General features: G+C 43.2%; 3 protein-coding genes and 1 long non-coding RNA gene across 4 annotated transcripts; 1 reads left to right on the forward strand and 3 right to left on the reverse strand.

The window, feature by feature from the left end:
* Positions 1–6,364: 6,364 nt before the first annotated feature.
* LOC117465814 (homeobox protein engrailed-2b-like) lies at positions 6,365–12,265 on the reverse strand. Its single transcript, XM_071206947.1, is given in 4 exon segments — positions 6,365–9,364; positions 11,773–12,007; positions 12,009–12,151; positions 12,154–12,265. Coding segments are annotated over 4 exon segments (879 nt in total). The 3' UTR covers positions 6,365–8,975.
* Positions 12,266–17,003: 4,738 nt separating this feature from the next.
* LOC117465815 (homeobox protein engrailed-2a-like) lies at positions 17,004–22,375 on the reverse strand. The gene is made up of 2 exons (XM_034108852.2): positions 21,558–22,375; positions 17,004–19,148 (listed from the first exon to the last, which is right to left on the reverse strand). The coding sequence occupies exons 1-2, from the start codon at positions 22,045–22,047 to the stop codon at positions 18,763–18,765; spliced, it is 876 nt and encodes a 291-aa protein (XP_033964743.1). The 5' UTR covers positions 22,048–22,375; the 3' UTR covers positions 17,004–18,762.
* A 9,559-nt stretch (positions 22,376–31,934) lies between these two features.
* On the forward strand, positions 31,935–55,932 carry LOC139435903 (uncharacterized). Its single transcript, XR_011645115.1, has 4 exons — positions 31,935–31,949; positions 55,138–55,245; positions 55,635–55,695; positions 55,815–55,932. It is a non-coding gene; the product is annotated as an uncharacterized lncRNA (long non-coding RNA).
* Positions 34,835–43,893, reverse strand: insig1 (insulin induced gene 1). Its single transcript, XM_034108617.1, has 6 exons — positions 43,740–43,893; positions 43,287–43,634; positions 41,778–41,902; positions 40,893–41,059; positions 39,386–39,485; positions 34,835–36,705 (listed from the first exon to the last, which is right to left on the reverse strand). Exons 2-6 carry the CDS (start codon positions 43,618–43,620, stop codon positions 36,676–36,678), a joined length of 756 nt encoding a protein of 251 aa, XP_033964508.1. The 5' UTR covers positions 43,621–43,634; positions 43,740–43,893; the 3' UTR covers positions 34,835–36,675.
* Positions 55,933–69,604: the final 13,672 nt, after the last annotated feature.

Here is a 69,604-nt window from a genome sequence, read left to right on the forward strand (position 1 = left end):
ACCAGGGGACACTAAAAAGTGACGCACACAGCTGGGAGACCAGGGGACACTAAAGAGTGACGCACACAGCTGGGAGACCAGGGGACACTAAAAAGTGACGCACACAGCTGGGAGACCAGGGGACACTAAAGAGTGACGCACACAGCTGGGTGACCAGGGGACACTAAAGAGTGACGCACACAGCTGGGAGACCAGGGGACACTAAAAAGTGACGCACACAGCTGGGAGACCAGGGGACACTAAAGAGTGACGCACACAGCTGGGAGACCAGGGGACACTAAAAAGTGACGCACACAGCTGGGAGACCAGGGGACACTAAAGAGTGACGCACACAGCTGGGTGACGTTCAGGATCATAAAGCTGAACAACTGTCTCTCAGAGTCAGTCGTCTCATAACGGTAAGTGTTTGTCAGTTTATCTGAAATGACTAGGTTAGCTCCGTTAGCTAGCTTACGGCAGAAAAAAAAAAAAAGCTTTATGATCCTGAACGTCACCAAGCGTCCCAGCTGTGTGCGTCACTCTTTAGTGTCCCCTGGACTCCCAGCTGTGTGCGTCACTCTTTAGTGTCCCCTGGACTCCCAGCTGTGTGCGTCACTCTTTAGTGTCCCCTGGACTCCCAGCTGTGTGCGTCACTCTTTAGTGTCCCCTGGTCTCCCAGCTGTGTGCGTCACTTTTTAGTGTCCCCTGGACTCCCAGCTGTGTGCGTCACTCTTTAGTGTCCCCTGGTCTCCCAGCTGTGTGCGTCACTCTTTAGTGTCCCCTGGTCTCCCAGCTGTGTGCGTCACTCTTTAGTGTCCCCTGGTCTCCCAGCTGTGTACTCTTTAGTGTCCCCTGGTCTCCCAGCTGTGTGCGTCACTCTTTAGTGTCCCCTGGTCTCCCAGCTGTGTACTCTTTAGTGTCCCCTGGACTCCCAGCTGTGTGCGTCACTCTTTAGTGTCCCCTGGTCTCCCAGCTGTGTGCGTCACTCTTTAGTGTCCCCTGGTCTCCCAGCTGTGTGCGTCACTCTTTAGTGTCCCCTGGTCTCCCAGCTGTGTGCGTCACTCTTTAGTGTCCCCTGGTCTCCCAGCTGTGTGCGACACTCTTTAGTGTCCCCTGGTCTCCCAGCTGTGTGCGTCACTCTTTAGTGTCCCCTGGTCTCCCAGCTGTGTACTCTTTAGTGTCCCCTGGTCTCCAGCTGTGTGCGTCACTCTTTAGTGTCCCCTGGTCTCCCAGCTGTGTGCGTCACTCTTTAGTGTCCCCTGGTCTCCCAGCTGTGTGCGTCACTCTTTAGTGTCCCCTGGTCTCCCAGCTGTGTGCGTCACTCTTTTGTGTCCCCTGGTCTCCCAGCTGTGTGCGTCACTCTTTAGTATCCCCTGGTCTCCCAGCTGTGTGCGTCACTCTTTAGTGTCCCCTGGTCTTCCAGCTGTGTGCGTCACTCTTTTGTGTCCCCTGGTCTCCCAGCTGTGTGCGTCACTCTTTAGTATCCTCTGGTCTCCCAGCTGTGTGCGTCACTCTTTAGTGTCCCCTGGTCTCCCAGCTGTGTGCGACACTCTTTAGTGTCCCCTGGTCTCCCAGCTGTGTGCGTCAGTCTTTAGTGTCCCCGGTCTCCAGCTGTGTGCGTCACTCTTTAGTGTCCCCTGGTCTCCCAGCTGTGTGCGTCACTCTTTTGTGTCCCCTGGTCTCCCAGCTGTGTGCGTCACTCTTTTGTGTCCCCTGGTCTCCCAGCTGTGTGCGTCACTCTTTAGTGTCCCCTGGTCTCCCAGCTGTGTGCGTCACTCTTTTGTGTCCCCTGGTCTCCCAGCTGTGTGCGTCACTCTTTAGTATCCCCTGGTCTCCCAGCTGTGTGCGTCACTCTTTAGTGTCCCCTGGTCTCCCAGCTGTGTGCGACACTCTTTAGTGTCCCCTGGTCTCCCAGCTGTGTGCGTCAGTCTTTAGTGTCCCCGGTCTCCAGCTGTGTGCGTCACTCTTTAGTGTCCCCTGGTCTCCCAGCTGTGTGCGTCACTCTTTAGTGTCCCCTGGTCTCCCAGCTGTGTGCATCACTTTGTAGTGTCCCCCGGTCTCCCAGCTGGGTGCGTCACTCTTTAGTGTCCCCCGGTCTCCAGCTGTGTGCGTCACTCTTTAGTGTCCCCCGGTCTCCAGCTGTGTGCGTCACTCTTTAGTGTCCCCTGGTCTCCCAGCTGTGTGTGTCACTCGGTCTCCAGCTGTGTGCGTCACTCTTTAGTGTCCCCTGGTCTCCGTTGTGTTTCTGCAGCTTTTAGCAGACGCTGCATGTCTCCTCAAGTTGCTGGAGACGTTTCTTCACGTGGAACCTTTGTGTTTTTATATCTGTACGTTTCTCCTGATGTAAATGTTTAGTAGCGCGTTAGCACCTGTCGGCCACCGTAGGACATGTAGCATACAGAAAGATATCTGTTGAGCAGATCTGGTTCTCAACCCCCTCTCTTATGAATTATTGAACTGTAATGCAGCAGCTCGCATTACAGCCGCCTTTGGTTCCTTTGCACGCATTTGTTTCTTCCAGAATGTTTTTAGAACAGGAAGTCGGTGCTTATTTTGAGAGATATTCAGCGGTGTTTACCTCGGTGTGTTACTCAAACACGCTGGTTTCATTCTGCAGGTGTTTTGTTGCATGATTAACTCGAACGGGGAACTTTTGGGTGTAAAACTTTCCGTGCAAAGTCGACTTGGGAATGCGGGAAACACGAACCGAGTCGCTGATGTGAAACCGTGTTATAATTGCCTGGTGATTTAATACTAAAGATTGTGAGATTAGGTATTGCATCATCCTAATTGCACGGCTTATGATAAAGACATTTGTTAAGACATCTGATCTCGTGCTTACAATGCAATGCATACTAATTTATAATAAGTCATTTGGAAACACACAGGTTTAAGTGTGTTTTTATCTTTTAACTGGTATTATCGTGATATTGTTCATGAAAAAGCAATTAAAAGTAATGTTTCATATGTATTATTGAATATTTAGCAATTCATTGATGAGTTTATTTGATCATTGATGAGAGGCAACAACATGTACATAAAATATCTTTCTGACTCTTTTAGCAATTTGAATATGTTCTGGAAGGTCCTGATGAATTAGGCAACAGACTGATTGCAAATGACAATACAATAAAAAATAAACTGTGTGGATGTTTCATGGGGTAAAATAAATGTTTGGTTTATCTGCTTCCATTTGCCCAAAAGATAACATGTCAAAATAATGACAGTTAGTTACCGAAACACGTCATTTTATTGACGCTAAATCCATAGTGGAGAGAAAGTGAAACAATTCAGTCGTTGTGTGAAATTTAATATTTTATAAAACAGATTTAAAGTGTTTTCTCATAATGTCTTTCTCTTTGTGCTTCATCATTCTAACCAACTTAAATGTGAGATTTGATATCTCCTGGTTTTAATCCACTCCTCTGAAGCCGGGGGAAACCGAAATGGCGGCTGTGGGAAAAAGGGAACGGGGAGAGATTTGTTTTTCCCTGAGTTTCCGCCCTAGTGAACAAAAAGGACCTTTATTGAAAAGCATCTCTTTACAAGGGGTCGCTCAAACCCGGTGTGTGAAATGAGAGTTGCCTGGGTGTGACTTCTGCAGAAAGCATCCGCTCTCCATTGTCTGCGCAGTCATCCATGAGAGATCAAGGGTTACCAAGGTGCTCTGGAGGAGGGAGGGCTCTGCGAGACACCGAAAGTCCACAAATACTCATTTCCTTGAGGGGGCTTCAGGCGCGCCTTAATGAAAAGTGTTGCCTGCCTCGCCTCCTGTACACTATATGTAAAGGAAAGTTAGTCCAGACTGTTTACCCCGTGCCGAATGTGTAGAAAAGGTAAAAAGTAATTCTCTCTTTCTTGCCAAGAAGAGTTCAGTCACTGAGCCACGGCATTAACTTGTATTCTAACAAGATTAGAATATATTCGTCCTGGGGATTAGCATAGTTAGGTGTCCCTTTAGCTCTCTCTTTTGCAGCGGTGGTGCGGTGACAGTGGGCTTTGATCTGCGTACCGAGGCAAGAGTCCTGGCTTGGACCGAGCCACTCGAGAGCCAAGTGTGAAATTGGCCTGATGTCATCCCCATTCTTCACCTTTTACATCTTTCACCACTTTAATTATGTTTCCGCCACAAAGCACCTCGGAGCAGCAGATTCCACTCTGGCCGGAGGAAGCATTTTTAGAGAAGTGGGTAAATGACACAGTGGGTGGGGGGGGGGATGGGAGGATGGGGGGAGAGGTCATAGTAGGATGGGGGGGGGGGGGGGCCTTTTGTGTTTTAGAGGTAGACATTGATACTCTCCTCCTGGTGTATCCTGCGCTCGCTTCCATCTGGGCAGCTCGAGAACTTGCAGAAAATCTCTTTTATTTCATGCATTTTGCTCGACTTCTGCTTCTACTTCTGCACGTCCTTGCACACGAGGTGTTCCCCCCCAGCGCGTGGGCGATTTGCTCCACGTGATGTTGTGTTGGACGCCATTTGACCTCCTGGATTTCACTTTCTTTGCTAATTACTTTCCCATAAAAGCAAAGAGAGCGTGCTCGTGCAGCTTCGGCTATGGATTCTGCAGAGAAGGCCGTCCGTGGTCGCTGGTCCTCTCTGCTGAAGCTTCTTCTTCTTTGGTTTGTGAGCTGTTGGCCGTGTGGTGTGGGGAGGACACACACACACACACACACACACACTGGTTTGTCAGCATCAAAACATGGTCATGATTACAAGGCACACAATAAGCATGGCCACTATGGCTTAATACTCGATCCACGTCTAAGCAGTGTCGTATTCCTGCTTGACATTTTGAATAGAGCATGCTCATGTGTCGTAACGTAACTTCAGAAATAAGTCAACCAAACCAATATGTCAAAACAAGTGTAGTGTGTAGTGTGTAGTGTGTAGTGTGTGCACGTGCATCTAGAACCGGCGCTTAAAGTACATTTTCACACACAACGTAGATATTTCAAAGTATTGAACTATATTTGAAATGGAGAAATAAGTGAACCGATGTCCGTCTGTCCCGGTGTGGGTCGTGTGCACATGCATCTGAAACGGGCGCTTAAAGTACATTTAAGGAGAACTTTGATTTTTAAAACCTAAAATAGAGAAACGAGTAAACCAGCGTCTGTCTTCACGAGTGGCTCACGGGTCGATGAATAAACGGGAAGGTAAGAATGTAGACTGTTGACATGTGCAACCCCAAGCATCTGAAGCTCACTCTGTCTTGCAAGGAGACGAGTTCTCTCCCGCTCCTGCAGCTGCAGCCCCGTGTCCCCGCTGGAAACTTCGGGAGTTTCTCTGCGAGTGAATATCGTTTCTTCTTTCTTGTTGTGTGTGGGTGTTGTGTGTGTGTGTGTGTGTGTGTGTGTGTGTGGTGTGTGTGTGTGTGTGTGTGTGGTGTGTGTGTGTGTGTAGTGTGGGTGTGGTGTGTTGTGTGTTGTGTGTGGTGTGTTGTGTGTAGTCTGTGGTGTGTAGTGTGTGTGTGTTGTGTGTGTGGATATGTGGTGTGTGTGTGAGGTGTGTGTGTGAGGTGTGTGTGTGTATGTGTGGACCACTACCTAGAAACCCGAGTTGATACGTCAGATGTGAACGCGAGAGTAGTGTGTGTACTGTGGAGGGGGGGACACCCAGCGCCCCTGCAGCCATAGCCAGGCTTTTGACCTTCATTGCTCCCCCCGCTCTCTCTCTCTTTCCCCTCACTCGCCTTCCCCCTCTCTCTATCCCCTCTCTTCACTCTCCACTCTCCCCTCTCGCTCTCTTCCCTCCTCACCGCTCTCTCTCTCTCCTTCCCTCCTCACTCTCCCCCTCTCTCACTCTCCCCCCTCTCTCTTCCCCCCTCACTCTCCCCCTCTCTCTTCCCTCCTCACTCTCTCTCTCTCTTCCCTCCTCACTCTCCCCCTCTCTCACTCTCCCCCCTCTCTCTCTCCCCCCTCTCTCTCTCCTCACTCTCCCTACTCTCTTCCCCCCTCACTCTCCCTCTCTCTCTCTCTCTCCTCCCCCCCTCACTCTCCCCCTCTCTCTCTCTCTCTTCCCCCCCCTCTCTCTCCTCTCCCCCCCTCTCTCTCTCTTCTCCCCCTCTCTCTCACTCTCCCCCTCACTCTCCCCCCTCTCTCTCTCTCTTCCCCCTCTCTCTCCCCCTCTCTCTCTCACTTCCCCCTCTCTTTCTCCCCTCTCAGTTCTGTGACAGGAGCTTTCAGAGGAGGAGGACTGACCGTCGTGGAAACATCGCTCTCTGCACTCCGTTAGACGTGGCGTTCAAAGACTAGCGGTGCAAGTATGGAAATGCAGATAAGGCATTGTTGTGGAAAACATGCCTGGGAATTGTTCAAGCCCCCCCCGCCCCCTTCACCACCAACAACCCCCCCCCCCCCCCTTCACCACCAACAACCTCCCCCCTTCTGCATAATGTTTGCATGCTTTTCTGCAAATGTTTTAATCTCAGAAGCCATGAATTGTATCCTGTGTGAATGCGATGCAGAACCGCCCATGAGTGAACGAGTGGGAGAGGATTGTCATGCCGTGCAAATGAATAATATGTGATTATATTTGGGAGTATTTGACATCCAGGCAACTATGTGTGTATATATCTGCCTAATTTAAGCTAATAATGCATGTTGTTTTCCAAGATTTGAATGCGTTGATTTGAGGTCACACCAGAAACATGTTTGTGTATAATCTTCAAGGTTTTATTAACTCTTCTTTTGCAGTGTTCAGGAGGCAGTTAATTACACAATTAATACATGATACAAATTATGTACACTTATACCAAAGAATACTTCAACATAAAATAAAAAATAGCATTGTCTTCTACAACTCTGTGTTGTACTTTCATTGAAACATGTTCATATATAGATAGATATACGCTGATGGGTAAATTCATAATGTCGTACCAGCAGTGTTTTCGTAAAGGCATTGAATAGTCTGCATTTGAAGTAATACTGCTTCTCTGATTCGGCACAGTTTCTGTTTCAGGAAAAAAGTTCACACTTGAACTTTAAGGCAAAGTGTGTCTCTGTTTGGTGGATTTTAATTCACACACACTTTTTGCAGATACACAACAAAAACACTTTGAAAAAGGCAGAAAAGTCCACAATTTGGTATGGATACAGTCTAAAACTTCATACTCCCGTCGATAAAGTTTATAAACACAGTTATTTTTGCCCCCCCCAAGTACAACAAATTGCAGCTTTCATGCAAAAAGGCCCCATAAACTATTTTCATTCACAAAACAAAAAGAAACAAAAGGAAGTTATTGCAAGATAAACAAGCAGTGTGAACACCTCAGATATCTACTCTAAAGCAACACTGGTCATTGGATAGATTTTTTTTCTCAATATAATCTATATAAATACACATAAGAAGTCCTTTCAACAACGATTTGTAATACAGTCAGTGATGGATTTGCCTTTTTCGTGATAAATGTAATAAAACTGTATATAGAGAAGGATTTGTAGAGGCTATTCTAGAACAGAAGGGGGGGGGGGGGGAGTCATTGTCTTTATGCTACAGAGTGAGCCTTCGAGCTACAAAATGATTCATATTGCTGGTTAAACTACAACAGCTGCACTGATGCATTGGAGGGGGGTAGCCTAGCTTAGCCTAGCTTAGCATTTTAGTGGCGTTAGACAAAAAAAATCACTTTTGTATCTTTTTTTAAAAAACGTATCAAAATTCATTGTCTGCCCAATTACATTTAAAAAACACCCTCCTCTCTCTGCCCTGCTTTCACATTGAAACACAAACCAACAAGCACTATGGGAATAATAATAAAAAGTGGTGTTAGCATTTATTTAAATTCACAGTAGCCTGGGTGCAGCACAAATGTTCTTTGGACTTCGGTTTGTTCACTTCACTGACACATCGCAGCTTTAGCTCCATGGAGAAATGACAATCATGAGAGGCCTATAGAAAAAATGAAGGGTGTGAGCACCTCATATTGGGGGGGAGGGAGGGGGACAAACAATGACTTTTATACAACATCTTTTATCGACGTGATATTGCAGAAATATCTCTATTTATTTTTTTAAAACAATTGATGCTGGTATTCTCTACACTGGCCCTTTATTCGATGAGATTATTGCATTGTAGGCTTGACAGACCCCTCCCATATAACGAAACCCCACTATAATATTCCTGCAGGAGGCTATAGAGACTGACATTCTGTAGGGACGGTTTTATCTGTAGTGGGTGAGCAGTATACTGGTTTCTTTAAATATTTCCTGTAGTTTTGCTGTGATATCTCTATAAAAATCTATCGTAGGATTACTATAGCGTCTGTTCGTCAGGAGGCTGCTCTGTGGTCCTGGTGCCAGTTTAGGGAACCCGACATGTTGAGACCCCAACGTGTAATGAGAGAAATGTATAGTAAGGGTCCCAAGAACACAGAAACTGCCGGATGCTAACCTGCATATGTTGAGCAATTTGCACAGTTAGTTTACGTTGCGTTAATTAAAATGAATGGCATTGTTGCGTATAAACAATAGTTTGAAAATGGCTTCGCCGATTTGGACACTTTGAGTGGTTTTGGGGGTTATTGAGGATATTGAATGCATTTCTGACATTTTCAGGATCCAAAATTGCAGTTTTAATCAGAAAGTGGCCATATGTGTACTCTCTGTGGACTGAATTTGATATATTTAGAAATAAATAGGAAATCTGTCCAATCCAAATGATCAAATCTTCCAAATCGATCCAAAATTAATCAAAAATCAGCCCACGGAGTAAATATATTGCCATTTATGTCAGAAATTGACTCAATTACCCCCAAAAATCGCTCCATAACTGTCCAAGCCTTTTTTTTAATACTATTGTCCACATAGGCTATAACCGTAATTAATGCTAATTAACACAACGTATGCTAATTGTGCAAATTGCCCAACATATGCAGGTTAGCTTCCGGCAGTTGTGCTGGGGACCCCTTCTATAAATGTTTAACCTAAAAACGTTGAGGTTCTCAACATTTCCGGGTTCACCAGAGGACTTTATGGGCTGGCGAACAGACCTCTGATCAGTCGCTGTCGGATTTCTCGTCCTTGGACGTGACGGTGGCGTGATTGTAAAGTCCCTGTGCCATCAGGTGCAAGGCCAGAGAGTTTTTAGCCCCGCTGGCCTTCTTGATTTTGGCCCTCTTGTTCTGGAACCAGATCTTGATTTGGGACTCGTTGAGGCCCAGCTCCTGCGCCAGGTGCTGCCGCCGCTGCTCCGTCAGATATCGGTTCGTCTGGAACTCGGTTTTTAGTCTTTGCAGCTGTTCTGCAGTGAAGGCCGTCCGTGGTCGTTTGTCCTCTTTGCTGCTGCTGCTGCTGCTGCTGCTGCTGCTGCTGCTGGTTGGGGGGGTGGTGGGTGTGGTGGTGGTGGTGGTGGTCGATTTCTTCTTTGGTTTTCGAGATCTTGGCCCTGTAAGGTGGGGAGGTGGCACAGACATAGTGGTTAGTCAGCATCAAAACATATAGGCAGTAAAGTAATCATGCAAACGGTTCAAAAACAACTTTAGAAATTAATTTTAAATATATTTTTGCTCCATAAAATACTCAATCAACGTCTAACTATATCGTGTTGAAACAGGGACTGCATATTGATGTGGCACTGTAAGGTGGGGAGGGGTCCCGCAGATCTTGGTTTGTCAGCATCAAAACATGGCAAGGATTACAAGGCAACAACGTGACCAAGCATACGGTTTAATATCAATTTTAGAAATGTATTTTAAATATAGTTTGCTCCTTAAAATACTCTATTTAAACAGAGACATCTTAAACTGGTGTTGTTGGCACTGTAATGTGGGGAGGGGTCCCGCAGATCTTGGTTTGTCAGCATCAAACATGGTCATGGTTACAAGGCCAAGCGTAATGAGGCATACGGCTCAATAACAGCTTTAGAAATGAATTAAAATTAGTTTTCTGCAGTAAACTACTCAGTCTACGTCTAAGTGGTATCGTATTACTACTTTTCATGCAAATGCCTCCAAAACTCGTGCGTAAAATGTATTTTAGAAGTAAACTGCATTTTAAAACTATCCAAATTGAGAAATAAGTAAACCAATCCATACATCCAGGGATGAATCCAGAATACGTGCGTAAAGTCCTATAGAAGATACATTAAAACGTATTTACCATATAATAAACAATTGTGCATGAATCATTATTACGGTGATGTGCGTACTAATCTTAAACTGGTGCGTAATGTATATTTAGAAGAAAATGTGACTTTCCAAAATAGATAAATATGTAAAACATTGTCAAACCACAAGGGTAATGTGTATGTATCCAAAACAGGTGCTTTAAGTTTGTTTTAGAGGACAGCATAGCTTTTAAAAATGTATTTAACGATCCAAAATAGAGAAAATAACTGTAAACCAATGTTCATGCATCCTCAAGTCATTCGGGCTTACGTGATTTGGTTTTAAACAATTCACAGAATAAGTTTAATTGATTCCCAAAAGCCTTTTTGGCACACTTTAATACGATTGTAAAATTGTTGACACCACCAACACCCAGGAACCACAAACCGCCCCCTCCCTCCCTGTTCCTATCCTTCTTCCCTCGCTTACACACACATATAGGCTACGTACACACACACACACACCACACACACACACACACACACACACACACACACACCACACACACCACACACACACACACTGGCTGTAGTAAATAAGGAATTATGAACCAATAGGACGACAGTAGGAGAACCATCACTTTTACGCAGCAACAGCGCACAGGATACAGTTCGCTGCAGCTGCTTTGCATTTTTGTTTTGGTGGGGCCACTTGAAAAGCTCCTCAATGGAGGAAACGTGAAGAGAATTAGAGCAGCAATACATTACGATCATTTCATTCTGCTTAGAGGCCTTCGTGTTTGGTTCCCTCCTCCAATCAGCGAGAAAACATACATGAAGCTATACAACACGCCGAACCTGATGCATCAGCTTCCGTGTGTGTGTTTTCCACGCAGCCCAGAGACAAGCTGAGCAGCTCTACAACTCGTAGTAGTCCTCTCCGCCACTCCATACAGCGTTACATAATGCATGAGAACAAGTTGTACTCCACTTTTCATATGGACGCTCCAGAAAACGCTCCTGATATTAACTTTGGCTGCAGGCTGACATGTTTTCTTGTAGCCTAAACAAACACTTGGGAATAATACCAGGAGACACTTCTGCACGGTACACACACAACAAGCTCCGTCCATTGTGGAACATGCATTTGTTAATTCACCCCAAGACTCAACTTTCAGCAAAGAGCCAAAGGGCTAAAACAAGAATATAATTGTTTCAAAATTGCAGTTCCTCTGGGGAGACTTTCAGCATGCATCGAGCTATTTCTTAGTATTATACGACCCCGGTTTCATCATATTCAAACCCGAGGAATAAACAACAACTTGTAACATTTAAAGAAAATAAATCTGTGCGTAAATGCCAAACAGCTATTTTCAAAATGTATTCAAAATTACTTTTGTGAGTAGTTTAAATACAAGTTACTTTTAAAATACATAATATTCCTTTCTAGTTTCAAACAGGCCTCATCTCACGGGAAATCCCGATTTATATTTATTTATATTTATAAAATCACATTTTACAACCGCATACTCTTCGTGGACCAAATGTATTTGCGTTTTACATTAAATAATATTTCTACAAAAATCCTACGTGCTTTTATGCTCAGTATATTCTCAGTTTTGCTCCGCTCTCTCTGCACGCGTCGCTGCTCCACTCGGGAGAACTCGGTCAAGGCATCCGGGGTCAGTGTTACGGGGTATTTCAGGTTACCGGGAATACGGTACGGAGTGAAAAACGATGTGAAGCACCAACTGAAGAAGGCCTGTCCGAGTACCGGGTGCAGTAAACCCAGGCCGGCCACAGCATGGGTTTACTGGACTGGGGAGGGTTCGAGCTGGCGTGGGAACTGTCTGAGTCTGAGCTTAGGCACTGGTCTCCTTTCTCTCTGCAGGCTTTCAGGGGCTCCTCCTCGCTATAGGGGGGCTTCTTGGTCCCGGTGACAGTGTGAGGAGTGGAGGTGCCCTCCGCCGGCAACCGTGTTCCCCCCCACCGGCTCGGTCTGAGCAGGGCTGTGGAGGTTCAGGCTGCTCTCTGATCCTCGGGTCTCGCCACCGTCCTTTTTGCGTCCGAAGTCCGGGCGCAGGATGTTATCGATGAAGAAATTGGTGACCCGGTGCGGGATCTGCGGTTCCCGGGCTGATGGAGCATGGTGAGCATGGCTCTGTTGGACACATCTCTGTTGGATTCATCCGCCGACTCTTCCACCACCACGTCTCTGTTGCCCTGATCATTTTCTTCCATACTGATTCACTTTCCTTTACGCGCTTTAAACCCCTTTGTCGCCTCTGCAATTTAAAATGTGCAAAAAGAACTTAAGAAATTAAATTGCAGGATTTTTTGCACGCTAAAAAAAAATAAAACTCAATGCTAGTGAGCGCCTCGGACACCATGCAAAATCTTGCAATAGTGTCCTCTGAGAAAAGCATACTTTTTTGACATATATTCCCTCAACCTCGGGTTACAGCTGAGCTAAATGTGCCATTTGCGCACCGTCCAATTGATCCGATTTCCGTGCGCTCCGCTACACCTAAACTAAACTAAGGGTAAATAAAAGAGGCTCCTAAACTGATGCTCTAATACTCTCACTCTGGAGTTTTGTTCTTATTTTCAATACGAGCCCCTCGAGTGACGTTTTCCCACCGTCCTCCCAGACACGTGCCTTGGACCAATAGGATGGCAGAAACTAGGCCACGTGACGCAGACTCCGGAGCAGTCCACAAACGCCCATCCTCGCCCTAGTAAAGGGGAAGAAGCCTCATTTAAATCCAGTGCATGCTCACACACACTCCCAATAATTACTACTGTGCGTAAGAAGCTGCATTCTGTGTTTTCTTTATTTTACTTTGCAATGCAAAACATGAATCACATTGTTTGATGTTCTAAAACAATGGAAGCACCGTCTGTCTGTCTGCCTTTGCTTGCAGGGCAGGGAGGAATCCCCAATAAAACCAACAATAGTACATTTTTACTACATGAAAACATATCGCAGGTGTACATACATGTCATTGTAAGCACTTTGAGATCACCAGACTTCAATTTTAAATCAATCTAAACCCACAAATCTGATTTTAAATCAAACATGAAAAATCCCAGAGCTCAATGTGGACGAATTTGGAGATTTAAGATATTAAAAGCTTTTCCATTTACAATATCTGAAAATATATTGAAAAAATCATATTTACAACATGCCTTTGTCTGCTTTACAGGTCATTATAACACCTCTGAGGTCAATAGGACGTGTGGGCCAAGGTTAAAGCCGGAAAACAGTGCACGAGGCTCACATTGTGGACCCTTTAAAACATGCATCGATTTGAAATCCATTGCAATTACACAACAATAGTAATTATAACCACTTTATTTGAAGGACGCGTCTCACAATTGGCTCCAAAATGCCTGAAAACAGAAACTGTGCCAAGCTAAATGTCCATGTGTGTTTTTGATGTTCTCATGTCGGCCTCTCGTGACGCTGCGCGCGGACAGGGTCCTTATCCCTTTAACAGAAATCAGTGATGCAAACAAAGTGTTTCGGGACACTGAGTCGCGCCAAAGACAAAACTTTGGGTAACTTTGCTGACCGATGTGAAGTTAGCTCTCCTCCTCCCGGGACGCCCCCCCCCCCCCCCCCCCCGGCCTTTAGAGGATCCTGAAGCCGGGTCTTCGCGACTGATCCCGGGCGTAAAGAGCCAAGAGCTACCGAGGAGGACCAGAGACTGAGTGAGGAACAAATCTGTTAGAAAGTCACGCAGCTGTTTCAAGTGTTGTCTTTTAGGAAGTGGGGGGGAAAGCTTTTTTGTGTTTTTAAAAAATAATTTAGCAGTTTTTTTCACCTTTTGCAATAACACATAAACTGCTTTCATGTGCTGTCGCCCAAAACTGTTTTAATGTAAGTACATTTTAAGTTAGACAGGCTTTCTTTCTTGTTATCATCTAAAGACTGAGAACCTGCATTGTAGGTTTGTGTTGTGTTGAGACTGAGTGAGACACAAATCAGTTGGAAAGTCAAGCAACTGCTTTCTTTTTACAAGTTGTTGTTGTTGTTTTTGAGAGCAGCTTTATTTTTGATTGATTTTGCAGTTTTATTCACATTTGCAATAAACTCGTTTTCATATACTGCTCACAGCTGTTTTCATGTCAGTCAGAAAGTCATGCCTTTGCTTCTATATTACTGCACTGTTGTTGTTTTTGGGAGCAGCCTTAATTTCTGAAAACGTTGAAGCATTCGTGTTGTTTTTATATGATTTAGCTCTTTTTTCAATAACATATGAACTCGTTGTCATGTGCTGCTCAGAGCTGTTTCCCTTTCAGTGAGACATGGAAGCTTTCTCAGTGAATAGTTGCGGAGCAGAAGGACTGAGAGGAACAATCCAGTTCGAAAGGCATCTGCTTTCTCTTTACTATCACACGCGTGCGTTGTTGTTGTTGTTTTGCTGGAGTAACTTACATTTCCAAGATTAGTAAAAATGTATTTATTATCTTACATTTCTTAAATGGAAACAACAGTATTTGTTTAACATTTTCCAGTGTTTTTCTAGCTTGTGCCAGAACTTACAAGGTACTTTTCGTGTGCTGCTAAAACTGTTTTCATTTCAGTTAGAAAGACATACTTTCTTTTTATTAGGACAAGTCTACAAGTGTGTGTTGTTGTTTTTTGGGAGTGGGAGTAACTCCAACTGCTTAAAATGTTATTTTGTGGTGAGCCTTTTTTTAATATGATTTCGCAGGTTTTTTTAGCTTTGCCATACCCGCAATATGCACTTTCCGCGCGCTCCTTTTCAGAACGGGTTTAATGTGTTGGTTTCTAAATTGAAACTCGAGAATAAGCCTGCGTGTGTCTCGCGTAACGCACCCTATAAGTGACTGTTCACTTCTTAAACACGGGCTTTGTGCAAAAAGCGAAGCAAATTAGATGATTGTATATGACCTAAAATACTTTAGCCCATATTCTCAAAACGCACGTCCCAGGCTGATATGTGTTTCTTTCTTTCTTCATTTTTTAAAATCCTTATCCCTAAAACCTACCTGTTTGTGTCTCTCGTGTGGCACAAAGGGCCCATCACATGTCGGCTGCACAGAGTTAAAAGTGAGAGATGTAATTAGACAGCCTCTCTCATGCTGCGATTGTTTCTCCCTATGTGAGGGGAAGCGCAGATTAATGTTGAGGCTAAATAAACACAAAGGACCCGCAGACAGGCCGCTGCTGGCCTCTAACCTCACAGAGCAGGAGGAAATCAGTCTGAGGAAATGCCACCAGCCTCTGAATTATAATAAGAGCATGTGTGCACTGCTAAACATGCACATATTACAACTCATACAATCCTATCAGTCTTTAAAAAGCGATATGAATGCTAGTTATTTCACCTGTTTCTATTTTAAAGCGCGGTTCTGATTTCTACGCACAGCCACTTTTACCCCCAAAAGTGCGCAGAAGTAATATCTTTCTATTTATCAAAGTACACGAGAATATACGTGTGTTTTCTGCAGTAAATACCACACAATTACACGTATTGTATTCCCTATTGTTTGCTCACTTCGCATCGGTTTCTTTTGGACACAATGCTTCCTGTTTTAGGAGAGCCAGTCATTGCTAACTGAGGATTTTTTGTTTGACTGAGGCCTCCGTCTTTACTCGTCGTACTGTCGACGAAGGGTTAAAATATAGCTACTGCATCCAGTTGATTTGCATATTAGTGTTATGTTTTACAAGTAAAGACAGGCAAGCTAGTAAGTGTGATTTTAAACCTGCTTTATTATTGGCTGTTTGTGGTTATTGTCTCGCGCTTCATCGGCTACTGAACCCCCTTCATGTTATTCAGTTGTTTCTTCAAATATTGCTGATTCAGTTGGAAATATCCATCCAGAATGAAGCGTGTATGACCGTTGGACATATGTGTAGGTGTGTTGTATTTTAATTTATCCGTAGGTCTGTGCAAACGTGCTGTTAGGATGTGAGTCGACATTTTCTTTTTCTTGCTTTAATGATCTAAACAACCCACTAGCGTGCAAGTATGGAAATGCAGATAAGGCATTGTTGTGGAAAACATGCCTGGGAATTGTTCAAGCCCCCCCCGCCCCCTTCACCACCAACAACCCCCCCCCCCCCCTTCACCACCAACAACCTCCCCCCCTTCTGCATAATGTTTGCATGCTTTTCTGCAAATGTTTTAATCTCAGAAGCCATGAATTGTATCCTGTGTGAATGCGATGCAGAACCGCCCATGAGTGAACGAGTTGGAGAGGATTGTCATTGCCGTGCAAATGAATAATATGTGATTATATTTGGGAGTATTTGACATCCAGGCAACTATGTGTGTATATATCTGCCTAATTTAAGCTAATAATGCATGTTGTTTTCCAAGATTTGAATGCGTTGATTTGAGGTCACACCAGAAACATGGTTGTGTATATCTTCAAGGTTTTATTAACTCTTCTTTTGCAGTGTTCAGGAGGCAGTTAATACACAATTAATACATGATACAAATTATGTACACTTATACCAAAGAATACTTCAACATAAAATAAAAAATAGCATTGTCTTCTACAACTCTGTGTTTGTACTTTCATTGAAACATGTTCATATATAGATAGATATACGCTGATGGGTAAATTCATAATGTCGTACCAGCAGTGTTTTCGTAAAGGCATTGAATAGTCTGCATTTGAAGTAATACTGCTTCTCTGATTCGGCACAGTTTCTGTTTCAGGAAAAAAGTTCACACTTGAACTTTAAGGCAAAGTGTGTCTCTGTTTGGTGGATTTTAATTCACACACACTTTTTGCAGATACACAACAAAAACACTTTGAAAAAGGCAGAAAAGTCCACAATTTGGTATGGATACAGTCTAAAACTTCATACTCCCGTCGATAAAGTTTATAAACACAGTTATTTTTGCCCCCCCCAAGTACAACAAATTGCAGCTTTCATGCAAAAAGGCCCCATAAACTATTTTCATTCACAAAAACAAAAAGAAACAAAAGGAAGTTATTGCAAGATAAACAAGCAGTGTGAACACCTCAGATATCTACTCTAAAGCAACACTGGTCATTGGATAGATTTTTTTTCTCAATATAATCTATATAAATACACATAAGAAGTCCTTTCAACAACGATTTGTAATACAGTCAGTGATGGATTTGCCTTTTTTCGTGATAAATGTAATAAAACTGTATATAGAGAAGGATTTGTAGAGGCTATTCTAGAACAGAAGGGGGGGGGGGGGGGAGTCATTGTCTTTATGCTACAGAGTGAGCCTTCGAGCTACAAAATGATTCATATTGCTGGTTAAACTACAACAGCTGCACTGATGCATTGGAGGGGGGTAGCCTAGCTTAGCCTAGCTTAGCATTTTAGTGGCGTTAGACAAAAAAAATCACTTTTGTATCTTTTTTTAAAAAACGTATCAAAATTCATTGTCTGCCCAATTACATTTAAAAACACCCTCCTCTCTCTGCCCTGCTTTCACATTGAAACACAAACCAACAAGCACTATGGGAATAATAATAAAAAGTGGTGTTAGCATTTATTTAAATTCACAGTAGCCTGGGTGCAGCACAAATGTTCTTTGGACTTCGGTTTGTTCACTTCACTGACACATCGCAGCTTTAGCTCCATGGAGAAATGACAATCATGAGAGGCCTATAGAAAAAATGAAGGGTGTGAGCACCTCATATTGGGGGGGAGGGAGGGGGACAAACAATGACTTTTATACAACATCTTTTATCGACGTGATATTGCAGAAATATCTCTATTTATTTTTTTAAAACAATTGATGCTGGTATTCTCTACACTGGCCCTTTATTCGATGAGATTATTGCATTGTAGGCTTGACAGACCCCTCCCATATAACGAAACCCCACTATAATATTCCTGCAGGAGGCTATAGAGACTGACATTCTGTAGGGACGGTTTTATCTGTAGTGGGTGAGCAGTATACTGGTTTCTTTAAATATTTCCTGTAGTTTTGCTGTGATATCTCTATAAAAATCTATCGTAGGATTACTATAGCGTCTGTTCGTCAGGAGGCTGCTCTGTGGTCCTGGTACCAGTTTAGGGAACCCGACATGTTGAGACCCCAACGTGTAATGAGAGAAATGTATAGTAAGGGTCCCAAGAACACAGAAACTGCCGGATGCTAACCTGCATATGTTGAGCAATTTGCACAGTTAGTTTACGTTGCGTTAATTAAAATGAATGGCATTGTTGCGTATAAACAATAGTTTGAAAATGGCTTCGCCGATTTGGACACTTTGAGTGGTTTTGGGGGTTATTGAGGATATTGAATGCATTTCTGACATTTTCAGGATCCAAAATTGCAGTTTTAATCAGAAAGTGGCCATATGTGTACTCTCTGTGGACTGAATTTGATATATTTAGAAATAAATAGGAAATCTGTCCAATCCAAATGATCAAATCTTCCAAATCGATCCAAAATTAATCAAAAATCAGCCCACGGAGTAAATATATTGCCATTTATGTCAGAAATTGACTCAATTACCCCCAAAAATCGCTCCATAACTGTCCAAGCCTTTTTTTTAATACTATTGTCCACATAGGCTATAACCGTAATTAATGCTAATTAACACAACGTATGCTAATTGTGCAAATTGCCCAACATATGCAGGTTAGCTTCCGGCAGTTGTGCTGGGGACCCCTTCTATAAATGTTTAACCTAAAAACGTTGAGGTTCTCAACATTTCCGGGTTCACCAGAGGACTTTATGGGCTGGCGAACAGACCTCTGATCAGTCGCTGTCGGATTTCTCGTCCTTGGACGTGACGGTGGCGTGATTGTAAAGTCCCTGTGCCATCAGGTGCAAGGCCAGAGAGTTTTTAGCCCCGCTGGCCTTCTTGATTTTGGCCCTCTTGTTCTGGAACCAGATCTTGATTTGGGACTCGTTGAGGCCCAGCTCCTGCGCCAGGTGCTGCCGCCGCTGCTCCGTCAGATATCGGTTCGTCTGGAACTCGGTTTTTAGTCTTTGCAGCTGTTCTGCAGTGAAGGCCGTCCGTGGTCGTTTGTCCTCTTTGCTGCTGCTGCTGCTGCTGCTGCTGCTGCTGCTGGTTGGGGGGGTGGTGGGTGTGGTGGTGGTGGTGGTGGTCGATTTCTTCTTTGGTTTTCGAGATCTTGGCCCTGTAAGGTGGGGAGGTGGCACAGACATAGTGGTTAGTCAGCATCAAAACATATAGGCAGTAAAGTAATCATGCAAACGGTTCAAAAACAACTTTAGAAATTAATTTTAAATATATTTTTGCTCCATAAAATACTCAATCAACGTCTAACTATATCGTGTTGAAACAGGGACTGCATATTGATGTGGCACTGTAAGGTGGGGAGGGGTCCCGCAGATCTTGGTTTGTCAGCATCAAAACATGGCAAGGATTACAAGGCAACAACGTGACCAAGCATACGGTTTAATATCAATTTTAGAAATGTATTTTAAATATAGTTTGCTCCTTAAAATACTCTATTTAAACAGAGACATCTTAAACTGGTGTTGTTGGCACTGTAATGTGGGGAGGGGTCCCGCAGATCTTGGTTTGTCAGCATCAAAACATGGTCATGGTTACAAGGCCAAGCGTAATGATGCATACGGCTCAATAACAGCTTTAGAAATGAATTAAAATTAGTTTTCTGCAGTAAACTACTCAGTCTACGTCTAAGTGGTATCGTATTACTACTTTTCATGCAAATGCCTCCAAAACTCGTGCGTAAAATGTATTTTAGAAGTAAACTGCATTTTAAAACTATCCAAATTGAGAAATAAGTAAACCAATCCATACATCCAGGGATGAATCCAGAATACGTGCGTAAAGTCTATAGAAGATACATTAAAACGTATTTACCATATAATAAACAATTGTGCATGAATCATTATTACGGTGATGTGCGTACTAATCTTAAACTGGTGCGTAATGTATATTTAGAAGAAAATGTGACTTTCCAAAATAGATAAATATGTAAAACATTGTCAAAACCACAAGGGTAATGTGTATGTATCCAAAACAGGTGCTTTAAGTTTGTTTTAGAGGACAGCATAGCTTTTAAAATGTATTTAACGATCCAAAATAGAGAAATAACTGTAAACCAATGTTCATGCATCCTCAAGTCATTCGGGGCTTACGTGATTTGTTTTAAACAATTCACAGAATAAGTTTAATTGATTCCCAAAAGCCTTTTTTGGCACACTTTAATACGATTGTAAAATTGTTGACACCACCAACACCCAGGAACCAAAACCTCCCCCTCCCTCCCTGTTCCTATCCTTCTTCCTCGCTTACACACACATATAGGCTACGTACACACACACACACACACACACACACACACACACACACACACACACACACACACACACACACACACACACACACACTGGCTGTAGTAATAAGGAATTATGAACCAATAGGACGACAGTAGGAGAACCATCACTTTTACGCAGCAACAGCGCACAGGATACAGTTCGCTGCAGCTGCTTTGCATTTTTGTTTTTGTGGGCCACTTGAAAAGCTCCTCAATGGAGGAAACGTGAAGAGAATTTAGAGCAGCAATACATTACGATCATTTTCATTCTGCTTAGAGGCCTTCGTGTTTGGTTCCCTCCTCCAATCAGCGAGGAAAACATACATGAAGCTATACAACACGCCGAACCTGATGCATCAGCTTCCGTGTGTGTGTTTTCCACGCAGCCCAGAGACAAGCTGAGCAGCTCTACAACTCGTAGTAGTCCTCTCCGCCACTCCATACAGCGTTACATAATGCATGAGAACAAGTTGTACTCCACTTTTCATATGGACGCTCCAGAAAACGCTCCTGATATTAACTTTGCTGCAGGCTGACATGTTTTCTTGTAGCCTAAACAAACACTGGGAATAATACCAGGAGACACTTCTGCACGGTACACACACACAAGCTCCGTCCATTGTGGAAACATGCATTTTTAATTCACCCCAAACTCAACTTTCAGCAAAGAGCCAAAGTGCTAAAACAAGAATATAATTGTTTTCAAAATTGCAGTTCCTCTGGGAGACTTTCAGCATGCATCGAGCTATTTCTTAGTATTATACGACCCCGGTTTCATCATATTCAAACCCGAGGAAATAAACAACAACTTGTAACATTTAAAGAAAATAAATCTGTGCGTAAATGCCAAACAGCTATTTTCAAAATGTATTCAAAATTACTTTTGTGAGTAGTTTAAATACAAGTTACTTTTAAAATACATAATATTCCTTTCTAGTTTCAAACAGGCCTCATCTCACGGGAAATCCCGATTTATATTTATTTATATTTATAAAATCACATTTTACAACCGCATACTCTTCGTGGACCAAATGTATTTGCGTTTTACATTTAAATAATATTTCTACAAAAATCCTACGTGCTTTTATGCTCAGTATATTCTCAGTTTTGCTCCGCTCTCTCTGCACGCGTCGCTGCTCCACTCGGGAGAACTCGGTCAAGGCATCCGGGGTCAGTGTTACGGGGTATTTCAGGTTACCGGGAATACGGTACGGAGTGAAAACGATGTGAAGCACCAACCTGAAGAAGGCCTGTCCGAGTACCGGGTGCAGTAAACCCAGGCCGGCCACAGCATGGGTTTACTGGACTGGGGAGGGTTCGAGCTGGCTTGGGAACTGTCTGAGTCTGAGCTTAGGCACTGGTCTCCTTTCTCTCTGCAGGCTTTCAGGGGCTCCTCCTCGGCTATAGGGGGCTTCTTGGTCCCGGTGACAGTGTGAGGAGTGGAGGTGCCCTCCGCCGGCACCGTGTTCCCCCCCACCGGCTCGGTCTGAGCAGGGCTGTGGAGGTTCAGGCTGCTCTCTGATCCTCGGGTCTCGCCACCGTCCTTTTTGCGTCCGAAGTCCGGGCGCAGGATGTTATCGATGAAGAAATTGGTGACCCGGTGCGGGATCTGCGGGTTCCCGGGCTGATGGAGCATGGGGAGCATGGCTCTGTTGGACACATCTCTGTTGGATTCATCCGCCGACTCTTCCACCACCACGTCTCTGTTGCCCTGATCATTTTCTTCCATACTGATTCACTTTCCTTTACGCGCTTTAACCCCTTTGTCGCCTCTGCAATTTAAAATGTGCAAAAAAGAACTTAAGAAATTAAATTGCAGGATTTTTTGCACGCTAAAAAAAATAAAACTCAAATGCTAGTGAGCGCCTCGGACACCATGCAAAATCTTGCAATAGTGTCCTCTGAGAAAAGCATACTTTTTTGACATATATTCCCTCAACCTCGGGTTACAGCTGAGCTAAATGTGCCATTTGCGCACCGTCCAATTGATCCGATTTCCGTGCGCTCCGCTACACCTAAACTAAACTAAGGGTAAATAAAGAGGCTCCTAAACTGATGCTCTAATACTCTCACTCTGGAGTTTTGTTCTTATTTTCAATACGAGCCCCTCGAGTGACGTTTTCCCACCGTCCTCCCAGACACGTGCCTTGGACCAATAGGATGGCAGAAACTAGGCCACGTGACGCAGACTCCGGAGCAGTCCACAAACGCCCATCCTCGCCCTAGTAAAGGGGAAGAAGCCTCATTTAAATCCAGTGCATGCTCACACACACTCCCAATAATTACTCTGTGCGTAAGAAGCTGCATTCTGTGTTTTCTTTATTTTACTTTGCAATGCAAAACATGAATCACATTGTTTGATGTTCTAAAACAATGGAAGCACCGTCTGTCTGTCTGCCTTTGCTTGCAGGGCAGGGAGGAATCCCCAATAAAACCAACAATAGTACATTTTTACTACATGAAAACATATCGCAGGTGTACATACATGTCATTGTAAGCACTTTGAGATCACCAGACTTCAATTTTAAATCAATCTAAACCCACAAATCTGATTTTAAATCAAACATGAAAAAATCCCAGAGCTCAATGTGGACGAATTTGGAGATTTAAGATATTAAAAGCTTTTCCATTTACAATATCTGAAAATATATTGAAAAAATCATATTTACAACATGCCTTTGTCTGCTTTACAGGTCATTATAACACCTCTGAGGTCAATAGGACGTGTGGGCCAAGGTTAAAGCCGGAAAACAGTGCACGAGGCTCACATTGTGGACCCTTTAAAACATGCATCGATTTGAAATCCATTGCAATTACACAACAATAGTAATTATAACCACTTTATTTGAAGGACGCGTCTCACAATTGGCTCCAAAATGCCTGAAAACAGAAACTGTGCCAAGCTAAATGTCCATGTGTGTTTTTGATGTTCTCATGTCGGCCTCTCGTGACGCTGCGCGCGGACAGGGTCCTTATCCCTTTAACAGAAATCAGTGATGCAAACAAAGTGTTTCGGGACACTGAGTCGCGCCAAAGACAAAACTTTGGGTAACTTTGCTGACCGATGTGAAGTTAGCTCTCCTCCTCCCGGGACGCCCCCCCCCCCCTCCCCCTCCCGGCCTTTAGAGGATCCTGAAGCCGGGTCTTCGCGACTGATCCCGGGCGTAAAGAGCCAAGAGCTACCGAGGAGGACCAGAGACTGAGTGAGGAACAAATCTGTTAGAAAGTCACGCAGCTGTTTCAAGTGTTGTCTTTTAGGAAGTGGGGGGGGAAAGCTTTTTTGTGTTTTTAAAAAATAATTTAGCAGTTTTTTTCACCTTTTGCAATAACACATAAACTGCTTTCATGTGCTGTCGCCCAAAACTGTTTTAATGTAAGTACATTTTAAGTTAGACAGGCTTTCTTTCTTGTTATCATCTAAAGACTGAGAACCTGCATTGTAGGTTTGTGTTGTGTTGAGACTGAGTGAGACACAAATCAGTTGGAAAGTCAAGCAACTGCTTTCTTTTTACAAGTTGTTGTTGTTGTTTTTGAGAGCAGCTTTATTTTTGATTGATTTTGCAGTTTTATTCACATTTGCAATAAACTCGTTTTCATATACTGCTCACAGCTGTTTTCATGTCAGTCAGAAAGTCATGCCTTTGCTTCTATATTACTGCACTGTTGTTGTTTTTGGGAGCAGCCTTAATTTCTGAAAACGTTGAAGCATTCGTGTTGTTTTTATATGATTTAGCTCTTTTTTCAATAACATATGAACTCGTTGTCATGTGCTGCTCAGAGCTGTTTCCCTTTCAGTGAGACATGGAAGCTTTCTCAGTGAATAGTTGCGGAGCAGAAGGACTGAGAGGAACAATCCAGTTCGAAAGGCATCTGCTTTCTCTTTACTATCACACGCGTGCGTTGTTGTTGTTTTGCTGGAGTAACTTACATTTCCAAGATTAGTAAAAATGTATTTATTATCTTACATTTCTTAAATGGAAACAACAGTATTTGTTATAACATTTTCCAGTGTTTTTCTAGCTTGTGCCAGAACTTACAAGGTACTTTTCGTGTGCTGCTAAAAACTGTTTTCATTTCAGTTAGAAAGACATACTTTCTTTTTATTAGGACAAGTCTACAAGTGTGTGTTGTTGTTTTTTGGGAGTGGGAGTAACTCCAACTGCTTAAAATGTTATTTTGTGGTGAGCCTTTTTTTAATATGATTTCGCAGGTTTTTTTTAGCTTTTGCCATACCCGCAATATGCACTTTCCGCGCGCTCCTTTTCAGAACGGGTTTAATGTGTTGGTTTCTAAATTGAAACTCGAGAATAAGCCTGCGTGTGTCTCGCGTAACGCACCCTATAAGTGACTGTTCACTTCTTAAACACGGGCTTTGTGCAAAAAGCGAAGCAAATTAGATGATTGTATATGACCTAAAATACTTTAGCCCATATTCTCAAAACGCACGTCCCAGGCTGATATGTGTTTCTTTCTTTCTTCATTTTTTAAAATCCTTATCCCTAAAACCTACCTGTTTGTGTCTCTCGTGTGGCACAAAGGGCCCATCACATGTCGGCTGCACAGAGTTAAAAGTGAGAGATGTAATTAGACAGCCTCTCTCATGCTGCGATTGTTTCTCCCTATGTGAGGGGAAGCGCAGATTAATGTTGAGGCTAAATAAACACAAAGGACCCGCAGACAGGCCGCTGCTGGCCTCTAACCTCACAGAGCAGGAGGAAATCAGTCTGAGGAAATGCCACCAGCCTCTGAATTATAATAAGAGCATGTGTGCACTGCTAAACATGCACATATTACAACTCATACAATCCTATCAGTCTTTAAAAAGCGATATGAATGCTAGTTATTTCACCTGTTTCTATTTTAAAGCGCGGTTCTGATTTCTACGCACAGCCACTTTTACCCCCAAAAGTGCGCAGAAGTAATATCTTTCTATTTATCAAAGTACACGAGAATATACGTGTGTTTTCTGCAGTAAATACCACACAATTACACGTATTGTATTCCCTATTGTTTGCTCACTTCGCATCGGTTTCTTTTGGACACAATGCTTCCTGTTTTAGGAGAGCCAGTCATTGCTAACTGAGGATTTTTTGTTTGACTGAGGCCTCCGTCTTTACTCGTCGTACTGTCGACGAAGGGTTAAAATATAGCTACTGCATCCAGTTGATTTGCATATTAGTGTTATGTTTTACAAGTAAAGACAGGCAAGCTAGTAAGTGTGATTTTAAACCTGCTTTATTATTGGCTGTTTGTGGTTATTGTCTCGCGCTTCATCGGCTACTGAACCCCCTTCATGTTATTCAGTTGTTTCTTCAAATATTGCTGATTCAGTTGGAAATATCCATCCAGAATGAAGCGTGTATGACCGTTGGACATATGTGTAGGTGTGTTGTATTTTAATTTTATCCGTAGGTCTGTGCAAACGTGCTGTTAGGATGTGAGTCGACATTTTCTTTTTCTTGCTTTAATGATCTAAAACAACCCAAAAGAGGGCCTAAAACCTGCGTTTACAGTTTGTTTAAGCGTGTGCACTTTTTATTTAGTGATTACTTTAAAACACACACGCACATTTTGAATAGTCCAATAGTCCAATAATGGCGTTTTAAAGACACGCCGTCCTTCAAAGTCGACTATAATTAACCTATTTCCGTGTGCAACAATCGCTCACGTGCACGTTCCAAGCGTCTTTCTCTCATATAGTCGGATTTTTTTTGCACAAATCTTCTTTTTTTTTAGGCCTTCTTGTAATTCCGCAACACACGGTCGAACCCTCGTCGCCGCAGCTTGTTGTCTGAACCAGCTGGACGCACGCGGGTTGCCTTGTATTTGAAGCAACCCTCGGATTCCATTTATAATTGACCATGAATATATTCGGCTCTTGTTCATGCAAGCAGGAAATATTGATCATGCACACATGTCATGTCTGTCTGTAAATAAGTGAATGCTTTAAAAACACACACACACCGCGTGGCGAAGCTTTCCTGCGTGTGGGGTTAACGTCGCTCAGAAAATAAATCAGTTTTCGCACTTCTAGTTTTGTTTCATATTATAGCTGCACCCTCCTCCTCCTCCTCTTCCTCACACATACCCCCCTTCTTACTACTACTATAAGACATCGAGTGCATTGTGCGCATGTGCCCTGTCCTTGAGTTCCTATAACCTATTTCCCCCCCCCCCCCTCTCTTCTTCTCTGTATTTTCCTTGGTAGGATTGTCTTCCACGTCACCAGCGCTCAGCACTATGGAGTTACTACAAAAGGTGACGCGCGGAGGAGGATTTGTGAATGGACGCCGTGATGTGTGCAGCTCACAGATCAGAGGGTGCTGGGACCTCTTCTGCAGATGCACCCTAACCCCCCCCTCCACACACACACGCACACACACGCACACGCACGCACTCTCTCCAGATGAATGGGGGTCTCTAATATCAGCTCTGTCACCATGCAGGGGTCGCACCAAATCCTCCAGCTTCCTGTGCCTTTCAAAACCCTGAAAGCCAGCCTCAGCTTTTTGGTGATCCTGTATGATTTGTTGTTGTTGTTGTTGTTGTCATGCTTTTAGAGGGTCTGGAAGCCCCCCTGTTTTTTGTATCACGGGTCAAAGCAGCAGCCGAATGAGAGATGATTAGAACCGGGCCTAATTACGCAAAGTGCAAAAAGTCCGAAAAGCAAATTAATCTAAAAATACATTTAAGTGATTTGGAGAGTGACTTCCACCTGTGTCCGTGTTCGTAATTACGCGTCGTGTGTTGACCACGGGAGAACTGGCCAAAGCACCAAAAATACAAGGTAAAAAAAAGACATTTAGATGAAAAAAAAAAGCGATTATTTGTCAAATCATGAATATTTTTGCAGCGTAAACACGAACCTCTTTCTGATTAGCTTGCGTAATTTAACTTTTTCTAAAATATGCTCCTGAGCCATGCTCAATATTCTACTTTCTACTATGTAAACTATACACTCGATTTCTAAGGTCATTGCATGATTTACAACTTATATTTTTAAGTCTAATTTGTCATTTTTACGTGTCATCCAGAAATCATAGTTTACTCCATTCTTTATTCACCCTCCCGCATGATGTCTCTATAATTTCCGTGGTGTGAGTGTGTGTGTGTGTGTGTGTGTGTGTGTGTGTGTGTGTGTGTGTGTGTGTGTGTGTGTGTGTGTGTGTGCGCACGCGCGCGTGTGTGTTTACAGATGAACCCTCTGGATTTTGGGGCCGCAGGTTCTTCTGGTGGCAGGCCTTTTATAGGTTGTAATAACTCCTAATCCTTCTGATCGCTCTGGCGTAGATAAGTCTCATTTGAATGCGGATTGTTCTTAAGGAGCGGCGCGTAGTTCCGCTCAGCACCACGCGCGCCACCCTGAGCGCCACCCTGAGCACCACCCTGAGCACCACCCTGTGCGCCACCCTGAGCGCAATTAAGGCTTCAGCTAAATTGGACGAAGGCTAATTGAATGCAACTGAGCTCCCTTCAGAAGACTGCTCACAAATATGAGGAAGACGTGCACGTGGAGTCTTTGATTTATTAATAATTCCGTAAAATAAGTGAAACTCCATGAATTACCATCAAGGTGAACACTGTGTTTAGTTGCTGATAAAAAGTGAGGTGAAGTTTCTGCAGGTTAATGGAGTGGTGACTAAATACAAACTGTATTTAAAGTTGACTACATTTCAAATGGATTTTGCCCGAGTGGAAAAGATAGTTGTTTTTGGAGCTATGATTAGTGTGTAAATCCTAAACAGCTGATTAGGAGACTGAGAGGCTGGAGCGGGAGATCAGGGTTTCTGAATCATTTATTGACAAAATACGCAATTTAAAATCGGAGAGAAACACACCTTCCAGCTCTGAATAACAACCAGGAGACATAAAAGTTACAACAGCAAAGATAATATGTTTGCATTATTCATTTAGAATTGTAAATGAAGTCAAACCCAAATAAAGTGTGCAAAAAGAGAAATGAAGGCTCATAAAAACGCATGGTTTACTAAAGTAGACTACTTTAAATTGGAGGTACTTTAACTGAGTATTTTCATTGATGCCACGTTAAACTTATACTTTACATGTTTGAAGCCAGTATTATACTTTTTACTCTAGGCCTACATTTACCTAAAAGCTTTTACAGATTCAGATCATTAGCTAATGCAAAATATGAATCCACTAGGAAATTGAAATATAAAGTCAAGATATCCAGAAGCAGATTATAAAGTAATTTAAATTAGCTCCACTTTCACCAGTAATCCAGTACTTTAATTGATATGATTCTGCATAACAAGTACTTTTACTTTTGGTATTTTTTAATGCCAACACTCTAACATTTTAGTATGCAGGACTGTTACTATACAAAATGGAGTATCTTCCACCTCTGCACAAAAGACTGTGCTTTAAACCTGGTTCAAAGTTGTTTTTGTTTTTTTTCCAATAACGTAATTTAATACAATCTTGACCAAGTCCCTTCAGAAATTCTGTACCACGAAATATGAGAGTGTTGCAGCAAAACAAAGTCACTGAGTATTTGATGTTACTTTATTTTGTGGGCTATGACTTTGTACTGAACTAATCGTGTTGAAATGTTGTCTTTTTAAATCCCTTTTTAAATGTCACCCTCATAAATTAACCCCCCAGTAAAATTGGTCTTAGCACCACTGATGCGTAAAAGTTAGAATGTAAGAGTTTCCTCCCAAATGTTGCTAAAGTCCCCGGATGTGCATCAGGTAGCTGCCTTTTCCCCTCTGAGGCCTTCAGATCTATTTCGGGATCAGGTCTCTGTTTACATTCTCCATATGCAGCCGGAGGGAATGCAGAGTGAAAGAAAGAATAAGATAATGTACTTAGTGACCTGCAGCTCCCCAAATAAAGTATTCGGTTCCTCCCAGCATGCTTCACGGGCTTTGGATGGTCCAAATGCCTCGTGCACCTGTCTCAAAGTCCTGTTTACGAGCAGGAGGAGCAAGTGTGAGAGAGACAGGTGGAAAGCACTTGCTGCAGAAACTGTCTGAGAGCAGGTTGGGGAAATACTTCTGATTTGAAACATGTGACGTGCAATCCTAAAGAGGCATGCAGACACTAAGAGCATTTCCCAAATTATATCTATTTTCAATTCTCATAAAGTGGGGTAATGATCCAAGCGTTAAGTTTCTTCTTTAAAACATCTGTGTGAAAACTACTCTTTGCACCTTCTTGTTAGATGCAAACTGCATTTCTTTCTGTGCATTGACAATAAAGTTGGATCTAATAGAAAAAGAAAGAAAGAGACACACGTGCAACTTTTCCCCCTTGCGTGTATTCCCGTTTCCAGAGTTCATTCTAAAAGTGAGAAACAATTCCTGTAATGTCCGCGCTCCGGAGGTCAGACTCCCTGTGTGGTATCGGATAAAAGAGCACCCGAAATAGCACCGGACTCCCATGAAAGCACCATGTGCCACCGGGTCCCTTTCACCCCTGGGTGCACCTGAGTTGTTTTACCCCCCCCCCCCCCAGCTTCAGATATGCTGTGAATGTGTCACTTATCGGGGGGGCTGAGCTGCCAAAGGCCATTTTAGGCGCAATAACTTTCCCGGATGGATTTAGCCTGCCAACTTCGCGCGTCTCTCAGCAGCTCGGAGATGCCTGTTGCTTCCCGGAACATGTCTCCCGCGCCTGCTAATGTGGACTAATTAAAACATGACAAACACCGACCTTTAGTGCATCCGAAACAGGGCTGCGAGCATGACTGGGATTATGCAAATGAAGGCTGCTTTCTTTGACAATATGTGAGCAGGTGACTTATCTTATATGTGTGTGTGTGTGTGTGTGTGTGTGTGTGTGTGTGTGTGTGTGTGTGTGTGTGTGTGTGTGTGTGTGTGTGTGTGTGTGTGTGTGTGTGTGTGTGTGTGTGTGTGTGTTTAAATATGGCGCACATCTGTCTGCACAACAGGTGTCTGAACTGAGAGTTATTATAAGGGTACAGATTATTCTAAAAATCGTGTTTATTTTTCACATCCTGGCATCTTGTACTATGTTTTTATTCAGATGCTGTTCTTATTCCCGCAGCCTCCTGTCCCCATGTTGTCCTTTGCACTGTTTTAGTGCACTATTTCCTTTTGTTTGAAGTGTGTTGCCTTGTTGGAGGAGACTTTTTCACATGACAAATACATCGGAAAGCTGCAGGTAAATCCGTAGAATCCACACTGTCAGAGCTCTCCCTCATATGTCCTTATTTATTTTTAATTTATGAAGGAAAAGGCTGATATTAACTTGCTGTGCAGCTTGACTTCTTTCTGCCTCTCGGGTGTCACGCGCAGCTATTATCATTATTATCATGACGCCGGTCGGTTTAGGGAGTCACGTGAGCTGCAGCGATGTGTTTCATTTACACTGGGAAGGATTTGTTTGGATGGCATGCATAATGTGCCATCACATGAGGTTTAGCCTGTCACTGTGTTGTTGTCCTGCGGAGGAAGGAGAGGAGGAAGAGGAGAAGAGGAGAAGAGGAATGGCACACAAGGCTAAATCCCACTGTGACGTTGTTTAAACATGATTCTGTGTCTCTGTTTTTACTTTTGATTTGCTGTCAAGACAACCGGATGTATTGTTCTGAAGCCCTCTCCTTAAAGGAAGAGTGGGGGGATCATAAGACCCTCCGATGGGAACATGTGCAGAGCAGCCTGCCATTTGAATGGAAGTAATTTGAGCTAAAATGGAGTCCAATGTTCTCCCCCCCCCCCCCCCCCCCCCCCCCCCCCCCATGGCATAATAATTCATTATTCCTGGCCTACAGTGGGAGAGGCACTGATCGAGGTGAGAGGGCGGGAGTGGACCTCAGCTCTGGTGTAATGAAGACTCAGTAGACCCTACACACACACACACACACACACACACACACACACACACACACACACACACACACACACACACACACACACACACACACACACACACACACACACACACACACACACACACACACACACACACACACACACACACACACACACACACACACACACACACACACACACACACACACACACACACACACACACTCCCACACACACACGTGATCTTTCATTAGACATCTCGCGGGGCAGCACACTCACGCGGCTGAAGACCTTTTGGGCCGAGAAACAAGAGAGTGCTAGATTTCCTCCACTCGATCCATTTCATTGACCCTTTCCATCATGCATGTGCCTCGCTCAGCGCCGGAGACATACTGCAGGAATAATCTCCCTGCCTGCCGCTGTTTAATAAACCATCTCCTGGAGATCTGAATTTTTATGTTCTGGTGCATTTAAGGAGAAATCTGAGTTGAAAAAAACACATTCTGGTGTGAAGTTCTCTTTTGTATTAATGTGTTGTCTGAATTCTCCTGAGATGTTTAAATGTAATTTTGTATGGATGAATAAATTGATGAATAAAACCTTTTGCAAGACCTCTCGTGTTCCCTGTGCCTCCACTAGGGGTCCGTGGAGGTCATGGTGTTAATGTCCAGACCGAGTAAGAGGATAAACAGTGTCATCTGGTGGCAACACAAGCCATCGCTCCTCACTGCGATCTACCTGCTGCTCTTGTTTTTAAATGTGTGAGACATGCAACGAGAGGAGGAAGAGGGGTGTCATGGCGTCTTCATCCAGAAGCTGCAAAGACCCCGAGGTGAGGAGAACACGCGCGTTTATAAAAAGTCATTTACTGTGAGGTTTTAAACACACACTGAGTTTGCAGAGGTTAAAGGGGGTGAAGGTGTTGCACAACTTTAAACAGAAAAGGAAGTTAAAGCTGGAATGCTTTTTAATTTATTGGACCTGTAGATTCTGTAACACAGGCGTGTCAAACTCAAGGCCCGGGGGCCAAATCTGGCCCGCCACTTCATTTTATGTGGCCCGCAAGAGCTTGCAAAGAATATAATACGTTTATTATACGGTTACATGCTACTTTACAGAAGCAGGTTGCCCACAAACTACATGTCCCACAATGCATCTCGCTTGCGCACTGAAGAGACTTGCAATTATTTGCCCTGGACTTCTGCTTTCAAACGTAGTTAGTTACTACCCTATCCGATAATAATCCAATTCAGAGGCAATAATGTAATGTAATACATTATTTTATATATATATATTTATATATGTAGTAGTTACAACCGGCCCTTTGAGTGCAACCATAATGCTAATGTGGCCCGTGATGAAATTGAGTTTGACACCCCTGCTGTAACACTTTCTTGATCCGTACTTTCTATTCTAATCCGCGTGTGGTGGAAAGAAAATAAGTACATTTGCTCCAGTGTTGTACCTTTTTGACATATTAGTACTTGAGTATTTGAAAGAGGATCTACTGTATTCTGCTTGGTGGGGGTTTCCTCTTCCCTGGAGTGCAGCGGTGTCAAACTCAATTTCATCGCGGGCCACATTCGCATAAAGGTTGCACTCAAAGGGCCGGTTGTAACTATATAAATATATAATATATATATATAAAATAATGTATTATATTACATTATTGCCTCTGAATTAGATTATTATGGGATAGGATAATAACTTAGTAATTAACTACGTCTGAAAGCAGAAGTCCAGGGCAAATAATTGCAAGTCTCTTCAGTGCGCATGTCACAAAACGAGATGCATTGTGGGACATGTAGTTTATGGGCAACGTGCTTCTGTAAAGTGGCATGTAACCGTATAATAAACGTATTATATTCTATGCAAGCTCTTGCGGGGCCACATAAAATGAAGTCGCGGGCCGGATTTGGCCCCCGGGCCTTGAGTTTGAGACCCCTGCCTGGGCGACTGCGGCTGCGAGGGAGTGCGGTCGTCCTTCAACCAGAAGGTTGTGGGTTCGATCCCTGCCCGTGCAGCCAACATGTCGATGTATCCTTGGGCCAGACACTTAACCCTGAGTTGCTCCCGATGGCCAACGGTGGGTGAATGTCAGGTCCTAGAGTACACTGCTCTGTATGAATGGGTGAACGACATAGTAGCGCTTTGAGGTCTTAAAGACTGGATAAAGCGCAGTCCATTTACCTGTAGTGTATTCTATCGGTTTCTGTGCGTGTAAATGGCAAAGGCTACAAATCTCCCTAAATTGTGTCATTCCCAGCAAAATAATTCATGCACTTGTGTGGCAACAGCTTACAGTAAGAGATCCCCCTTTGTTTTGGACATGTGACATCAAAGACGCTGTAAAAACAAACTCCAGTGGGAAAACCAAAATACACGATTTCCCATAACCAGGCTTCCCTTACATTCAAAATGTGACTAGCGTTAAATTGGGGATGTATTCAACTAAAACTGAGCATTGTCTGTGGGCTCAGATTGGATTTGTCTCTTTAACTGTAGTATGGTGGCTACGCTACTGCCTGAATATGCTTCATGATATCAGGTCTTTTAGAAGAGGACACATTTTGATATGTTTCCTGGCAGACAACAAATGAATAGACTCAAACAGCTCGAGACAAAATGGAAACACAATGTAGCTGCGAGGAGGTGCAACTGATGTTCAGATCAATACATCAGATGGGTCTGTCTCCTGGCCTTGGAGGAAGGACGTAGAGAGAGGGGGTGTACGAGGGGGGGTGTATTTTGGCAATAAGGAGGCGCTCTAATGGAGTCTTTCAGTTTGCCGTGGCTGGAAATGAAAGGAGGCTGAAGCCCGGCCAATTATTGTGCCTGAGAAGAGGAGGAGGGGAGTGAAAGAGGAAGAAGAGGAAGAAGAAGTGGCGTGTGGCGCCGGATCGTTGGCCTGTCAGAGAGACAGATAAATAGATAGAGGGGCTTCCAGGACGAGGGGTTTCCATTCAGAAAAGCCCACAGATATTGGCCCCACTCCCAGAAATGTCCCTCCCCAGAGCAAAAGGTTAACTGTCAGTCCCCCGCTAGGTATATATAGAAGTCTGCCCTCCAGAAAGGCGTGTTTTGGGAGAGGAGGGGGAGAGCTAGTGACACACAGGGGGTGGGTTTTATTCGGGGAGGGGGAGAAGACGCAGCCGAAGACATTATAATGGCTCCGGAGACTGACAGAGGCCACGGACAAAAGAGTGTCCTCATCTATTCAATTTGGGCCTGACAGCAGACACAACAAACAGCCCAGAGACCCCCGGTGCAACGGACCCCCAGACGGAAAAAAACAAACCCAAAGCCATTGTGTTCCTGACGCTGCGGAGACGTGTAATTAGGGTAAAACTAAAGGTCTATATCAGGATGTAATCTAGTATTAAAGAGGCCATACTCAGCTTTTCCCTGTGGTGTGTTTATTGGTGCATGTAAAGGCGCCTTTTTGTTAATTTCCGTTACATTATGACGTCCCTATGTAACACTCACGCTCCCATTGGCTAGTGCTCCAACACATTGTACATGATAGGTTAAGGGGCGGGATATCTCTTAGTGTTTGACCAATCACAACAGACTGGGCTCTGGTTTCAGACGGAGGGTGAAAACACACAGGCAGTATGAGAAAAATAGAGCCTTTTGAACATTAAAGCATGACAGAGACATTAAGTCGTACAAATGTCCTCTTTAAAACCCTTATTGAAGAATGACTAAACGCAGATCTCCTTATGAGGTGTTTTTATTTTTCACTTAAATCCATGGTAGCAAAAAATGATACACTGCTGAAATATCAGACACACAAACGCTTAAAACATCCAAAAGGTGCTTCACCACCTCCAAAAATAAAGCTCCAGAATAACACACCTGAATGTGAGCCGATCGAAGTGATCCGCCACAAAATGTTTAAAAAAATATGGTTTCCTTCTATCATGAGAATTTTTTTGACACAATATATTGTTTCCTCTCTCGTGAGAGTCCTTGGTTTTGACTCTGAAGGCTCCGACACTAATCTCTGAGACAGATGGTTGTTTTCCACACTGCATATACTCGTCAGAAATAATAAATAAATGGGCTCATGAATACTCCGATTGCACTTACTCCTCGCTAACTAACATACTGTAGGTCGAGTGTGGCAGTAATACCTGTCTCACAAGGAAGTCCATTTTACATAAGCAATAATGTCGTGTTTGTACAAATGATGAAACTAAAATGGTTATAGTGACAAAAGCACTACGTTCTATAATACACAGGCAATCACAGACTGCAAATCTTAATGTCTTCTTCATCGCCGTATGTTCCCAAAACTAAAATCACCGGAGAGCGGTTTAAACCGGTTTTACCCGTGGCAAAAGTACTTTACTCCCGGTACATTGCCTCCAGAATAATGCTCTGACTGTCCATGACTTAACTAAAAACGGTTTTATATGGAGGAGGATTAGGGCCCGAAAAGTGAGGATTTTGCGGGGAAAAAATTGTTTATTCTTAAAATCTGATATTCTTTTCAGGATTCTGCGAATTTTTTTTCTTAGATTTCCAACTTTTCTTCTCGAAATTCCGACTTTTTTTCTCATAATTCCGACTTTTTTTCTCATAATTCCGACATATTTTCTTAGAATTCCTAAATGTTTTCTTAGAATTCCGACTTTCTTAGATTTCCAACTTTTCTTCTCGAAATTCCGACCTTTTTTCTTAGAATTCCGAATTTTTTTTCTCAGAATTCCGACCTTTTTCTCAGAATTCCGACTTTTTCTTAGAATTCCGACTTTCTTAGATTTCCAACTTTTCTTCTCGAAATTCCGACTTTTTTTCTCAGAATTCTGCCTTTTTTTCTCAGAATTCCAAACAAAATAAAAAAATCTCTTTTGGTCAGATCTCCCCAAAAATGTCACACGTGGCCCTCCTCATCCTCCACCGTTTTACAATAATTGTATGGTGTGAATATACCATTCAAGGGTCAATGCGACTTCTCTGAGGAACTTGAATTGTGAGCTTTTTGACTCGTAGCATATTGAATTTACGCAGGTGAGTCACAGCCTGTAAAGACTAATTGGCACTCCTCTACATGCTTCCTGTCTCTCTATTCTATCCACCATCGTCACTTTAAAGGAATACTTCCATATTTGGTTTGGGGTCATTCAAAAATAAATACTTAATTTGGTTAAACTGGGAACACACATCTCCCTGCGCTTCAACTGAGAAAACATTTCACTGAGAGAGAGTGAGGACATCTGTTTCGCCCACTCGTACAATTCCCTTTTTATGATTATATATATTAAAAATAACAACAAAAATAGTCTTTTGCACCAAGTCCAGGTGCATCAACACCTCCACTCAGGAAGATGCTTCCAGCGGGGAAATAAAACACTTCAAAATCAAAGAAAAGGCAAAACACCGTCCTCCTGTCTCGATGCTGATGGAGGTGTGGCCACAAGGAGGTGCATGGCACTTTGTTATGAGGACGAAGGATGAAGTCTAATCAGAGTCTCTTTCCTCCCGTTCTCCTTCTTCACATAACGTGTCCATCTTTAATTCGCCTGTCCTTCTTCCTCTTCTTCGTGCTGCGTTCAGTCCATGTGGGGCTTCTCCGCGCCGCCCTGAGGGGAGACGGAAGAGTGTCAATAATACCCTTTATTTATATAGCACCTTTCACGCTGCCCACAGAGTATGACAAAGAAAAGCACAATAACAAATTAGGAACATAATTAAAATATGTAAAAACATTAAGCTGGCTCTTTTTCTGCTGTAACAACGTGCATGTGCGCTCTGTGGGACTAGCAAAGGCATCCTGAAAACAATAGAACATGAACAGAGATACATCTACACACGATAAGCCAAATTAAAAAGATAGGTCTGAGAAAGAGGCCTCTCCAGTTCTCTTGTCGTGCGACTTTAGGTACTTTAAAAGTGAAACATTGGAGGATCCAAGTAGAAGATTGCAGCAACACATATTCACCAAATCAAAGTAATGCCGAGTGCTGGAATGAAGTGCTTCAATGTGAGCTGCTTATTGTCAGATGCATGATGCTGAAGTGCTTTGTGGAGCGACGTCATCATAACTCAAGCTGCTGATGTGTTCACGACCTCAGGTGACTCGCTTCCAAGAAATGAATCTGAGTAGTTTCACTTTCCTGTGAAGAGCTGCACCCTCTCTCAACGACCAGTTGCTTTTAAGCAAATAAGGACCTGTTGCTAAAATATATTTTAAATGTCAGCACAGGAATATTTAGCTCTCAGTTCCTCCTTTTTTTGGAAGTGCTTATTCCTTCTTTTTGCAAAAGGGGTTAGAGAGGACTTCTTGCTCAACACGCGCTGCTTTCCGATGGCCCTCTTAAAATATCAAAGAGGTATCATAGGAGCCATATCCTGCCCTTTCAGGCTCTTGTGCTGCTCAAAGGTAGCCCCTCGTTGTCGTTTCACCTACAATTATGAAATGTGGCATGTGTTTGCAACATGGTGAGACGAACAGAAAAGCCTCTTGGAGACATATCGTATAACGAACAGGAAGTCGGCTATTTTGAATTTTCTATGCAATGTTTCGCACCCACTCGTGCCGCATCCGAACAAACCCTCACGCTGCAAAAGAGATCTGTAAGAAAAAAGCCCCCAAAGTCTCGTGTTCTTCCTCATAAAATGCCCCTCTGGAGCAAAGGAGAGAAACCCACGAGTGCCGCCTTGTGCCAACATTCCTCCGGCCCGATCGCAAACAAAAACAACGAGGAGCAACTGACCCTGTGGTCAGCCGAGTCCTGACTGCCAACACTGTGACAAACAAGCAGCTTTAATCTGCTTTCACGCTGCCACTCGAGTCAAACTGAGCGCTGACGGGACGAGGCGAGGCTTCTGGGCACGAGCTTAATGGAGACATCAGGGCTGACTTGATGGGGTACTTATGAGAGAAGTGTTTTTAAAGGGCCTTGACGTGCTGCGGAAGTAGATTTATTTCTTTTTCGTGTGCAAACTTCTGTAAAATGTGATATTTGAAGTGTCTCGCTCTCGGGGGAGGGCCAAGGGGTCTTCAAAGTTGCTCAAATTGAGCCCCTCGTTGTGGTTTCACCTACAATTATGACATTTGGTATATATAAGCAGGCACTCTTGAAGACATATCGTATATCCAACAGGAAGTTTAATTTTCTATGCAATTATTCGTACTTTACTTCTGGGCACAAGCTTAATGGAGACATCAGAGCCGACTTGATGGGGTCATCATGAGAGAAAGGGGGGGGGGCGTCCAATGCACTACTCTCTCAACGTTATCGTGGCGCAGCTTAGTCGATGCACATAAAGCGTGCAGAGGAGTTCTAATGCAAATCTGAAGCGGGTTGACGGCATGTTTTGTGGAGCTGTGGGATTATCCTGTTTGCTGAACATGCATTTCTATAATTAGCAACACTTACAACTATTAAAGTATTGTCTTAAATGTGCTTGTCAACATAAGGCTCGTTACTTGTAACCCAGGATCTGGTATCATTTTGCATTCCTTTAAAATGAAAACTTTAATTGGAATCAATGTAGTTTACAGTTTGCTAAAGTACTGTGAACCTGGAAATGTTAAATACCTTGGGATTGATGTTAGAAATGAACAATATGGATCCCCAGCACGTAGAAGCCGCCGGATGCCAACTTGCATATGTTGTTAATCAGCCTATGTGTACAGTTGTTTGAAAATGGCATCAAATCGATCCTCTAAAACTTCAAAATGGATTAAAAACAACCGGGAGTTGAAACACGGCCACTTTCTGGTTCAATGCGTTATCGTGGTGCAGCGTAGTAGATACTGTAAAGTAGGGTTGCCAGAAACTGACCATGATCAAAATCGATTATTCGGCAGCCCTGGCGAATAATAATCGATTATATGAAAAACATGCAGGTCAAGAGTTTTGTGGACTGGAAAAGTTCCCTTGAAAACCGCAGAACTGGAACTGGTTTGGTCGTTGTTCTAAAGGACTAGTTCACCCAAAGTGACATTCAACTCCATTATCTCCAGAATAATGCTTTGACTTTCTCCATAACTTACCAATCTCCGTCTGAGTTATACGGCGGAGGGTCAGGGCCCCAAAAGTGAAGATTTCGCGAAAAATAATCAGTTTTTTTTCTGAAAATCGGAGATTCTTTTCAGTATTCGGGTGTTTTTTTCCTCAGAATTTAATTAAAATATCATATTTTGCCCTTAGATTCGCTATTAAAGAACTGAGAAGAACATAAGTACTGCACTTGATATCTTTAAGTGGAAATAAACTTTAATGTGTATCTTTGATGCTTTTGAATTAGACTTACCATGGCGAGCTGGCGTCCGATGTTCCCCACGGTAACTCCGCCTGAGAAGAATATGCACGGGAGCCAGGAGCGCACATACAGGAAGTCCGGAGACGTGTATCTAAAAGAGAGGAAAAGTCCAAAGAATGTACAATTAATATCCATGAAGTAGAGATGTTTTGTTCAGCAGCCGCTTCCAACTTATTCTTAAGGAGTTAAAATAACTGCCATTGATAAGAAAGGCACCTCGAAGGACACCTATGAGTGGGGAAACCCATCATGCTAGAAACTATATTCATCATTCAGTTTCTATCTCGTGAAGTCAGCTGCGGTTCGAGCATCTCATCGTGAACAGAAGTCTCTTTTCTCAGCTGTGTGTTTTTGATGAACTCAGGTTTGTTCGTGTGGCTTCAGGAGAAACAGTTTGATGGCTTCCTGCAGGTGGGACACGACACTTCTCAGTCTCACAAGCTGTGTAATCAAAACTAAAACCTACGTGGTTTGTGGAGTGAGTGCAACATGAAACCAGGAGGTAGGGATGACGGAGCACGGCTCGTTAATCCTCTGGCCGTTTTGTTTCCTCAAAAAAGGGAACACTTGTCTGTCGTTTGCTTCGTATGTTTTAATATGTATGTGTCTGTTATGAGAATGTGTATACTTATCTCATTTACTCTGTTCTTTTGTTGTTGTTTTCTTGGGGGTGGGGGATATATTTGATCTGCTTTTTGTCAGTCTGGTTGAAATGTGCACTGTTGCATCTACAGTATGTATTTGACTGCTCAATGACATTCTGTATGTATTCTGTACGTGCATCGGGGCTAAAGTCCCCCACGCGCATCGGGGCTAAAGTCCCCCACGCGCATCGGGGCTAAAGTCCCCCACGCGCATCGGGGCTAAAGTCCCCCACGCGCATCGGGGCTAAAGTCCCCCACGCGCATCGGGGCTAAAGTCCCCCACGCGCATCGGGGCTAAAGTCCCCCACGCGCATCGGGGCTAAAGTCCCCCACGCGCATCGGGGCTAAAGTCCCCCACGCGCATCGGGGCTAAAGTCCCCCACGCGCATCGGGGCTAAAGTCCCCCACGCGCATCGGGGCTAAAGTCCCCCACGCGCATCGGGGGTACAGACGGGGTCCAAAACTAGCAAGCCACATGAATGTCTGGGAAGAAATTAATTTGATATATATTGAAGTAACATGTCATGCTACAGAAATATGGCCTGGATCCGTTGAATGTTCTGAATATTGAGTTGCAGATGAACATTTTCAAAAAGGGGGGTTCGTTTAGCACGAAACACTTGAAAGAACTAAATAAGTTAAAAAAGAAAGAAGAAAGAAAGTGAGGTCAAAGAAAACTATTTTGACTAAAAAGTGAGCGATGATTGAGTCAGACATGCGTGTATCTCGCACTGCACTTCAATGTAATCCATGTACCTTTCTTATTCATGTTTTATTATCTTTGCTTTTAAATCAGTGTTTTTAAGTGCCATTTTATAATATGTTGACGTTCCCTCTCCGTGCACCGAACTCACTGGTAGACTCCGTTGTAGACGAGCAGCTGCGTGAACACGGTAGCGAGGACGGCGGTGGTGATGCCCAAGCCGAAGCCGCTCCTGGACCGATCGAACGTCCACCAGAGACCCAGAGATAGAGCCGCCAGCGTGAGGGAGAGCTGCACGTTGTTGTCGAAGTCGAGCTTCTGTGGGACGGGAAGTTAAGGACAAAAACAAACAGTGTAACGCAAACACAGGATTAGATCGGACTCAAATATTTGTAGAGGCTAAGTTAGGGATCCTGCCAGTTTCCTTTATAAGGACCGGAGCACTGACGGAAAGACCTAGTGATATCGGAAAGTTATTATTACACTTGCTAAAAGTAAATAGTGTTTTTAAAGGCCTTGATGTGCTGCAAAAGTAGATTCTTTCTTTCTTTGTGTGCACATTTGTGAAAAATTTGATATTTTAAGTGACACGTTCTCGGGTGAGGGCCAAAGGCTCTTCAAAGCTGCTCAAAGGTAGCCCCTCGTTGTGGTTTCACCGACAATTATGAAATCTGGCTTGTGTATGTAGCATGGTGAGACGAACAGAAAAGCCTCTGGAGACATATCGTATAACGAACAGGAAGTCGGCTATTTTGAACTTTCTATGCAATTTTTCGCACCTACTCGTGCCGCATTTGAACAAACTATTTCTACAGATTACATCCGATAGACTTAACATTGAGTCAGTACCATCTTAAGACCTTGAGGATCAAAATGTGTGATGTGCAAGGGCTCATCCAAAGGGGTTTGCAGCTTTAATAAACCTAAATACTTCAGGTAAATCGTGACATCCTGCTCTGAAACTGTAGATCGAACAGTGCATATCCTCACATAACACACATCCGTCACAAAGAGTCCACAGGCTCTGAAAGGATACAACACTGGCGTGGTTGATGCCCACGAACACGGCGATGCACCTCATGACGCTGGCCCACTCCCTCTTGAACTTGTGCGGCTCTCCCAGGTGTTTGTCGAGGCACGGATACAGCAGACCAACCACAGCTGCGCAGAGGAGGAAACGGACCAGAGTCAAACACGATAAGCAGACAATCGGGAAAGTCCTGTCACAGAGCGGTGGGATTATTCCGTTTGCTGAACATGCACTTCCAAAATTAGCAATCGACTATAGATAGATATTATGTTAACCATCAACATAAGGCTCGTTACTTGTAAGCTAAGATCTGGTATCGTTTTGCATTCCTTTCAAATGAAAACTTTAATTGAAATAAATGTAGTTTACTTGAGTATATTTGGGAGCACTGTGAACCTGGAAATGTTAAATACCCTAAATATTTATGTTGGAAAGGAACAGTACGGGTCCCCAGAACGTAAAATCTTCCGGATGCCAACTTGCCATGTTGTGTTCTTCAGCATTAATTAGCCTATGTGTACAGGTGTTCGACAAATCGATCCAGCGTCCTCTTACACTATCAAAATCAACCACACTGGGAGATGAAGTATGGCCACTTTCTGATTAAATGTGCCATCATGGATACAGCGTCCTCTAAAAAAAACAAAATAACTTAAATATTGTACAAATCTGCTATTCTTTCATTTGAACTTTTGTACACAAAGGCTAATACTGCTAGTTAATGCTTATTGCCCAACAGATTCAAGTTTTCTAATTGCTGGGGACGCATACTTTACATTTCAAGTATAACACCTTTCCTGGTTCACATCTATGAGCTACTGAAAGTTTACACAATGAAGACGAGTCCCTACATGACATGAGATATTTATTTGGCACTCAGTAATGTCAACAATCTGTAAAAGCCACATATCTCTTTTATGTGTTTCTGCCCTGCAGCACATGGAGGAGGAGGAGGAGGAGGATATTTTTTTACTTCTTTCTCCCCCCCACTTCCTGGTCCCTATCCTTAAAAGGTACCGCCCCTTTTCAGCTCACCCGTTATGACACTAGCCAATCAGCGCGCAGGTCGTTTAGCATCCGGCAGCTGCGGCCAATCAGAGTGCGAGAAAGTCAACCCACTGGCAGAAAATGACCACGAAGACTAGTATAGCATTAGACAGGAAGGCTTGTATAATTGCCAACAATAACAAAGCCGAATGATGATTCATGACCACATGATCATACAGTAAAGTGATATAAAAAGGGAACATAAAAAGAGAGCAGTTTAATATGTACAATTGTGTAAAATGGCACTATTTTACGTTACGTAAGTTTGGTGAGGCATGTGCGTAAACGTTACATTTCCAGACTTTTAGCACCCATAAATTCATGTTACTAGTATTATTTTCGGCATTTACAAAGAAAAGGCTACTTCCCCTCTTTGTCTGAAACTTAGCAGCCAACTCAAACTGCTCTGCACAGATATTTTAAACAAACTAGCTTCCATTTTTCTCCCACAAACTGTGTTTAACTCACCGGCCCCTGTGCCGCAGCACGGAGGGATCCACCAGGCAGACGAAAACAAAGTTGTCATCACCTCCTCGGGAAACAAGGTGACATTTCTCTGAATCTGCAGCAAGTTGAGCACCAGGGCCAGGAAAGCCCCCACGGTGAAGAGCACGAGACCCCTGCGAATCAAATTGGCCGTGCGCACGTCGTGCAGAGACCCGTACGCGTTGCTGAGCACAGAGGTGATTATGGACATCATTTCTTCAGCTTTGGATGCTAACCAGTGAGCTCCGGATGAGTGTTTAGTCTCAACACTTGGTGCACAGGAGCAGCTCCAACAGTGGTCCTCTAATCTGGGCATTTGGCACTTTAAAGCTGCAGGAGAAGGAGAAGTGGATATATTTAGATCACAAGTGGAGAGAGAGGTTGCAGAATGGAAACGGTGTTCTGTTACAATAAGTTGAAAAAGCTGGTGTTTACCTTGATCTGGAGACGTCGTCTTCTTCTGTGCGTAAAGACTCAAATCTCGTTCACATCATCGTCAGAGGAGAACACAAACAGCTCTGCTCCATTCCACAGCACACAGCTCATAGCAGGCACGGGAGCTTCCTCTGCACAAAACAATCACAGCTGTGTCGGGTGAGAATCGGCAGCCAATCAGAGCGCGGCGGGTGATATGACGTAGCGCCACTCCACCGCCCCCTCGTGCAGGACAGACGCACAAACTCCAGTCTGCAGAGCAAGTGAAAGTGGAAACAGAGAAGTATTTAAATGTCAGCCAAAACACACTGAATCAGAATCAGGTTTATGATCAAGAAGGGTATTCATGCGAGTATTTGGCGCATGGTGTATAAATAAACACAAATAAAGAAGATGCATTATGAGAAAAACGACCCAAAAATTCAACTATTATAAAATACTATTAAAAAACCATTAAAATATACAGAAATATTTACATGAAATATAGAGAAATGCTAGGAATAATATCATGAAATAGAATCTGTGCAGTATTGGTATTAAAATGATAAAGCTGTGCTGGTATTAGGAGGTATCTTTGTCTACACATATGCAACATATTCAGAGGGTTGTGCAGGACTGACATGAAACACAAACTATGAACAGCTGCAATAAAAAGCAGTGATGTTGTTGTTTACAAAACGAGATGTTATACGAGCTAAAAAAAGTTGCCCAATAAGTCACGATAAAGTCAGTGCTGAGATAATATAAGCTAAGATAAGATATTCTGTTATTGATCCTATGGGAAATTCCTTCGTCCCAGCAGCATGTAGACAAGCATTGCACATGAATTAAACATTACATTAAATACAAAATAACAGCAAATATATATGTATACACAGTAATACATTAACAAAACAGAACAGTATGTACATCTCAACAGTGTAAGATGTATCTCTGTTGAATATACAATATTAATACACAGATTTTAAGTCAGTGTACTTTGATATTACTTGCTAATATATGAGTTAATAAGTACAGTTTGGAAAATACCCCCTTTTAGATGTTTTTATAACGGTTTGTTTACCACTTCCTGTCTGATACATGCTCAAACTCTCCCAGATATTTCCCCTCTCCTGGGAACAGGGGTTCGTTGTGCCACATTTTGTGTTGTCTGTTGTTGATGAAAAGTGGTTGAACTCGGGGTCATGTTAGAAGAGGTGTGGCTGAAAAAGGAGGAGTGTGCATGAGGCCAAACGGCACGAGAGATAACGTGAGGGGGAACGGTTCAGTGCCCGAATGACACCATTCTTCAAGGGCCGACAACAACAAGGAGCATGTTGTGCAAGAGGCCGTGTGACCTAGCCGGGTGGGCCGAGTGATAACAAACCTCCATGGCATACGTGAGGCAGAAAGCATACGTCCATAGGTGCAGGGTTTGTTTCCCACTGAGCCTGACATGCACACACTTTCTTTTGCAGGACACATCTGAGACAAATGGAAAAATACAGTTATTTCAATTTAATTATCAAAGAAGTATAGACTAGCTGCTGGCACTGTGTTCAAATTAAAACCATGGATGAATCATCTTTTTTTTCATGCAAATAAGCTTGAAAATTAAGCGACGCCTCAAAACAAAAACAGAAAGCATATCAATCAGATAGCATTTACTTTCAATTAAGCTAAATTGGTGTAATTATGCCGCCAATGTTTAGGGTATTACATTCATTGTTTTGCTGTTTTTTAAATGACGTGCGTGTTCAAACGAGGGGACTATGTTTCTAGTTGTCACCCAGTTTTCAGCTTTAATAGAAACAGCTGAATTCACCCTGCTTGTATGGCTGCTTCGACATGTGGAGGAAAACCATGCCCAATTACTGGGAATATTGTCAGAGAAAACAACCCGTAACCATGTAAATAAGACACAGAAACAGTTCAGGCAGCAGCAGTGCTTTGGTCTAGGCTGAAATACCTCAGCAAATATTCCATGCATTGCTGTGAAATGTTGCACAGACATTCATGGGTATCCTAAACACTGCCTTCCTCTCCAGTCTGCAGGAGATAACACAGCAGGCCAGTCCATAGCTGAGTGCAGGAGAGAGAAGACTCTTCTTTACTAAACAAATGGTGGCTTAAGTGAAGTGGCTTCTTTAAACCACCCCTCAAGTTTTAGGGGAATAGTACAATCCAATTAGCCAGGTACATTTACAGGTATTGTTCATCAGCTCAGATGTTTCTCTGTACTGTACTAAACACTTTCTATTTGGTGCTAAAAGCAACGGATAGCATGTTAACAGGCCTTACTGAGACCTGCTTAGCATAATAATAATGCATGTATTTATATGGCGCTTTTCCTGGTGCTCAGAGCGCTTTACAAGCAAGTAAAGAAAAATAACAACAAAGTAAAAAGTGCTAAGCTAGGTGGAATAGGAGTTGAAGGCAAGAGTGAAAAGGTGAGTTTTTAGGGCTTTTTTAAATGAAATGATTCTGTTTTTTGTGAGCATGTGGGCAAGCTGATGTTAGCATTTAGCTGAAAGTACTGCTGTGTCTAAAGTCAATAAAGCTCCTAGCCTGAATTTACACTTTAATTTCAAACATCGCTTAGCATGTTAGCATTGTCTTTCTGAGCATGTTAGCATTTAGCTGAAAGTACTGCTGTGTCTAAAGTCAATAAAGCCCCTAGCCTGAATGTACACTTTAAATTCAAACATCGCTTAGCATGTTAGCGTTGTCTTTCTGAGCATGTTAGCATTTAGCTGAAAGTACTGCTGTGTCTAAAGTCAATAAAGCCCCTAGCCTGAATGTACACTTTAAATTCAAACATCGCTTAGCATGTTAGCATTGTCTTTCTGAGCATGTTAGCATTTAGCTGAAAGTACTGCTGTGTCTAAAGTCAATAAAGCCCCTAGCCTGAATGTACACTTTAAATTCAAACATCGCTTAGCATGTTAGCATTGTCTTTCTGAGCATGTTAGCATTTAGCTGAAAGTACTGCTGTGTCTAAAGTCAATAAAGCCCCTAGCCTGAATGTACACTTTAAATTCAAACATCGCTTAGCATGTTAGCATTGTCTTTCTGAGCATGTTAGCATTTAGCTGAAAGTACTGCTGTGTCTAAAGTCAATAAAGCCCCTAGCCTGAATGTACACTTTAAATTCAAACATCGCTTAGCATGTTAGCATTGTCTTTCTGAGCATGTTAGCATTTAGCTGAAAGTACTGCTGTGTCTAAAGTCAATAAAGCCCCTAGCCTGAATGTACACTTTAAATTCAAACATCGCTTAGCATGTTAGCATTGTCTTTCTGAGCATGTTAGCATTTAGCTGAAAGTACTGCTGTGTCTGAAGTCAATAAAGCTCCTAGCCTGAAATAACACTTTGAATTCTAACATCATAGCTGCTTAGCATGCTAGCATTGTCTTTTTGAGCCTGTTAGCCCACTGAAATTAACATTTAGCTGAAAGTACTGCTGTGTCTGAAGTGTCCCAAGCTACTAGCATGCATTCAGACTTGTACTTACAAAAGCTGATGCAGGGTAGCAGAGGCTACTTTTTTCCAGAGACTTATTTAAAGTTATTAACCATGTCATCACACAATTTAAAAGATAGCCGAGCTGTTTTAGTCCCACATGAGCAGTTTCTGAATGAGTTTCTGAATGTTTCACATGGATATACGGTTAATCTTTGGCATTACAGTTTGCAGACGGCGCCTTCAGACAGGCCGAGTTTAAATTGGTTTCACTTGAATTGAATGAGAAAGTGCCATTTCTAAAATGGCAGTAATAGCAGAATGGTTAAATATAAATGTCACAGCTGCACTCCACTGGAGCGGTTTCACTATTTTGTACCAAACAAGTCAAGCATGAAAGAATATCGACGGGTTGAAAAGTTTGCATTTGTCTCCCTGTCTCCTTTCTGAGTGCAACAAATACAGCATGTCTTATTGGATGAGAGGACATTCTGCTTTTGAATAGGTTTTCTTCTTCTCTCATTTCATAGCTCTTTATCAAAGACACTTTAATATACATGCTCAGTCGTGCCCTCTGTGGTCCTAAACCAACATACAGAGACATTCACTTTGCTGCAGTGCATGGATAACGACATCAGTCATATTCACTCTATCCTAATTGTACTGGCCCATGTGGTTAACTCAGATAAATCGACACAGCTTCACAGTTTCACAAAGGGGAAAAGGAGGTCAAAATGAAAAGTGTGCTGCCACCAAGGCCCCAGAAATCCAGCAAAGGGGACACATGAGTGAGTTAATGGTGTATGTGAAGTATATTCCCCAAATTAATACGTTTATTTAAATCAGTGAGTGTGTTGTCTTAATCTAAGAAAAGGTGCATTGTTGGATATGTTGTGTAAAGTAACATTTATGTACATGTTTGAGGTACATGTACTTGACTTGAGTATTCTTATTTAATTCTACTTGATACTTCTACTTTGCTACATTTTTGCAGCCAATATTGTACTTTGTACTCCACGAGGTTCATTTGAAAACATTAGGGACTTTTGCACTCTGCAAATATGGGATTTTATCATTTGTACCTTTCACATGAATACTACAGGATAGGGATAACAACAAGACACAGAATAGGGCCTCTTTAATGTTATTACATCCGGCAATATTAAAATGATAGATGCATAAATGCATCACTGATTGTAATCCAGTGATAAAATACATATTATTCCGAAAAAGGCCACTTTGGATATTAAGATTTGGTACATTTTGTATGTTTATTTGTAACAGAGTATTTCCACTTACTACTTACTACTTACTTTCACTGGTGTTACCTGAGACAGCTTCCACACAACACAAATGTATTGTTAATTAAGGGCGGTGGTGGCGGCGAAGTCCATAGGACCTTGGCTTGGCAACTGGAAGGTCACCAGTTCAAGTCCCGGAAAGACCGAGTGCTGCCGAGGTGTCCCTGAGCAAGGCACCGGAAATATTGTGGGATCTCGCAGGAATAAAGATCCCTAACATAGCTAGCTTAGTTTAGCTAGATGTGCATTAATGTGCAAACGGAAACTACAAATCGTAAGCTGATAGGAGGCAGTAATAACCATGAAAGTGACTCTGCATAGGAAATAGCAGCCGAGCTGGCGCGGGTGTCGAGGAGGTCTCAGCCCGTGCCACGACACTTCAAATGAATAGCAGATCAAGCGTCTCATAGATTATGCTGTTAGACTGGGAGGGGTTGAGTTATAGCTAAAGGAGAAGCATGCTGGGTAAATTGATCCATCAAACTCGAGCTTGACAATTCCTCTCCTCGATCCTGTGTGAAATTACGAAGGGAAACATCCTAATCCGTCCCCTCGGAGAGTTGATCAAGACGAAAACGGTTTCATCCTGTTTGTTCCCATTTAGTTCAGGTGTCAGAAATGCACTGCGCATTTAGACAACCTCTAACCATTTAATAAAGAGGGGGTTTTAATGTAAATGCACCTCAGGTAATTGTGTCATCATGCATCCCTTTTTTTATATCTATTCTCTCAGCATTCTCGAACCCTTTCTTCAATACTTCTGCTTCAATGCATTCTGGGTACTCTGGATACACACAACCTTTTTCCAGTACCTCTGTCTCTGTGCCATGAGAAGATGAAAGGGGAGTGTGGGTATGGAGGGCATCAAGCAGCTTAACAAAGGCCCTGACTCTACAGCCTGAGGGTGTGGCACCAGGATGCAATCTTCCAGCTCTTTGTTCTCCAGCGTTAAGCTCCACAGCAGCTCACCTTTTTTTTTACAACCAGATCCTAAACTTACTCCTGCACAGCATGCCTATTTTATGTATGTATTACACCAAAACAGGAGAAAAAAAACGTGTTAGGGTTTGGCATTTTGAATCTGAACTACAAGACAAACAACTCCGCTTTTCAGAGAACAAAAACGCCTCTACCCTACAGGCTTCTGCATTCAATTTGCTTTTATAAAAACTGAAAATACGTGTATCTATTTTTCTTGGAGGGGCTGTGTGTAAATATAGGGGAGCTAGCCGTTAGCTTAGCACAGCGTAAAGATTCACATTGAAACAGTAGAGTGGTGCAGGAATTAGTCCTCAAATCTTACTGTACCCCTGTCTGGAGGTCAATGGTTTTCTGAATGTGTTTTTGGTTGTTAGCCTGAAATAAGGTCAGTAAATACCCCACTGATGAATTTAAAAACGGTGGCTGCTAACAAGTGTCTAAATAAGACGATTAAACGTCATCACGCCCAACATTAGCCTCCTTTAGCTTAGCGGAGGTGACGTGAAGTCATGTGACCGTGCTGTAGTTCCTTTATAGCTCAACATTAGCCTCCTTTAGCTTAGCGGTGGTGAAGTGAAGTCATGTGACCGTGCTGTAGTTCCTCTATAGCCCAACATTAGCCACCTTTAGCTTAGCGGTGGTGACGTGAAGTCATGTGACCGTGCTGTAGTTCCTTTATAGCCCAACATTAGCCACCTTTAGCTTAGCGGTGGTGACGTGAAGTCATGTGACCGTGCTGTAGTTCCTTTATAGCCCAACATTAGCCGCCTTTAGCTTAGCGGTGGTGACGTGAAGTCATGTGACCGTGCTGTAGTTCCTTTAGAGCCCAACATTAGCCGCCTTTAGCTTAGCGGTGGTGACGTGAAGTCATGTGACCGTGCTGTAGTTCCTTTATAGCCCAACATTAGCCTCCTTTAGCTTAGCGGTGGTGACGTGAAGTCATGTGACCGTGCTGTAGTTCCTTTATAGCCCAACATTAGCCGCCTTTAGCTTAGCGGTGGTGACGTGAAGTCATGTGACCTTTTAAACAAAATCTACTCCTTCAGGTTGACACAGTGTGCTGTGTGTGTCTGTTATGATGAACTCTTATAATCTGTAATCCATCTGGTGCCAGGCTTTTTGCTGCTGTTGACCTTTTTAATCGCTTCTTGACTTTAGAGGAAAACATTTTGTTATCTTTCTTTCAAAATGGATAAGAACTGTATGTAAGCAGGGCTGTACTTGTTATTACTTTATGGTGTTCGTGCAACATTTGAGACAACACCAAAGAGTCTTTAAAAGCCCCACAGACTTCATTGCAGGGTTATTGCAGTTCATTATACAGCAATATGGGCCATCCTGCCCCCCCCCCGCCCTGGCTGTATATCTGGCATATTTACACAAAAGCTCTATTCAAGTCTGCTACACTAGTAGTGCCCTTGAACAGCACATTTCCAACAGCCAATCAGCGTCCTTAAATGGTCCCTGTGTGTCTGCTCAGGTGTCATTCTCGACCAATCACACCCCACTGCTCCTCATGTGTGAGAGAGCAACTGACAATGCTCCTAAAATACACCTTGCATGCTTTTCTCTCCAGCATCGCACAGGGTTCATTCATTTGTTTAATGAGAGGACATTTATTGATGATGTAATCCTAAAACTGTGTTGCAGAGACAATGACAAACAGCACAGCGCACTGACAGTCACCTCCCATTGTGATACACTGGATGTATTGGTTATAAAACTCACCTGTTGGAAATCAGCAACAACAACAACAACAACAACTCTGCAGAAAGCGTCACCTTTTCATCACCTTTGAATCGTGGGACATTCACTTTACTGTCTAAAATGAATGCAATAAAATAACTGATATGCATTATTCTTATATAAGGAACTTCTACATCTTCTCTGCTTTATTTCCAATTCTAAAGTTTGTTTCTAAATCAAATATTTAATATTATTTGTGCAATTTATAACAATTGTTCTCCTTTTTTACCAATTATTATTCATCAACTTAGTTAGTTTCGCTCAGTATTTAAATAAATGTGTTTATGTAAAGTATAAATAAACAAAAATGAAGAAAATGTAATAATTGGCTTGTTAAGATAAGATAAGTTAAGATAAGATAAGATAAGATAAGATGGCACTTTATTGATCCCAATTTGGGAAGTTGTTAAGTGGCCCAAATCAGTGTAATTTAAACACCCTTAAACATATTGGATCCACCAGCAGTGACTTCTTCTGCAAGTACTTCAGTTTGATGTGTGAGAGCAGTTTTGGGTTTTAAATCCCTGATGTTACTACAACCTCATACAGATCTAAACTTTAAAGATCTTTAAGCGTTTTTAGCACCGGGAAAAGCGCTATATAAATAACATGTATTATTATTTTTAAAGGTCCCATGTCACGGTCTGCAGAGTCACAAACCCTCAAAGTGCACCCTGTAGCGAGTAAACCTCTAACACAGAGAAGACCTGTCTGTGCTGCCCCAGAACGCCTCGTTGGACATTTCTCTTTTTCCATTGTTTGCTTCCTGGGTTCAGTGACGTATTTCGGGTATAGTGACGTTGCGTCCGCGGAGCCGTTACGTTTGGACCAATCCGCGTACTTCCTCACACCAGAGGTCGCGTTAACCGAATATATTCCGCCTATGATGGAATTCTTTTGACAATGACGGGAAAAATCTGAAAGCAGACGGATTAGAAGAAACTCAGAACAGCGCCAAAGTTTCCCCGCAGCAGGGCTCCGGTGTTACGCCCTTATGTCGTTTCCAGACCTAACTATGCCGTACAAATCATTGATATGTCAATGTGTACAGACCAGTTGTGTACAGACCGACGGGTAATAATGGATTTTGACGGAAATTTTACGATCCTGTCCGTCAAAGTGACGGGCAGCGAAAAAGTCTAGCGCAACCTCTGCCTCACACACACACACACACACACACACACACACACACACACACACACACACACACACACACACACACACACACACACACACACACACACACACACACACACACACACACACACACACATAGTGCTGCGTACCGGTACGCCGAACCGGTTACTGGACTTGTAAAAAGTTTCGGTTCAAGTCCGGTTAAAACCGGAACGTCAGGAACCGGTACTTGGACTCGCAAAAAAACTAGCACTTACGTATATTCTGGTGTCTGTGGTTATTTAAACATTCCCTGATAAACGTTATTCAGCGTCAATAAATGAGTGCTAATCCCAGTGTGCTCAGTGTACAACATCACATGTCATTTCACCTTCGATTTACGGTTTGAAAACGTAGAATTTCGCCACATGCTAATGCTAACCGGAAGTGAAGAATTTTCAGAATAAAAGTTTTAAGTTAATAGTGTGAACTTTCGGTTTTTTCAGAATAAAAGTGATTTAAATTAGTGTTTTTAATTCAAAATTACGCCATATCAACATTGATTTTAATTTCTAACAGTATGTATTGTAGAGTTGTAGAAAATACATGGTGCACAGACAGTACAGTACACTCTGACTGTACAGTCACCAGAGTGTAGCCTATACTGTATATTAGGCGTGTAACAGTGTGATGCGTATAGTCTACTCTACACTCTACCTTTCAGCAACGCTTTAGGGATTTAGGCTCAGTCAGCTCAGGGACTGTTTGGTTACTTTAGTTTGGTAAATGAAATAAATGTTTGAACTTTGTAGTAGTTCACTGTAGTTGCTGTCATAAGTCATTTGTAGACTAAGTGGCACATTTGTACTTTGTAGAGAAATGTAGACACAAGTTGCAAGGGAGCACAATAAACCTGATGAGTTTGAATTTGAGTTGATTATGAGTTAATTTTCAATTGATAATTAGCTCACAATAAGTTCACTTTAGTTACTCACACAACTTGACACAAGCCATGGGTTCAGGTCCGGACCTGAACCTCTGGACTTGAGTCCGGACCTGAACCTGAATGTGAGTCCAGGTACGCAGCACTACACACACACACACACACACACACACACACACACACACACACACACACACTCGGCGGGACGTTGCGAGGCTCGCTGCTGCGAGGAGCGGGACACTGAGCTGGCTCACTGGTGTCGGGTCGGCGAGACAGCGAGACACCGCGGAACTCAGCCTGGGCACACACACACAGCCCGTCTACACTACAGCGTCGACAGCGTCGAAAGCTCCAAGCTGCCCATTCACTTTCAATGGGGTGACGTCACGTAGCCGCGCTTTTTCGCCGAACTGAATTGTGGGTAGCAGAGCGAGGCGTCTCAGGCGTCTCCGGCGACAGAAGTTGAACAATGTTCAACTTCTGACGCCGGAGTAGCCAGCGCCAGGCCAATCAAATCCCGTTTCCCAAAATCTGACAGCTGAAGCCGTAGCCAATCAAACCGCATCTAAGCTGGGAGAGATATCCCGCCGTTCATTTCTATATTTCAAAAAAAGTCGGAGGAGAAACTAACTATCGCCGTAGCAAATCACCCGGTTTTGTATGACCAGACCCTCTTCACCTACCGGGATACAAACCGGAGGAACCAGCATGGAGGGAGGTGGCAGAGACAGGGGGGGAAACTGGTAGGTTTTTGCCTGTTTGGGGAGTTTATATATATATATATTGCTCCCATACAATCCCCGGGGATTTTTGCTTTGTATGTCGGGGGCGGGAGATTCATGTGATTGGTTGTTGGTCGTGTTGCTTGAATAAAATCCCCAAGCTCCAGACACGCCCAGCTCCAAGCTATTTTTGAAGCTGTAGTGTGGACGCTCCGGAGCATCCACACAAAAAACCCGGGGATTTTATGGGAGCAATATATATATAAACTCCCCAAACAGACGAAAACCTACCAGTTTCCCCACTGTCTCTGCCTCCTCCCTCCATGCTGGTTCCTCCGGTTTGTATCCCGGTAGGTGAAGAGGGTCTGCTCATACAAAACCGGGTGATGCGCTACGGCGATAATTAGTTTCTCCTCCAACTTTTTTTGAAATATAGAAATGAACGGCGGGATATCTCTCCCAGCTTAGACGCGGTTTGATTGGCTACGGCTTCAGCTGTCAGATTTTCAGAAACGGGATTTGATTGGCTGGCGCTGGCTACTCCGGCGTCTCCGGCGTCAGAAGTTGAACAATGTTCAACTTCTGACGGCGGAGACGGACCGCTTACGAAAATGAACTATAGTATTACTATAGTTTACTATAAGAGTTGTATAGTATCCTATAGTAAGTTTGTAGAGTTCTATAGTATTTTTCACCAGCTATCGTATTACTATAGTCTTTTCTGTAGTGCCATTTTACTAGCTATAGTAGCCCTATAATATTTCAATAGTAATACTATGTATCTAGATCTTTGTAGTATTCCTATATTATTTTAAATATTATAACTATAGTATAATATATAGTGTTTCTGTAGTTGTTTTTTGAACACACTATAGACCACTCCTATAGTAATGATATTGTCATAATGAATGCATATTATTACCATAGTGTTTGTAAAAGTATTACACTCCTAGAATTAATGTCATTTTTTTTTAACACACTGCTGTGTCAAAGGCAATTCAACACATTCAGTGTCATTTCTGAACTATTTTACACAGTGTAGTAGAACAAATTAAAATGCACATAGTCAACACATTAGTTTTGACCAGAGCTATTTAATAGAAGAGTTACGACATCTCCGTTCACTCCAATGGACCACTTTTTTACAGCAATGGCGGATCGTGTAGCCTCTCAATCGTTTCCCCGGAAGTTAGCGCCAAGGCTGGCAGAGCTGTGGAGTTGCTGCATAATAGACCGTTCGTGACGGACTTTTAAAGGTAAGAAGAAGTTTAAAGATTTATATTGCGGATATTATCAGTACATCTGATTCAAATGAACATGTGTATTAAAGGATGTCAGTGGATTATCCCTAAATTAGTAGATTTAGGGAACGTTTACAGATAACAGATTAAGCTAGCATACCGAAGCAAGTTAGCAACACACGTTGAACAGCCTTTTAATTGTAAGTTCCGTTCTCTTAATGTCATTTCGTCCAACATGTTGAATTAGAGAAGAGGGGCTTCTAAACGGGATTGTATGCGGGGGTGGAGGGAGTTAAATATTAGATAAATATAACTTTGGTACGTGTAAGAGTGAGTGTTTTTAGCAGAGCCATATTGTGTCCTTGTGATTATGTTGATTATTACCTGTCTGTATAATGTTGCAGCCCAGCTGATTCTGGATTGATGGCAAAGGGAGAGGGACTTAAGTGAGAGTGAAAATACAAGGTACGTTTAATACTACTGTTTTATATAAGTAAACACCTTATCTCCCCAAGGCATTTCCCATCCAATAGGTGTGCTGTGTGTGTATAACCCTTTCTCCTGTCTGTTACTCCCTCTTTCAGCACAAGAACCAGAGGGGGGTTCAATGGAGCCTGAATACCTGCACTGAGACCCTCACCCTGCACCATGAGTCTCAACTCTCAGTGTTTTTCAAGCCTTTCCCTGTTTTTTTGTATTAAACAAAACATTAAGTTTTCCCAATGGTGTGGTTTTCGTTTTGTGAAAAAGTGAAAATGCAGTGTTTGTATATAATTACATCACATATTTTGTTGCTGTTGGTCGTGAAATTGCTCCTGCTGACTTGAGCCAGACATTTTTTCCTCTGCTCTGTGTCAGTGGGGAAGCCGTACATTCGTACTCCTTTCTCTGAGCGATTTGAGCATCCCCATGCAGCACAGCAAACCATGGTGGCTACTAGGAGGCAGCACAGCAAACCAGGACAACACGGAGGAAAAGGCACCGACAAACTGCATGATATGGTATTCAATGTTTATTGAATTCCATGTATTTGCTAATGGATGTTCCTAAAACAACACATTTAACATCATCATCATCATCATATGCTGCTAGTCCTGCTGCTGCTGCTAGTCCTTTGATAGTCACCTGTCGGTCTCCTGTCCTTTCTGAAAGCCATAAAGATGACATTAGTCGTTTAGATAACTTGTGTCCTCAATTACCAGGGGATTACTGAAACTACCATGAATTTAAGAAAATGGTAGAAATGAATCCAATCTGAATTGTAAAGCATTACTTTAGATCCCCTCCCTCTAAATGTATCAATAAACATTAGGAAGTGATGCTCCTGACTACCATACAAGTTTAAGAAGATAATATTGGTTTGAAAGAATTCAAAGCTATAAATAAACAGCAACAGGCTCTTTAACAAGGCACTGTTAGTAACATGTAAACTAGTTGTTCACACTAATCCTAATATTATCACTTAATATTAGCAAATTCGATTTTATGTTTTAAAACATATTGATGTAAATACATACACATATCGATTTGTTGTATAAATATTGCAAATCAAAACCTTTATTCACTAATAATTAACAAAAATCGTAGTTCTATCTCCTGTTATCAATGCATTCACATTACCCGCCATGAACTTCCGGGGAACGATCCTCGTCTCCATGAACCACGTGACGATAACCGTTTTTGGACTTCCGGTGTCGTAACTCTTCTATTAAATAGCTCTGGTTTTGACTAACACTGGGCTAACATTGGGCACTGTCATTGGGCACTGTCCTGCCCAATCACGGTTGAGTTATTTCAAATGTATCATTTTTCAACTGTCCAACTGTCCATCAAATGTCCCAACTGCCATTTCACCTCTGGCTGCTGCGGAGGATGGATGTCAGCAGAGGAGAGTCTAACTCTAGGTAAGTTACAGAAACAAAACGTTTTTAACAAAGTGAGCAGATATGTTGTCATAATGTGAGCAAGCTAGGGGTCTAAATATATATTTTTTAACTTAAATAAATATGTTTTGCCAATGTTGAACAGCTAACTATTGTTTGAGTTTAGCTGCCTGGATGACAATTATTTTCCTTTAAGACGTTCTTCTATTTTATTATATTTATTTTATCTTGACTTAATGTAGCTTACACTCTTTTCTGTGACCATCATTCTTCAATCGGCATTATATTGATAGCATTAGCAGCTATATGTGTAATGCTATCTAGCTACTTTGGCTAGGTTTCATTGTTCGGCCAGATGTGGCGGGAAAGTGCAAGTGAGAAGACCGACAGAGGCTGCGTTGATATACAGTCTCTTACAGTGCAAATACGTAACTTACTCGCACTAAAGTTATTAGTAGTACATGTACACTACAGTTTACCTGTTTCTGACTAAAACATCAGCCACTACTCTATACTTGCAAATATTATATTGTGTAGAAGGGAGATTTCATATCTGCCTCTTGTCGCTAAGGCAACTTGTGTATGTGAGTCACACACTGCACGTTGGGCCTTCCCTTCCGATTATTTGATTGGTCGGAAGGGAAGGGCCTGACATGTCCCTGACACAGCCAATAGAGTCTGTCTGCAGACCGCAGCAAGGAGGCGTTTCCTATAGGGGCGTTTCCTATAGTGAACGACGGGAGCCGGCACTCGCCCGCGAACGAGACGTTTTTTGTTTTGTTTTTGCGGAGGGATCTAGATCGGCATGAAGGCACATTATGCAATGTGCAATGTGGACATTAGCCGCTTATTACACATGGCCACATTCTCAACAAAGTAACGACATGACTCCCAATAATAATTGAAATGCTTTTATGGATTTAGAAAAAGATTGTATTGATTTAAAATATAGTTTTCTGTATTGATTTAAATTGACATGCATCCGCTAAGAAAAGTAGTCCGTTGTTACTGTTTGAACTAACGTAACAACGGCAGGAACTGCTTCTATAGTGTTTTTGAGGAGCTTTTTGATTACAGATTTAAAAACATCGTTGCTTGCTTTAAAAGTAGCACAATTCATTATGTCAAACCTTGAAAGATATCCCTGCCCTAATGCCCTATGTCTGGACCGCTGTGTAAAAAGGAGGGTTTCTGATTACTTCTCTTCCTACTTTTTGTCCCCCTCTTCTCCCCGCTGCAGCCTAGCAGTTGATCTCAAAGCACGCTCCCCTCTCCTGCAGGGAGAAAAACTATATTTATATACTTTATATAGGTTGATACAGTAGCCCCTTTTTTTAAATAGTTTTTATAGGTGTTGCCATCTGTTTTGTGTAGCGTGGTTCTACAAGCAAGTCAATGCATTCATTGGGTGGTATCAGAGAGTTACACGGGTCTGTAAATGCAATGAAAACAATTGGCCACAGCAAATAATTTATATTAAACATGTAATTTTTACTTTTGAATACTTTAGTACAAAGGATGTCTTAAATAATTTAAGTGATATATGTGTGTACACATATAAATCATTAGTCAAAACAGCGCTACATATGATTGAATTAAAAGGTATAATATGTGGTAGTGTTGTCACGATACCAACATTTTGGTTTCGATACCGATACCAAGTCAAGAATTGCGATTCCGATTCTTTTTCGATACTTTTCTTAAAAAAAGGGAAACACGGAATATCGTTTTTAAAATTAGGAATAACAGATGATGTTAGCAGTCAGAACAACTGAAGCAGCAGTGTTACTAAGAACAGAAACGCCAAAGAGTCACATCTAATATAAATATATATAAAAGCATTTATTTTAATTGTGTAGCAGTGAGTTTAACATTTCGGCAGCACTGTTGAGCATTTTGAAAATGTATTTTCATGCCTCTGTGCAAGGCTTAGTCTTTCTATCTTTATAGCATCTGGTGTAAAGTAACTAAGTTCATAAACTCAAGTACTACTTGGGTACAATTTTGAGATACTTGTACTTTATTTAAGTATTTCAATGTTTCTTTTGCTACTTTGTTCTTCTAATCCACTACAGTTCAGAGGTACATGGTGTACTTTTACTCCACTACATGTATTAATCCCTTTAGTTACTTCACAGATGTGGATGAATGATGTGAAATATAATCAAGTGTTAAATCAGACTTTAATTCCACCTGGAGTAAATCCACAAGATTCAAACTAGCTGCACCTTCACCAGCTTTGAGAACACTTTCATGATCAATCATTATAAAACACATCATATATATTATTCTGAAATGGACCAATCTGCACAATGACTACTTTTACTTGAGGAATATTTTGAATGCAGTACTTTTACTGTAACAGAGTATTCTACACTCTGGTGCTTCTAGTACAAGACCTGAGTACTTCTACTTTTACTGTCGCTACTTTAACTATATTTTGATGATAATACTTTTGTACTTTTATTTGAGGAACATTTTGATTGCAGGATTGTTCCTACATTCTGGTACTTCTACTTTAACTCAAGTACAAGACCCGGGTACTTCTACTTTTACTCAAGTACAAGATATATACGTATACCACCTCCGTTTATAGCCTATGAAAAAAACTAATAGAAAACGAAGGCTAAAGCTAACGTTAGCAGATAGTGATGCTAGTTTGCTAGTTAAGTTTGCTCAACGATAATATTGCGACAGAAAAACTTTTCAGTGCACATCACGCTCTGCCGCTCCGACAGGAAGCTCTGCTCTGAACACCTGAACGGCCCGTTCACAGACTTCTGCCGTCTTTTTTGTCAACAAGCCGAGGCGCAGCGGCAGTTGCACTCCCACTTGCAGACATGCTTCTAGTTTTCTCACATGCTCTGGCAGCTAGCGCGTGGCCGCGTGCACGAGAGAGGGGAGGGACTTAGAACGTGCTTGAGAGGAGCGGGACTGCAGGCACGGCTGCAGTGCAGGGAGTGGAAGCAGAGCGCTGAACACACACGGCTCTTATTAAAACGGCGCTTTTTCACGGGAGTGCTTTTCCCCGTCATTCTTAAAGTACCGATACTAATGAAACGGAGGAATCGTACCGTTTTTAACGGCAGGGTATCGCGGTACCTTTCAAGTATCGGTACACCGTGCAACACTAATATGTGGTAAACTGAAGAGCCCTTTGGGAGCCGAAAGAGCCGGCTCTTCTTGGTGAGCCAAATGATCCGGCTCAGCAAGAAGAGCCGGAATTCCCATCACTAGAACAATGACTTCTTCTGCGAGGATTTATAAAAGCAGCTGGATAAAAAAAGTTAGGAAACGCCCCTATAGGAAACGCCCCTATAGGAAACGCCTCCTTGCTGACACAGCGGACTGCGGGTGTAGTATAGAGTGAGTAGCGTGCAATACTGTGTTTCACCACACATTAATTTAGAGGGGCGCTGTTTCAGTCTTTGTAAAATACTCACTGACAACAGCGGAGAGATGTTTTTTAATACAAATAAAAAATATGAAGAAATACCCAGCCTCCAGGAGAAAACGCCACTGGAGGCTGAGCAGAATATCCCCTGTGCTTCGCTAGAAGTTGTCTTTATGGGTGAAGTTAATTAATTTAAAATTACCATACTGCTTATAATTTATATAAGGTGTTTATTAATGGGTTTAACTAGAAGATGATAGATAATATGATTAGTCAACATCAGGATGAATTTGTCTTTTTCTTATAATTACAGGAAGCGGGAATGAGCTGCAGGACTCTGTTAAAGTCCTAGCAAAAAGGAAATTAATAGAATAATCTACAGTGTCCAAAGCACAAACCATCTGGAAGAAACAGGTGAATTTGGATTTGTCCTGGATAGGATTTTAAAATACAACACAGACTTCAAAGAGTTTATAGATGTTGATAGAAGTGAGAACATCAGTAACTTTGACAGATTCCAAGTGCACTTTTCTGAAGCACCGGATCTTCAGCCTGTCCTAAGAGAAGTCTGTCAAACTCAGGTATACATGTATTATGCTTGTTAAATTGTGTTTCAAAAAATCACACAGACCAGAACTTTACTTTGTGCTGTGCTTGCTCTTATTGTTTTGTTCAGCCAAGAACCAGTTCTTCTGAATGGCCTAACTGATCTACTTAAGAAGAAAATTCCAGAAGTATTTGATGAACTGCAAACTAATGCCATTCTTACCGAGAAGTCCAGCCTCAAACTTGTCAAAGTTTGCTTCTCTGACTTGGTGGAGAGGCATGGGTTGTAAGTATATGAATGTGAAATGTGTTTATATATAGGGGTTGGGACACTTTTTCCCTTAATTTCATTGCCCAACCATTTCTGTTTCGGGCCTGAAATTGTTCTTGTACATTTTTTACATTTAAGTTATTCGTATTCATATTCTGTGAACAATGTATTTTATTTTGTTAATAAAGTCCCTATCTTTCAAATTGAAACTGCTCTGCTTGCTAACTTGTATTTGTTGATACCATACTTACTATAGGGATGAATCATTATTAAAGCTAATTAACTATAGATTCACTATAAGATCACCATAGCCAACTCTATAGTATTACTATAGTAATTTTCTGTAGTGTGTTCCAAAAAACCATAGAAATAATATATAAAGCACTATAGTGATACTACATAAAACTCAATAGTATAGCTATAATAATTTCCTATAGTGTTTGAAAAACCATAGAAATACTACAGGAAACACTATAGTATTACTGTAACTTCACTATAAGATCACCATAGCCAACTCTATAGTATTACTAAAGTAATTCTCTATAGTGTGTCCCAAAACACCATAGAAATACTATCGCAGTTTTTTGTGGTATTTCTATAGTAATTCTCAATAGTAATACTATAGTGTTTTTTCGTAAGGGCTGCTACCCACAATTCAGTTCGGCGAAAAAGCGAGGCAACGTGACGTCACCCCATTGAAAGTGAATGGGCAGATTGGAGTTGTCGACGCTGTAGTGTGGACGGGCCGTAACTCCCAGCCAAAATTGCGCAATATACATTTATTTTAGTAGACCTTCACAATGGAATTATGATCAGTAGAAATGGCCATGACATGGGACCTTTAATAAACATGTTGAATGTACTGAACCCAGTGGGACAGAGAGACTAAATGTAACTGGTTTTATTGTGCTTTTAGTTCAGAATCAACAAGCTGAGGAGGTGAACCGGGAGCACATCGATGTGGAGCTGAAGACCGGCAGAATGAGGTGAGTAACGTTTACACAAAAACACTCTGAACTCCGCAGAGAACAACAAGAGCTGCGTCGCATAACTCCATGGCATCTACCCAAAGCACTGAGTACACACTGTACAGTCTGGGTGTGTGTGTGTGTGTGTGTGTGGCTTAGGTGTGTGTAGAGTTTAAATTGATTATGTGTGTTGTCTGCTCTGGTGATGATGTTTTCTGCTGTTGACTCTATAAGAAGTGTCAGGATGTCACCTTATAAAGCTTGGTGCATACACTTTGTACTTATTGTTGGTCATTCTTACTGAAGCGTCGAGTTTTGTTGTTAATTCTAAAGAAATTACAGTTTAGAAGGTAGCTTCACAAATAAAACAGATCCGTTTTGATGATTTCTTACAGAAAACAACGTATTTACTCTCCAAAATGAATCCAATAGCCTAATGTTAATTACATTGATGCCTTAGTTTCTCTTTCATGCACAGTCTGGGAGGCTGTGGCTCAGTGGGTTCGTGTCTAATCGGTGAGATATTATGTATTCCTCCGCTGAAGCTGTCAGGCAGGTTTCATCATACGATCGTATCCTGTTTACTCTCTTTGCCAAGCACCTTTCTGAAGAGTCACACCACCTTTACCTGAGGCGGCCTCTATCTGGGTTGCTTAATGTTTAAACCAGTGGCCTCATAACAGCGGCCTGTTTTAGTGCGCGGAAAAACATCCAACAGTTAATCAGTAAGTAAACTTGTTAACTCTTGTGAGACGATTTCCACCTGACCCACGTTTCTACAGCCAACCCCTAAATCAAAAGTCAACAGAGACTGACTTTTGAACAACCCCCCCCCCCCCGACACACACTCGGTGACATCATGGGATTCTCAAAGTCACAGAAGTGAGATTTGGACATTGTCTACCCCCACTGTCCTCCCACTGTCCTCGCGGCCGTGCATTGACACAGATGGAGCCTTGATGCAGTCGAGTCACGTGACCTTCTTTTGTTTTGAGCCGTGTCTTCAGCCTTGCATCAGGGCCCTTTTCAACCCAATTGCAAAGCAGATAATATATTATTTTCCATTCTATTCGTTTTCCAGAAGGACTTTGTGGATAGTGAATATAAAACAATATTAAAATATGATGGTTTAATTCCAAATTCTGGTTGGTGGATGCACATGAGGCCTTATTCTGCTTTTGTTTCCACTTCCTGTAGTGTGTAATATAGGTTTTTGTGCATGTAAATTGTCTTCAAAGGCTAAAAGAAAAATGTTGTGTATTTCATTGCATTGAATTTGACATTGAGGTCATTTACTATTCACAAAAAGTACTTTGAATCCTCCATATCTCTTCTGTTTGACTCCTAGACCTCCTAGTGGTGTAATCAAGTAACGATTGAGCTTTTTTTCACATGAACGACCAGCAGATGGCGCCCACATAATACAGCATGATTTCACCCTGCATCTCTCTTCCACTCTGACATGCTTCCTTGGTCTCCTCTCAACCACATGATGCGGTTTGATGCTGTAGCACCACACGTTAACACATGTGTCAAGGGTGTAGGTAAGAATAAACATCACTTTCTGGAGAGCTAAAGTCACCAGAAGACACACATGTCCTTCAGCTTTCAGGGTTTTATATAAAAAAGTCACTTAGATTGAACAGAAGCTATTTTAGGACACAGCCATTCAACACTATGTGACCATAAGCATGCACTGTACTGGGAATTAAAGGAGGTCACTTGGGGACAGGTTGTTTATATCCTCGCTGTAAGTGGATGTAGACATTTTCAATTTTCCTCCGACACCTCCCACGGCTCATTTTAAAGATTCCAGCTGAGGCGACAGACGGGTTTGTCGATAGCAGCTGGTGGGTCCAAGAGAACAGATCCTTTATTCCTGCAGAGATTACCTGTGGAGGAATTCACCCGACAGGAAGGGACACAATTATAGTCTGCTGGTTGTTGTTCAAGCTTTTCCTTTTAGGTTATTTTGCCAATACAAGAAGCAGGGTCGGGAGGGTTTAATTTAAAGATGTAATCCATTATAGTTCCCTACTGTGCCCGACAGGTGCAATAAACACCCAGAAACATTTCTATTAGGACACATGCACTAAAAGCACTGAATACACGAAACGATGCAGCTCAAAACACAAAGGGAACTTGGTGACGTTCGAGGATTATCAACGTTACAAACATATGTTCAGTCTCACACATCCTCTTTTATTTACTACGTGTTGTTAGGGAATAATTTGCTTAGGTATTCAACCTTCGACACAGTTCATCCTTTTCTCCTCTCACTGTCTCCTTTCTCACGGCATAGGTCTACGGCCTTGGGTATCGCTGCTATCTCTCTTAAGGGGGAGGAGCTTGGGTATCGCTGCTATCTCTCTTAAGGGGGAGGAGCTTGGGTATCACTGCTATCTCTCTTAAGGGGGAGGAGCTTGGGTATCACTGCTATCTCTCTTAAGGGGGAGGAGCTTGGGTATTGCTGCTATCTCTCTTAAGGGGGAGGAGCTTGGGTATCACTGCTATCTCTCTTAAGGGGGAGGAGCTTGGGTATCACTGCTATCTCTCTTAAGGGGGAGGAGCTTGGGTATCACTGCTATCTCTCTTAAGGGGGAGGAGCTTGGGTATCACTGCTATCTCTCTTAAGGGGGAGGAGCTTGGGTATTGCTGCTATCTCTCTTAAGGGGGAGGAGCTTGGGTATCACTGCTATCTCTCTTAAGGGGGAGGAGCTTGGGTATCACTGCTATCTCTCTTAAGGGGGAGGAGCTTGGGTATCACTGCTATCTCTCTTAAGGGGGAGGAGCTTGGGTATTGCTGCTATCTCTCTTAAGGAGGGGGAGCTTGGGTATTGCTGCTATCTCTCTTAAGGGGGAGGAGCTTGGGTATCACTGCTATCTCTCTTAAGGGGGAGGAGCTTGGGTATCACTGCTATCTCTCTTAAGGGGGAGGAGCTTGGGTATCACTGCTATCTCTCTTAAGGGGGAGGAGCTTGGGTATTGCTGCTATCTCTCTTAAGGAGGAGGAGCTTGGGTATTGCTGCTATCTCTCTTAAGGGGGAGGAGCTTGGGTATTGCTGCTATCTCTCTTAAGGGGGAGGAGCTTGGGTATTGCTGCTATCTCTCTTAAGGGGGAGGAGCTTGGGTATCACTGCTATCTCTCTTAAGGGGGAGGAGCTTGGGTATCACTGCTATCTCTCTTAAGGGGGAGGAGCTTGGGTATTGCTGCTATCTCTCTTAAGTAGGGGCAGCTTGGGTATTGCTGCTACCTCTCTTAAGGGGGAGGAGCTTGGACACACCTCGTGTCTCTCTGAGTCCTGACTCCATCAGAGCTCCAGCCTCGCTCTGCTACCCACAATTCAGTTCGGCGAAAAAGCGCGGCTACATGACGTCACCCCATTGAAAGTGAATGGGCAGCTTGGAGCAGTTTGGAGCTTTCGACGCTGTCGACGCTGTAGTGTAGACGGGCCGTGAGTCCTGACTCCATCAGAGTTCCAGCTCTCCTCGTGTCTCTCTGAGTCCTGACTCCATCAGAGCTCCAGCTCTCCTCAAGTCTCTCTGAGTCCTGACTCCATCAGAGCTCCAGCTCTCCTCAAGTCTCTCTGAGTCCTGACTCCATCAGAGCTCCAGCTCTCCTCGTGTCTCTGAGTCCTGACTCCATCAGAGCTCCAGCTCTCCTCGTGTCTCTCTGAGTCCTGACTCCATCAGAGCTCCAGCTCTCCTCGTGTCTCTGAGTCCTGACTCCATCAGAGCTCCAGCTCTCCTCGTGTCTCTGAGTCCTGACTCCATCAGAGCTCCAGCTCTCCTCGTCTCTCTGAGTCCTGACTCCATCAGAGCTCCAGCTCTCCTCGTCTCTCTGAGTCCTGACTCCATCAGAGCTCCAGCTCTCCTCAAGTCTCTCTGAGTCCTGACTCCATCAGAGCTCCAGCTCTCCTCAAGTCTCTCTGAGTCCTGACTCCATCAGAGCTCCAGCTCTCCTCGTGTCTCTGAGTCCTGACTCCATCAGAGCTCCAGCTCTCCTCGTGTCTCTGAGTCCTGACTCCATCAGAGCTCCAGCTCTCCTCGTGTCTCTGAGTCCTGACTCCATCAGAGCTCCAGCTCTCCTCGTCTCTCTGAGTCCTGACTCCATCAGAGCTCCAGCTCTCCTCGTGTCTCTGAGTCCTGACTCCATCAGAGCTCCAGCTCTCCTCGTGTCTCTCTGAGTCCTGACTCCATCAGAGCTCCAGCTCTCCTCGTGTCTCTGAGTCCTGACTCCATCAGAGCTCCAGCTCTCCTCGTGTCTCTGAGTCCTGACTCCATCAGAGCTCCAGCTCTCCTCGTCTCTCTGAGTCCTGACTCCATCAGAGCTCCAGCTCTCCTCGTCTCTCTGAGTCCTGACTCCATCAGAGCTCCAGCTCTCCTCGTGTCTCTGAGTCCTGACTCCATCAGAGCTCCAGCTCTCCTCGTGTCTCTCTGAGTCCTGACTCCATCAGAGCTCCAGCTCTCCTCGTGTCTCTCTGAGTCCTGACTCCATCAGAGCTCCAGCTCTCCTCGTGTCTCTCTGAGTCCTGACTCCATCAGAGCTCCAGCTCTCCTCGTGTCTCTGAGTCCTGACTCTATCAGAGCTCCATCTCTCCTCGTGTCTCTGAGTCCTGACTCCATCAGAGCTCCAGCTCTCCTCGTGTCTCTGAGTCCTGACTCCATCAGAGCTCCAGCTCTCCTCGTGTCTCTGAGTCCTGACTCCATCAGAGCTCCAGCTCTCCTCGTGTCTCTGAGTCCTGACTCCATCAGAGCTCCAGCTCTCCTCGTCTCTCTGAGTCCTGACTCCATCAGAGCTCCAGCTCTCCTCGTGTCTCTGAGTCCTGACTCCATCAGAGCTCCAGCTCTCCTCGTGTCTCTGAGTCCTGACTCCATCAGAGCTCCAGCTCTCCTCGTGTCTCTGAGTCCTGACTCCATCAGAGCTCCAGCTCTCCTCGTGTGTCTCTGAGTCCTGACTCCATCAGAGCTCCAGCTCTCCTCGTGTCTCTGAGTCCTGACTCCATCAGAGCACCAGCTCTCCTCGTGTCTCTGAGTCCTGACTCCATCAGAGCTCCAGCTCTCCTCGTGTGTCTCTGAGTCCTGACTCCATCAGAGCTCCAGCTCTCCTCGTGTCTCTGAGTCCTGACTCCATCAGAGCTCCAGCTCTCCTCGTGTCTCTGAGTCCTGACTCCATCAGAGCTCCAGCTCTCCTCGTGTCTCTCTGAGTCCTGACTCCATCAGAGCTCCAGCTCTCCTCGTGTCTCTCTGAGTCCTGACTCCATCAGAGCTCCAGCTCTCCTCGTGTCTCTGAGTCCTGACTCCATCAGAGCTCCAGCTCTCCTCGTGTCTCTCTGAGTCCTGACTCCATCAGAGCTCCAGCTCTCCTCGTCTCTCTGAGTCCTGACTCCATCAGAGCTCCAGCTCTCCTCGTCTCTCTGAGTCCTGACTCCATCAGAGCTCCAGCTCTCCTCGTGTCTCTGAGTCCTGACTCCATCAGAGCTCCAGCTCTCCTCGTGTCTCTGAGTCCTGACTCCATCAGAGCTCCAGCTCTCCTCGTCTCTCTGAGTCCTGACTCCATCAGAGCTCCAGCTCTCCTCGTGTCTCTGAGTCCTGACTCCATCAGAGCTCCAGCTCTCCTCGTCTCTCTGAGTCCTGACTCCATCAGAGCTCCAGCTCTCCTCGTCTCTCTGAGTCCTGACTCCATCAGAGCTCCAGCTCTCCTCGTGTCTCTGAGTCCTGACTCCATCAGAGCTCCAGCTCTCCTCGTCTCTCTGAGTCCTGACTCCATCAGAGCTCCAGCTCTCCTCGTGTCTCTGAGTCCTGACTCCATCAGAGCTCCAGCTCTCCTCGTGTCTCTCTGAGTCCTGACTCCATCAGAGCTCCAGCTCTCCTCGTGTCTCTGAGTCCTGACTCCATCAGAGCTCCAGCTCTCCTCGTGTGTCTCTGAGTCCTCACTCCATCAGAGCTCCAGCTCTCCTCGTGTCTCTGAGTCCTGACTCCATCAGAGCTCCAGCTCTCCTCGTGTCTCTCTGAGTCCTGACTCCATCAGAGCTCCAGCTCTCCTCGTGTCTCTGAGTCCTGACTCCATCAGAGCTCCAGCTCTCCTCGTGTCTCTGAGTCCTGACTCCATCAGAGCTCCAGCTCTCCTCGTGTCTCTGAGTCCTGACTCCATCAGAGCTCCAGCTCTCCTCGTGTGTCTCTGAGTCCTGACTCCATCAGAGCTCCAGCTCTCCTCGTGTGTCTCTGAGTCCTCACTCCATCAGAGCTCCAGCTCTCCTCGTGTCTCTGAGTCCTGACTCCATCAGAGCTCCAGCTCTCCTCGTGTTTCTGAGTCCTGACTCCATCAGAGCACCAGCTCTCCTCGTGTCTCTCTGAGTCCTGACTCCATCAGAGCTCCAGCTCTCCTCGTGTTTCTGAGTCCTGACTCCATCAGAGCACCAGCTCTCCTCGTGTCTCTCTGAGTCCTGACTCCATCAGAGCTCCAGCTCTCCTCGTGTCTCTGAGTCCTGACTCCATCAGAGCTCCATCTCTCCTCGTGTCTCTCTGCGTCCTGACTCCATCAGAGCTCCATCTCTCCTCGTGTCTCTCTGCGTCCTGACTCCATTGCTTCAGAAGTTTCCCCCACACAACGCTTTTAGTAAACAAACATATGTTCAGTCTCACACATCCTCTTTTATTTACTACGTGTTATATTTGAAAATAAGCCTCTTAAATCTGTGCTGCTGTTGTTACACAAGCAGGTCAATTATTTTCTACTTACTCGTCATTATAATCCTTTTAAAGGTAATTGTTCCCCCTACATGTAAATCTGCTGCCGTTGGAGCTTTAGCAGCACTTTCAGATCATGAAACGAGCTAAATGCTAATGGGCGCCGGCTATCCCAGTAATTGCCGGCAATTATTACAAAAGTTCCCTTTTCATCTAATCGCAGATAATGAAATCATGAAACAAACAAAGATGATAATTCCAGAGAATATGCATAAACCCCCCCCCCCGTCAAGTGGCTCTGCTCGACGTCACCGGGGCCTCTCATTGGTCAGCTGGATATCACTAAGCTGTTTGTTTTGTATTTCTCCTCACATGACATCTATAGAAGCTCATTTACATTTTCAAAACGAAAGATTTCTCAGCTGAGAGCCTCTCACTTTTCTTTACGTGTCATTAATGAGTTATTTCAGGCACTTTGAGGCGAGGCGAGGATCTTGAAGCCCTGAAGGTGGAGTCAAACAGAGCATCAGATGTTTGAAGCATCTGCGTGAACACACGGAGAATGGACCAATATTCCAGCTCAGAGAGGAGCTGCAATGTGCACACACACACACACACACAC

The sequence above is a fragment of the Pseudochaenichthys georgianus genome, chromosome 20 (genome assembly GCF_902827115.2).
Source record: "Pseudochaenichthys georgianus chromosome 20, fPseGeo1.2, whole genome shotgun sequence".
NCBI lineage: Eukaryota > Metazoa > Chordata > Actinopteri > Perciformes > Channichthyidae > Pseudochaenichthys > Pseudochaenichthys georgianus.

What these genes read in the sequence shown, in the direction of transcription:
- LOC117465815 (XM_034108852.2), bottom strand. Translation starts at nt 22,047, where the DNA reads ATGGAAGAAAATGATCAGGGCAACAGAGACGTGGTGGTGGAAGAGTCG. An exon ending in CTCGGACAGGCCTTCTTCAG is followed by an intron (nt 19,149 to 21,557) that starts GTTGGTGCTTCA and finishes CCCACCTTACAG; the next exon opens with GGCCAAGATCTCGAAAACCA.
- insig1 (XM_034108617.1), bottom strand. Translation starts at nt 43,620, where the DNA reads ATGCCCAGATTAGAGGACCACTGTTGGAGCTGCTCCTGTGCACCAAGT. An exon ending in GCATCAACCACGCCAGTGTT is followed by an intron (nt 41,060 to 41,777) that starts GTATCCTTTCAG and finishes CCCGTCCCACAG; the next exon opens with AAGCTCGACTTCGACAACAA. An exon ending in GTCTACAACGGAGTCTACCA is followed by an intron (nt 39,486 to 40,892) that starts GTGAGTTCGGTG and finishes CCTCTCTTTTAG; the next exon opens with ATACACGTCTCCGGACTTCC.